Source organism: Electrophorus electricus, chromosome 23, assembly GCF_041902795.1.
Source record: "Electrophorus electricus isolate QZ-2024a chromosome 23, ASM4190279v1, whole genome shotgun sequence".
Taxonomy (NCBI): Eukaryota; Metazoa; Chordata; class Actinopteri; order Gymnotiformes; family Gymnotidae; genus Electrophorus; species Electrophorus electricus.
The window spans coordinates 8,779,144-8,849,976 of record NC_137519.1 but is presented as its reverse complement, the minus strand read 5'-3'; the positions used below and the strand labels follow the sequence as shown (position 1 = coordinate 8,849,976).

Sequence of the window (70,833 nt, the reverse complement as noted above, 5' to 3'; positions counted from 1 at the left end):
CTTTATTTTCACTGAGAATGGACGGGGAGGCTGGAATTTCCTCTTGGGGCTCAGGTGCCTGTGAAGTTGCCCAATTAATTATGTTCTTTTAGCAACTAACCACAAGTTAATGACTGCCACCATCACTTATGGCAACAGTCACTCTCGCAGCAACGCTGTCCTGACTGATGCAGGCTTGGTCGTCGTTTTGCTGACGTGCTGCACTCCTTTCATTTGAGTGTCGCAGCATTCGGACCGGGAGACTGCCAGGGGACAGCTGCATGGGCAGCTTCGGAAGGGTTCAGCACCTAATGTAGTCAGTCTATAGGAGGACATCAACAGGGCAGTGAGAAGAACGACGACCCCTGTAGAGGGAGACATCCATGCAGCTCCCTCCTCACAGAGACACATTCAAGGGTGTTTGTATAGGTGTGTAATTCATACACAATGGTTTGGTGGTTATCAGAACAGAAATCAGCGCTCGCTATTATTATAATTGGTAAATAAGCTGCTTTTTTAACATGATATTTTTTCTGATCACATTAAAAGGCAATCATGTAGAAGATGCAATATACATGCACCACATTTCTGGGCATAGTCAATAAAGCCATTGCCGGGGGGTGGGGAGAGAAGGAGAGTGGGAGCGAGTAATGTCATTATCTCAAGGCCTTAAGTCTATGAATAGCTTTCAAGGTGTGCAACAGTGATTTAAAGCCAATTTTCACAAGTACAAGTGAAACTGGAGCTGTGTGACAAGCTGCAGACTTGTGAACATCTCACCTTACCAATAACCCAAAATGCAAAATCTCATGTCTGAGACACAAGCGAAGCTCACAAGCAAAGCTTTAACTTCGAGGCTGTCTTCTGTGTAAGGATGTGTGTGTGTGTAATTGTTTTTAGGAGATGATCAATAATTCATAATGGGTTAGTTATAGTGGTGCTTTATATGCCTGCACTGTGCACATGAACACAAAGCTTTAGTGCAAGACTTTTGGCGTCACTAGGTTGAGTGATGGTGCCATCGATCGTGGGAGAGAGTTCCGCGCCCACACTGAAACCTGAGCCCATGCCCCAACGCTGACCCAAAGATATGCAGAGAAAGAGCTGCATTAGTGTGCAGAAAGCTGGGTCACCCACCACTGCCAAGGGCAAGCATAACTGATGCTGTTCCCATGTTCTGCCTGTCATTGCTGAGGGGATTTGTAGCATAAAAACAAAGTCTGATGCAACAGAGAGGGAATGAATAAGGAGATGTGTGTTTTAAGTACAGTGGATCAGATAACATTTGGAAATCTCGGCATATATAGTAATGCACAGCTAATGTGGACTAACTCTGAATGTAATCACAGTAATACACACCATTTTTATGGCCACTGGGGGGCTTGTTTAAGGAAGTGGCAGCTATGAAATGGCTGAGGTCATTTCTGAAGGGGGGACGGCCTGTCTGGCAACGAGGGTGTGGCAGTCAGACTGCTGCGTGGAACAGTTGTCATGGATTTGTCTGCGGGGCTAATTATAATCATATAATAATGCCATTTTAGGTGAGATCTGACAGATGCAATAGCCTAAGAAGTTCCCAGGGTATGTGAGGAGTATTTTTGTCCATGCTAAATTTGAATATCTTTTGCATTGACATTAAGGCACAGTCCTTGAACCTGATTATGTGTCAGGACTATGACATGCTCAGAATGTAGAATTACTGTTTTCCATGCTGATTGAAAACTCTCTGGCTGAATACTCTACATCTAGTTACCATAAATCTAATCTAGTTGTCCTCTAGTTTGTTAGTGCCATTCTGTAACTGAGAAAGAGTTCTGTTGGAGCATAGCTACTCAGCCAGGTTTGGGCAGTCCCACCCAGCAGCTGCTGGGCTAGACAACTGTGAGATCCTATCTTTTTTAATACATCAGTATAGACTCTAATGACATCTGCTTGGTGAACCACAGTCCAGGATCTCAGCATGACACAACAGAAGGATCTTGTACTTATATGCATTGTTTCAATAGGATTGACTGCAAAAACAGTATGTCTGGGACGTTTATATGCAAGAGTACTGGAAGAGAATATATTCACTTCCAGGCCTTAGTTACCCACTGAGTCAATCAATAAGAGGTGTGAGGTTTCATCAGGAGGGCTTGAGATATGATTACACATTAAATAAAGGTGAACCAGGGCAAGAAGTGGCTGAAAGGAGGGGAATCTAAGGTACTCACCCCTCCCAAGCTGTGAACTGCTATAGAGCTGTAGGTTTGAGAGAGGTTCTTGAGTTTATTGACAACTAAGACACCATCTGCTCCCTTGACCTTATGTCAATATCTTTGACTTTATTGACCTCAGGGAGAGGGCAGTCACACAAAGGCATCTCGGTAAGACAATGCTCCAGAGATAATTCTCTGTCACAGGTTTATTGGAACCTTGTTGTGTTTGAGAAGGATAAGTCTTCTTAGCATTTTACCAGACACATGAAAGATTAGGCAGGGCTGGCAATATAGCCTATCATTTGTAAATTGTTATCATGATATTGCTCTTTGCAATGCTCATATCATGAAAGGCAAAAATATGTAGATGCCATGGGCATTCTGATCAACCTATACACAGATAAGTGGTATGTGGAATTTTTGATGGATCAGTGCATTCATATGATCCATTAAACAAAAAAACTATTTGGGTCAAAAGCGTAACCAATGCAGGCCAATCTTTATCCAGGTCACATCAAGAGTTCATCAGTCTGTTATAATCACAGTATGCAGCATTAACATTAGGTGAACAGGCAGAAATCAAACTTTACACAGTTGGACACTTTCCACATGTACTTGCTGGGTAGCTGAACTTGAAAATACTGACTAATGAACACAGTAATATGACATTCCATTTATAGTTAATGTGAACTGGGTACATTTATGTGACTTTTATTTATATTTGATGGGGGGCTATATAAGGATACTAATAATCTTGGGGTGGCACACCAAAACCAAAAGCCATAACTGAATTTCAGGAACTTCATTATGTCCCACCCCCACCCTCCATTTGCCAGCACCTCAGCTTGGAGTGTGATACAGTGACTGTGTAGCTGCCAGCATTTGCTATTTTCTTTCACAATGACTATTGTAAAAATATACATTATTGATTGAAACTGGCAGTACCTAATGTAATATATAAGATAGAGGAATATTACGTATATGAGTCAATTCTTCAAGTGAGGGGGGCTTTGTTATCCCCCCCAAATGCGCTCTTGGATTTATGGTGCCAATAAATGTTGTTTTAACGTTTATGTTCACTGATACATAATGGGGTATAACAAAGCAAACGTACATAACTTATATTTCCGTGGACATCTGACGCTCCAGACACAAGTTGTACATTTAAGTTGTCAGTATTCAGGGTCCACGTTCATTCGTAGTGTGTCTGTCCACACACGGAGGCCCCGCCCACATGCCTGTCACATGAACGCGCGTGTGAGCGCGTTCAGCCCGTGAGACACATTATCAGCGTCAGCGGTGGTAAGTCGTAAACATGTTAACCTATATTATGTTGACAGTTAAGTGGCTTGCATTGGAAAGCTGTTTAAATTAGCATACATACAGCAAAATAATTCATCCAGTCTCGCTTGGGATTTTATAATTCTGGTACCCACTTTGCAAATGCCTTACTCGGCATTGGTTGTGTGTTTAATTATTTTCTTCTCGGGGTTGTTTATTAGCTGGTGGTTAGGGGCAGACGGTCACTTACAGGTTCTGTTTAACGCTTGCTGTGACAGTAATGTTAATTTGGTTGCTATCGTGACAATGCATGATTTCGTTGTGTACAGATTTTAACCAGTGGGAAAATGTCTATAGCCTAGTCTAGAAGCGACAAACGATCTGTTGTGAGGCTACCTGCTATTGAAAGCTGTTGTTTTCAGAATAGACGAATGTTTGTTCATGGAGACGGACTGAAATTGCGTGTTTTATGAATGAATTACCTTACGTTTATTGGTAAAACATTTTTTATCGATCTCCTTGAATCTCTTATTGAAGGTTACAGGGTTTACCTTTAGTAGAAATTAAAGTCACAAGCGCCTACCTGTTCATTCAGGGAGCCTCGTCTCGTAACACTGTCGTTTATTAACAGCGAATTTCTCCTGAGCTTTGCACAGCTGACCCAGTTTATTTTCGCCTGGCATTCACTAATATGGACTAGGCTGCAGGCCGTCTTTGCAAATCCAGCTGCGCGCATTCAACTAGAATTCTCTTTAATTGGGCTCAGGATAAATTGCATGGGGCATAGCAGTAAATAGGTAATAAATAAATCACAAATTCAAATATATGTAGACTTTTTGGGATGCTTTGGCAGTGTGGTCTAATTAACTCAGATGCGCTGGTCAGAAAGATGCCGTCCCATATGAGTACCGTTTCAGGCAAACTCCTGGAGTTCCTGAGTTGTGTACACTGAGCACTCTTAATAAACAAATACTCCTAATATGACAATTAAGGTATTAGTAGTGTAGTTTCTCTTATCTGAACACTCTCACTGAATATTAGAAAAGAAAAGAGTACCAGCATCTGGTGGCTAGCCTTACAAACAGTACTGAGTGTGGGCATATCATGTGCCAGTTACAGCCCCCTTGTACTTGAAGTAGCTTGTTCTGGTTAGTCATTTATTGTGCTTGAAAGCACCATTAGCACAGTTAAGAGTATCACTCAACATTCATTTGCTTGTTGGTTATAATGGATCCATTACATTAAAAATAAGCATAAGAAACAGAGATTATATACTGTTTTTTCAGTTGTTAGCTGGGTTCTGATCTCAGCTTTCTTGTTAAAAAGCCATTTCATCGACCTAAACCCATTACAGTACTTTTGGATTGTTCCTGGACATTGGTCAGAATTTCATTGCTATGGATGTGATTAAGAGGCCTTAACAAGATAAAAGACGGATGTTACCTGTGTCCAGTAATTCACCATCTATAGATAACTGTGTAAAACTGGGGCGCACTGGTCTGTACTCCTTCATATCTCCTGCTCTCTTCTTTCTATCTGCTGTGGAAGACTGTGGTGATGGAGACGAAGCAGATGAACTGATGTTAAAGTGCCTTGAGAGAGAACATTTATTTTTACTGCAACTATTGTCTGTTCTGTTTATGGATGATTCAAATGTTGTCATAGCAATCAGTCATGTTAAAGAAACTCATGGTGTTTTTTTCTCTAATCTCAAAGTTAAAGAAATACATTGTGTATTTTTCTGATCTCAAAAGTGATCCAAAAATTAAGCCAGAGTCCATAATTTGGTTTGGGGAAGTACTGAAGCTACTATTAGAAGTTGTGAAAGATATTGTTCATTTTTTACGATGATTAAAATTGAGCAATTCCCTTAGAACAGATCCATATCTGAAAAAACACTAAAATCTTATATTACATGTTATGAAAGCTTATGTTCATTATTTTTGTTTCCTGCAAATGGAACATTTTAGTTAAAAGAAAATTATTTCAAGCACTGTCTGATTATACTAAGAACCTGTTTTTATTGACCAGCTGCTATGCCAGAATATGATGACATAAACTGCAAAATTACATAATAGGTCCTTTTTGTGTATTCAGTGGTGAGGTTCTTGTTTAGAAATATGAAAGAATCACAGGAGATGTACAGTGGACACAATGAGCACCTTCAGGCCATGTTTGGAAAACTTGCTTGTGTGTAGAAAGAAAACTAGTCCATTGTTTAAAAAAAAAGCTTACATTGCATGTTAGCAGTGTGAGCCATGTAGCTCCAATACTTAAGAAGACATAAATCCACAATTGATTTAAAATAAATCTCTGTCTACAAAATTCCATCATCTATAAACTATATATTTAAGCCACTAATAGCTGTAAGAAACCGAGAGGTTTTCTTAATTTTTTTCTTGAAAGCAACTTAGCTAAAGATAGAACAATGCTGTGATGCCTTAATACTTAAATAGTAGATAATATTGGCATGTTTTCACCTCAGTGCATTGACTGAGAAGGATTTAACCTTGCATTTGTGGTTTAAGGTGTCACTCATTGTTGCTAACACAAATTTTAAAATGTAAATAAATATATAATGGTTTCACAGTTTGTTGACTGTTAGAATGAATTATGTAGTGTTTGTTGGGCCTTCTAAAGAAGATTAGGTGTTCTTCCCAAACAGATGAAAGATATTTCCAAAGTATTGATTGGTCTGTGGAATTCAATCCTGATAATATTAGAGGAGAAATTTAGATCAAGCACCCAGACATGCAGGAAGTGGCAGGCTTATAAGACAGTTATACAGATGACAATATGACAGTAACTACAGTAACTGTCAGACTTCTCTGGCTAACCATTGCTATCATTTAATCACAAAGCAGAACTGGAATTGAATAAATTACTTGAAAATTCATATCCATGGCAGGTAATCTAACCTAAATTCTGATAAATATGGCCTAAATAGGTGAAATGTGTCATTTCATATTTGTCAGTAACTTCACACCAGGTCCAAGGATGTTTTAGTATTTATTTGGAATCAAAAAGACATTATCCTCCTCTTTTAATAGCACGGTTTCTCTCACCAGGGAATTACAAATAGCACAGTGCAAATTTACTTCAAACGGTTTAGTGCAGTGACTTGGCTGCTGTGCTGTTCATAACCCACCTTTTTCCCAAGGAGTCCTTTTCCTTCTATACCATACACTTGAGAAAGCATGTAGTGGAGCAGAAGTTTAAGTGACGCAGACTCTAGGTTTACTGCCAATCCATATGCATTATGTAATCCTATGCAGTAATCCACTGTGCAGAAATGGTTTTATGCTGTGGGGTATATGTATCACATTGCTCTTACATGTAGGTCTTCAGGCCTGTATGGTCAATCTGGAAGGCAGTGCTCTGTATTAAGGATAACATCTAGGAGGAAGGAATTAATTCTGCTGCCCAAGTTTCATGCAAGCATGTAAGTTTTATTTGTGCAAGCAGAAACATTTCAATTTAGAATTAGAACTAAAGCACCTACATCCTCATGCAGGGCCTCATGTTAATCCCCGGTTAGGCTCTGCATTATCAGAGACCATCCTGCTGTAAAGTGACTTTGTGAAGCATGAGGCCCTGCATGTCAGTCTAAATGTGCAGAGTCACCGGGGACCACGCTGTTTCTTTTCTCATTTCAAAATCAATGTCTCCATTTTCTCTCTGGAAACACATTTGAAGGTCATGTTGACAAATAACCCCTAGACTTTCTGTATTTCAAAAAAAATGTTCTTAAAACAGTGAGCCTAGATTACTCAGGAAATCCTTTAGCCCATTTTCTGTTATACCGGTCCTCCCTCAAGGGATCTCATTTGGAAAAGAACTTCTGACCAAAAACGATGCAGTGAAATACCTATGTATTGTAAAAAAAAATAATAATAATGTTGCCTGTTTTTCTGTACTACACTGATCTTACAGGCAGTTACTGACTGTGGCATGAGAAAGTGGCCTCTTGTCCTCAGTGGGGTACACAGTAAATCATTATTTGTATACAGAGTAATTTTAATGCAAGAAAATGGGGTTCTTTCTAATATTGGCGGTACTCTTTTATTCTTTCTTATCTGCTCCATTGAAAATGGCATTTATTTTCTTTGGATAAAGAAAAGTATACTTTACCCATGCTTACATTGTGCAGTTTTACCCAGCAACATTTTTTGTGCTAAAATGTTAATTATGCAAGTTTTAACAGATGCATCAGACATACATGTGTGTCTTAGGCTGCCTAAAGAGTGAGAAAAAGTCCTAGCAAATCATCTGTGTGTGTTATTTAGGTCCCAGCACTGCACCTCCCTGACTGCAGTGGAAATCACCTATGAAACAAGCTGTTATATTCCTGTTGCCTTTACTCAGCCCAATGAGAGATTTGTGCCTAATATAGCATGATGTGCTACCTGAAATTCTCTGCATGAGGCTCCTGTTCTAGTGCATTGCTTTGCATTTTCATATGCAACAGAAGGGAGGGGCTTTTTGCCCTTCCCTCTCGCAGAAATGCTGCAATGCGTCGCACAGCTCCAAGACTGGGTCAGTGTAACGCAGCTAGCGGCAATTGCTAGCTCACTGTCTCCATGGCAACAGCCAATAGATTCTCTTGCAAGAGCTTTGCAATGTTGTTTTGGCTGCATGGAATTTAAGAGATCTTTTTTTCTGGGATTAGTGAAGATTTTCCCATCTCCAATACAAACTGCGTATGTAAAAGTGACATATACATACACAACCTCTTGACTTTTCCTAATAATTTTCACTATCAAAAGAATAAACAGTCATGGCTTTAATATGCCTGCTTTCCTGCATAAGGTACTTGATGTCAACAGATGTCCTCCACCCTATATTTTATATCCTTTCTCTTCAATGAAATGTCTTTTTTTACAATTGTATTAAGTTTCATATTTTTTCTTGTGCAGGACAAAGAATTCTGCAATACAAGAGTGATGTCCTTGAGACAGTTGTGTTAGTGAATCCATGTGAGGACAATATTGCAATAGAGGTACAATGGTATAATTTTTATTTTATAGATGGTTTAACAGGATGTTAACTTTCAGATACCTGGATGAAAAAAAACAATACATATCCTTTTTTCTCTCTCAATCAGATCAGAACTCTACTCTGTGACTCAGCTAAACAAAAGTTACTGGTCCTAAGTGGTCAGAGCACTGAACAAGGTGGTGACATTCTTTTACAAAGTGGTGTGTTTGGCTTGAAGAAATTCACTGACATCATTACAAGTCAAAGAGTAAGCATATAATGTGATACCACTAAATCTGTTATTCAGAATTTTACATGAACATGCATAGTAGAGTATGCTAAATTATTAAAAATATAGATAAATAATAAAAATTTAATGGATTCCACTTTTCCCTTTTTTGTAGATTAAAGACTTCCTGATCCAGTCAAGTCCAGACGAGCGAGTGAGTCTGACAGTGTGCTGTGCGGGAGAGGGGGCCTGGAGCTCCCAGGGGCTGAATCAGGAGCACTGTGTGCTGGACTACAGTCTGAACCCTGACCCTGTACTGCCTGAGATGGAAGGAGTGGCAGAGTTTACAGAGTATGTCTCAGAGACTGTGGACGTCCCCTCCCCCTTTGAGCTGCTGGAGCCTCCCGCCTCAGGGGGGTTCTTGAAGCTGTCCAAGCCCTGCTGCTACATCTTCCCTGGAAGCAGGGGTGACTCAGCCCTGTTTGCTGTCAATGGCTTCAACATTTTGATTGATGGTGGTTCAGACCGGAAGTCTTGCTTTTGGAAGCTGGTGCGACACTTGGATCGGATAGATTCTGTTCTTCTTACCCACATTGGAGCAGACAATTTGCCCGGGATAAATGGCCTGTTGCAGAGGAAAATTGCGGAGCAAGAGGAGGACCAGTCTCATGGCTCAAATGCATATGGAGAATGGATGAAAAACCTGATTTCTCCAGAGCTCGGTGTGGTGTTTTTCAATGTCCCAGACAAGCTGAAGATGTCAGAATCAACTCTGAAAGTGAAAAGGAGCATTGAGGAGGCCTCTCTGACCTTGCAGTACCTGAGCAAACTAGGCATAAGACCAGAGCCTCTTTATCGAGTTGTTAGCAACACAATCGATCCTGTCACGCTTTTTCACAAGCTGGGTGTTGGCAAGCTAGACATGTACATTCTAAACCCCATCAAAGAAAGTAAGGAGATGCAGTTCTTCATGCAGAAGTGGGCAGGTAACAGCAAGGCTAAGACTGGCATCATCATGGCCAATGGTAAAGAAGGAGAAATTTCTGTACCATACCTCACATCCATAACAGCCCTTGTTGTCTGGGTTCCTGCCAGCCCCAAAGAAAAAATTGTGAGGGTGCTGTTTCCTGGAAATGCTCCACAGAATAAAATTTTAGAGGGACTAGAAAAGCTGCGGCATCTTGACTTCTTACGCTATCCAGTCGCTACTCAGAAAGACATATCATTCGGAGCTCCCCCTCCAGCGATCAAACAAACCAAACTTAAACCAAGAACTGACAGCAGAGAGAGCCTAAAATCTTCGCCGAAAATGCATGCCACTACTAAAGCAAGCAAGAGAGAGGCAAACGAGGATATTGAATCAAAGAGTGACTCAGTAAAGGAGAACAAAGTTGAAAAGAAGCCAAAGAAGTTGAAGGAGATTATTAAAACTCCCAAACCAGTGAAAGCTAGTGCAGATGCAACTGATACAGCAAAGCTAGAGAAAAAGAAATTGCTGAAAGAGAAATCTCCTAAAAAACATATAAAGGAAAAGATAGCAAAAATGGAAGAAAAGAAAGATAAAGAAAAGAAGGAAATTAAGAAAGAAAAGAAAGACGTGAAAAAGCAGGAATCAGTTAAGAAAGACGACAATAAAGAATCCAAAATGAAGGACGATAAGGATAAGAAGACAGAGGTAAGTAGGCCAGAGTTCAGGAAAATTACCAAACCTGACTTAAAGCCCTTCACACCTGAGGTCAGAAAGACCCTGACCAAAGCAAAGGTTCAAGCAAAGCCTAAGACAGAAAAAACTAAAGCAGTCAAAGAACAAGAAAACAGACCTGCTGCTCAACAAGTCTCAAAAGAGAAACAGGAAAATGACAGATCCCTGGTGTCCTCTCCAGAGGATCTTTCAAAGGATTTTGAAATATTGAGACAAGAGGAACTTTCAGCAGCTACAGAAAGCAGAATACTCACAAATCTTCAGTCCGCAACATCTCCAGACACAAAAGTTATTCATATTGAGTCTCCTGTTGATGAAGGCGTAATCACTACAGACATCAAGATGGAATCCTCTCATGAAGAAAAGCAACCATATGGAGGAAAGACTATATCCCTGACAAAAGAAGGAGAGAAATTTGAAGAAGGTGCTTCTACAGATTTTGACTATGAGGAGGAATGCAACAAAGATACAAAGATTGATACAATTTCAGACATCATAGGAAAAGTGGATGACAAAAAGTGGCAGGACATGAAGGAGGAAGAAGAGGATTTTGAAAAAAAAATTAAAAAGTGTGACAGTGAAGAGGAAGATGTTATTGAGAAAGCCGAGTTGGAGGAAGCAGAGGACATAATTCGTACAGAAGAGCTGAAATACAAATCAGAGGAGGCCAAAAAGGAAAAACTTGGTAAGGACTGGGACGGCAAGCAGAGTGACAATAAATTTGTCAAACCTGCTGGTGCCACCGAGCATGTCTCCTTCATCCAAGATGAGACCATTCCTGGATACTCAGAGACTGAACAGACCATTTCTGATGAGGAGATCCATGAAGAGACCGAGGACAGGATCCCTCATCTCAGCTATGATGTTGGCTCTTATGATGTTTCTGTCCCCGATGAACCTGGCACTTTCGACTCTGTCCATGGTGTGAAAGAAATGAAACCTCCAGCCATTTCAGTTGGATCCGATTTTACTGCAAAGGGAAGTAGTGTGGGTCAAGAGCCAGTTTTAGGTTTTACTACAAATATTATTGCAGCACCTTTAGCTGAAGAGGAACATATATCTTCAGCCACGTCCATTACAGAGTATGATAAATTATCCTCTTTCACAACATCTGTTACTGAAGATCACTCTATTGCATCTGTGACAGCACCTCCTACTGAGGAAACAGGGAAAACCTCCTTAGTGTTGGACACTGTCAACAGTGTACCATCATCCAATCAAACAGAAGGAAGAGAGTACTTACATTCAGCTGGCACAATCTCTCCAACATCATCTTTAGAAGAAGACAAATGCTTCAAGTCACCTCCATCAGAAGAATATCAACCCATTGTTCCAGAGCTGGAAAGTACCAGTAAGACCAGTGCTCAGGCACATGAAGATGATGAGGAAGATGAGGAAGAGGATGAAGATCAGACACCCAATGTTGACATGCCTCTCGGAAAACTCCATGAAGGTTACGCATCTGCTGCAATGCAAGGCAAAGAACAAGCCTTCGATAAATCCTCTTCCTCAATGGGAACTTTTCCCTCCCCTGTAACACCTGCTGTCTCACAAGTGAAGGATGAAGAAGTGTCATCACTTTCTCAGCTTGAGCCCAAAACTGAAAATGTTGAGAAACCTCTATCCTCTACAACTTACTTCTCTAGCACACGAGAGAGGAGCAGTGCTTTAGAACTGGAAGAGAGGAGCCTAAGTCCAGATGATAGCACGTTGAGCACAATGAGGGTGGCTTCACCTACACAGTCAGGCCCTACTAGCAGTAGCTACTCCCCTACTGAGGAGAAGGTACAGAAATTCTTACCTATGGAGAAAGAGGATAAAATGGAGAAGATCACAAGTGACACTGAAACTTTTACAAAATATGAAGAAGTGGCATTAGGTGACGCTAATAAAAAGACGAGCTCTGTGAAAATATTGGAGGCTGAAAGTGACCCTTTCAAAAGTTGCCTCTCAAGCACACGGGCAACATTTGATGACTCAGGTGAAGAAGAGGAAGAGGAAGAAGAAGAGGAGGAAGATGAGGAAGAGGAAGATGATTATTATGGAAAGGGGGATTTCAAGACTTCCAGTAAAACTAAATACAAAGAAGAAAGAGAAAGCACATTCCTTGATGAGGATGACTGTTCTGAGCCCCCACAGCCCCTAAAAGAGGAGGGACTGTTTGTAAAAGAAAAAGAGAGAGTGGATAAGGATGATAAACAAGAAGGCATGACCTACTTAGATAAAGAGCACAAATCCCAGATGCTCAGCTCTGAAGAGGAGGAAGAGAGTGAGGCTGAAGATTGCACTTTCTCCAGTGTAAAAATGCCTCAGGGCAAGTCAGATCCAGGGTCAGTAGGTCAAGGCAAAAAGGATGTGTCTTTCTTGGAGAGAGATGACACAACAGTGACCTCCAAAGATGGTGATAAAAGTGTACACTTTGACTTATACACTTTCCCTGAGCATGAAAAAGGTCATAAGGAAGAGTATATGCGGGAAGTGAGACAAGATACACCTTATGTAGGAAAATGTTTTACATATTCTGATGTATATGATAGTAAATCTAGTTCAGTTGATTCATACTCCCCCAATTTACCAAAGGACTTTAGTGACAAATTTGATGAAAATTATGGTTTCCTGAAGGAATCAGAGGAAAAAGATTCCACATTTATGTTTATGGAAACTACAAAGACATCAGATTTTGAAGAATCTCATCTCAAGGAAGCGTCTTCATCATCAAACAATGAAACAAAAACCCTGTATGGGCATGACAGTTTAGAAGAAAAACCTACAGACAAACTAACTAAAGTTGAACAAGAAAAATACTTACATTCTTTCTCACCAGAAAGAGACCCCTTTTCTGTTAATGTTGATAAGCCTACTGTCAGTGCAAAGACAGAAATTAGTGCTGCTCCATTAAGTGATTATCTAGATGACCTCATTGCTTCAGGTTACTCTGCAAAGAGCAGCAGTTCCACCGTGACTCAATCTTTGAGTGATGTAAAAGGAGCAACAGTGGGAGACTTGAAAATGTTGGCACATGGAGAGGAGGCTGATGAAGAAGAATACGAGGATGAAGACGAGGATGATGATGACAATGACATGTACACAAGACGGGTTAGTGACAGTGGTGTGGAGAGGGGTGCCAAAGACAGACTGGAGAAAGAATTAACCTCATTCAGTGGTACCACCACCAGTGTATTGCCTTCTGACTTTAAGGAGAATATCTCACAGGACTACAACCTTGGCCCTGACAGTTATGGTAAACCCCCAACTTCTGATTCATCAGAACCCACAATCGGTCACAAAACCCTAGAAGAGCCAGTCAAAATGACTAAAGGTGACACCTCCTCATTACCATCTGGCAGGCAGATGACAGAATATGCCTCTGGATATGAATATTCTTATGGTGAGGAGAAAGATTCTTTCTCATCTAGTCAATTTGAGGACAAATCCAAGAAAGACAATGTCTATGATCGGCCTTACTTACCCCTTTCTGCAAAATCAAAAGAAGATCAGGATCACCATGACAACAAAGATCTTGAGTTCGAGAAGCAAAAAACACCAGATATCTTGGCTAAAAAGCCTGGAGATTCTGTCTCACCGGGTTTCGGCTATGCTACTACATCAGTTACAGCATACTCTTCCTCTTCTTCCTATAGCCACTCTTCCTCTGCTTCTGCATCACTCTCCACCAGCCGCCAGTTTGGAGATGAGCTAGAGACCCCTGCCAGTGCTGGATATGAGTACTCCTCCTTTAAAGACGAGCACTCCCTAGTAATGGATTCACCGTTCTCAAGTTCCAGTGGGCTGGTTAAAGATGAGTATCTGGAGGTGTCAGAAAAGCTCACTCCTGCTGCCACCACAGCTGAGTCCACCTCCAGCCTTGCCAGGTTTTCACCGGTGTCACCTTTTGAGGAGATCAAACCCTTCCCTGTTCAGTCAATTGCCACGGCAGATGACAAGAAAGAACTTGGCAGCTCTGTGAGTGGTGCCTTGGACAAGGGGCCCCAAGGGGCATGCTTCTACAAACCAGAGTGGGGCGATGAGTCGGGTTTGCGGTCGGAATACGGTGCTTCTGGACCTTACAGTCTATCCCAATCTGTAGAGAAGGACTTCATAACAAAAGATTTGTTGGGTGCTGCATTGACACCTTGTGCTGGTGTAACAAAAAAACAATATAATGAAGACACTGAGAGCAGTGAAGAGGAAGAGGACTACATGTGTGAAACCGAACAGGACAAACTGCAATACCAAAGATCTCCATTCACCCCCCAAGCAGACAAGAAAGATCTGTTTTCTTTGACTGAAAACCTCGCAGTGGACTCATCTGCCAGCAAGGTAGCCAAACTTCCAGGTGTGCTTACATATACTTCTTCAGTTCCACAGCCAATTAAACCTGATAGCCCTGCAGCAGTTGGCACATTGGCGGCACCAGAGGCTGTTGATAGAGCCACCAAGGTAACGTCAAGCCTGTCAAAATCTGAAGTGAAAAGTGAGGAATTTGAACCATGCAAGTTAAGGAGTCCATTTGAATGGGAGATGCAGCAGCAAAGAGGCATGTACCCAGGAGCTTCACCTCCTCACTACCGCCATGAGGATGAGTATGAGGAAGAAGAGGAAACGGAGCCCGAGCACCCGCCTCGTCCTCTTTCTCTCACTTCTGCAGATAAATCCTTCTCTTCTTCCTGCTATAAGGAGGACCAGAGAAAGCCTGATGATGTAGATCAGCCGCCTGATTTGTGTATGGGTGCCAGCCCCTTCTCGTCTTCAGCATCCCCTGGTTACTCATCCTCTGAGTACAAACAGAGGAAGGGAGACATGTCGCCATCATTTATCAACCCATGCCTTCACCATTTCTCCAGTGATGAGGATGAAGAGGAAGAAAGAAGCCAGGACGTGGAACAGCAGCAGCCATCAGGCAAGACCAGATCCCACAACCAGCCTCAATGTCGTTCTCACAGGGAGGACAGTGAATCACAACACCTCTCTGGAGCCATGGCTGCAGGGTTTGGCCTGGTAGGAGAGGATACACCCCCAACATCTGTCAGTGAATCGCTGCCCTCGCAGACGGATTCTGATGTTCCGCCTTCCAACACAGCAGAAGGAAATGTGGAATCTGACGAGGATGCCGATTACCTCCCCATGGATAAATCATCTGGAGCCTATGGTGGGAAGCACTACTCATCCAGGTCTTCAGAGAAAAACCATGATCCACTGCCCTCACCGATGATGGACCCAGCGCCTTACCCACCGCATCCTGATGTGTGTATGGTAGACCCTGAGGCCCTTTCCAGCCTTACTGACAAATCTCAAAAGAAAGACCCGAAGACAAAGGGTTTGCGTAAATCAAGCAAGTCAAAGTCTCCAGCCAGGAAAGCCGATGCCAGACACAAGCGGTCCCCCTCAAAGGACTCTTCTCCTCGGACCACGTCACTGAAAAAGAAAGACACAGAAGATGATCTGTCCAGGTCAAGTCACAACACTGGCAGAGGACTTGGCAATGGAATTAAAAGCATTTCAGGTATGTGCTTTTATATATACTTGATATTTGCATTTGATAAGTAAAGTAGATGAGTAAAACAGATTTTTGTCTGTAATTGCATTGCAATGTGTTTATTGTATAGTACTCTAGGCAGCATACAGCTAAGGTTCCAGTAAATGAATTGTAGCTCATAGAGTATTGTGGTGCATTTTAATGAAGCAGTTGTTTCCAACAGGTCCAAGCTCAGCAAAATCCAGTTCCACTGTGCCCCCTGGTCCCCCCATCTATGTGGACCTGGCCTACATTCCAAACCACTGCAGTGCTAAAAATGTCGACCAGGAGTTCTTCAAACGTGTGCGATCTGCCTATTATGTAGTGAGTGGAAATGACTCCAGCAATGGAGAGCCAAGCCGTGTTGTCCTGGACGCGTTGCTGGAGGGAAAGGCACAGTGGGGGTCCAATCTTCAGGTAGCACCTTACTAGTTACTAGATAGTAAATCCTAGTAATGAAGATGAAGAAGACTCTAATTGGGCATTTGCATAGCTACATGGCTGATAATACTGTCATATAAGGAATATTTAAATATGTTGACAGCTACTTCCATGCGCTGAAATTCCATATCACTCCATTACTACCTAAAATGTACTTAAAAATGTCACTCTGCTCTATTTTTAGGTGACACTGATCCCTACCCATGACACAGAGGTGATGAGGGAGTGGTACCAGCAGACCCATGAGAAGCAGCAGGAGTTGAACATCATGGTGCTGGCCAGCAGTAGCACAGTCGTGATGCAAGATGAGTCATTCCCTGCTTGCAAGATTGAGTTTTAAGTCTGGCGTGGCCTACCAGGTTCACACTTTTACTCTCAAATGGTCTGTTATAGTGCTATCTGTGGTTTATTCAGAGTAACAAGCCCCAAGCTCTTTGATTACATTCTGACCCATTCAAATATTCAATATTCCCTGTTTGTGTAAAAACGGTCCTTGTTTTAACAATTTACTGATTTACAGATCATGTTATTCTTCAGAAACACACCAGGAGGATGTGCCTTTGACTTTTGAAAATTTTCAAGTTTTTCCCTTTAAGTCTTGGTTTGTGAATTAAGGAATACACTGGCAATCTTTTGGTCCATTTGATTGCATTTCATGTTATTCGCAGTTACCATTTTAATTGCATGCTGAGTGATGTCACTAATAGTACGTTAACACCACCCCTTTATTTACAATTAGATTTATCAAAGCACAAGTATACCTCTTTTTTTCTGTTGGAACCTATAGCATTTCACTTGAATACAGCAATTGGTTTGGATGATTTTCTCCCATTGTTTGAATAGGTTTATTCCTCTGTGATTTACGAAGGCATCATTCTTCTATCCTTCTGCGTGCAGCTTTTGACCTACATATATGGTCTTTGTTTTTCTCTCTCTTTCTCATACCCTCTCTCTCATGCCTACGCTCCCACCCACCCATGCTAAGCCACACATGTACACATGGTACACATGCAATTGGGTTTTTATCAAGATACCAGCCCTTCACAAACTGATGCCATCCAGTCTTTCATAGTTTTGACAGAAGCAGCATAATTACCAGTATTCAGGTGCCATGAGGTCAGTAGTTTAGTATGTTTCTGTTTTGACTGTGGTTGGAAATACAGTACAAGTCAGTGGTTTGCTTAGCAAATAACAATGCGCAATAGCCGTGGTGTCTAAGATATCTCCAATGTAAATGTGTTCCATGTGTTCTAATAACAGTGCTTTATCAGGCACCTGCTTTTAGGGAGCTTGAATTAATTTGTTTATGCCTACATACCTTTAATCAAATCCAGAGGACCTCACAGACCAAGAAAGAAATAGTATAAGTTTTGTCTGATGTATAGTTTTTTTGTCTGATGAGTAAAAGTGAAGAATATGGTTTAGATGTATGATTAGGTTCAGTCAGTGTTTACTGATTAACATTTAACATGCTGTATGAGGTGTACATTAACAGAGGCGATTGTTATTTTGAATCATTATTTTTTAGGTTTTACAGAGAGCGAAGTGCTGTCATTATTATTTTATTTGTATTTTTAAATGTTTTCCAATTGCAGAAAATTCTCATTAAATTCAGCTGCACTTTATAGTGTTTTAAATCCTTTCTTTTAACTTAGTACACTGTAAATATGGCTGAGAAAAATATTAACTTGATGGAGGTGGAAACAGCATGAGACTGAGTCAAAGCCAAAGGAATGAGTAATAGAAAATTATTCTAAATGCTGAACATTTGACTTATGACCATTATAGCGTGAGATACTTTATAGAGAGTGTGCATGGGAAAAACCTGCGTAAGCGTGTATGAGCTTGAGAGTGGAAGAAATGAGGAGTCTTTTCCAATGACTTGGCAGTTGCAGAATTTCATTTAGTTTGTTGGGACAGTAAAAAGCACATGGTGTCATAGCAACAACGTAAATGTCTTTGCTAGGGCTTGTGTTTGTCTCTCGTTGTAGTTCAACTCAGTACTAAATGAGGATATATATAGAACATCTGGAAATAAAGTATAGTAGTGTTTAAGATAACATTTGCCTTTAGAACAATGTTTGTTTTTTGATGTCTTCATTACTCAGCATTGATCAAAGGGACTGTAAACATTTCTCCTAACAAGTGAAATTGTCCCCAGACTTTAACAAGGCTGAAAGAATTGCTTATTTGCATATTTTCAACCCTATTTGCATATGAAGTAAACAAAATCTGATCAAGTAATCAACTGATGTGGTGGTTGCTGTACAATTAGGTTGTTGTCAGAATGTAAAATATGAGATTAAAAAATTTAGCCATGTATGAAATGCATGCATGTATATTGCTGAAGAAGCAAAAGAGAAAAAAGGCTGAGAAAAATGCTTTGATGTGAAACTTTAATGGCCTATCTCAGAATTAATCAGTTAAACATTGGTGAGATGTAAAACAGAACCCTCTGTAAGCCACTCCCCCTCTGATTTGCTGCATCACCATTTCTCTCCCATAGTTTTTTCCATTGTGAAATGCCACATGGGTGCTTCTGTGCTCCTGTCCATGTGTTCTAGAATTACCTTTTAATTTCTGATTGTCACATTGTATGATCTTGTTGGGAGCTTAGCCAGACTGCTACATTTTTATAAGGCAAAAGTTTTATTTTGCAAAGCCAAATATGCTTTTTTGCTTTTCTTTGGTTTTTTTCCTGATTTCTTTGTACTGTTAATTATTTATTAGACAAATGTATTCATTTCTGAAAAGTCCCATGGAGTCCAAACAGCTGGGTCCTGTTAGTTTAGTTCAGAGAAGGTGTCTGGATTATTACTTAAATGTTTACAATGAGCGGGAACTTTTGAGCTGCTGTTACTTTGAAGTGCTAAGAGGAGGTGCACTCCACTAACATAGTATATCTAATCATCCTTTAGTACAACATGGACCTAAACAAACTGGTCTGACTTACAATAAATCTGACAAAGGCAGCAAATGTTAAGCAGACTACACAAAACCACTATTCAAATACACAAACGTACCTGACTGCCAGACTGAGTGACCAAATCACTGATTATATTTTATATTTGAGGTTTGTAAGTGTTTGTTTTTATTAGCAACTAAACTCAAGCTAGAGAAAATGAGCAAAAAAAAAAAAAAAAAAAAAGATGAAAACAGCAGTGTGCTGTGCAAAAATATCATTTAGTTGGATTCTGCATTTCCTGCTCATCATGGCTGGATCCAGTCGTTCAAATATTGCATTCACTTCAGCCTAGCTAGTTTCTGCATGTGATCTTAAATTTTAACTTGTATGTTCTAGCTGATAATGATATTAAATGAAGTACTATTTTAAAGATATATATTTAAATGCTAAGTGTCTCAATGCCACATATAGCCCATTACTTTCTCTGTGCAGTGTTTCAAAGGAGAGACTCTGTACTTTTTTTGTTCAGTTTCCTCATACCATTGTTTTAATTATTTTTGCATTTTTTGTTTTTTCCTTACTTAATTTATGTGCAATATCTTAAGATTTCTCTAAATGTAGATTATCTACAAGTTTGTTGTAAAAGGGTAAACCTGGTGATCACCAATAAAATACTGTCGTTGGAAAATCATGCAGTTTCAGTTTTTTTTCAATTAAAGCTTAATGACAAACCTGAAAATGCAGAACTGCAGGCCTTTTAATATATACCTTTTTCTTAATATATATATACGGAGAATAACGTTCTAGATACAGCAACACATTTGTCTCTGCATAGCAAATACAGACCTCCCCCAGGCCAAACTTCATGGAGATTTCCACTGAGACAGAAGCTCAGCTGAGAAATGATGTAACACTGCTAGGGAGAGACCTGTATGATCTCTGCATCTCCTGGCGGTTCAATGCAGTAGACTATTCAACTACTTAGTGGTGTTGCTCGCTCGCTTTCTGGTAAAGACTTTGTGCCTAAGAAGTGGTAAATAACTCCATGGCCAACAAAAGTGAGGGGACTGAGCAAAAATGAGATATTAAGGGAAAAGAAAAGAAAGAGAAGGAAACATGCATCCGACTAGAGTAGAATAGTAGTAATTGAATCCTGAAGACAATGTTATAGAAGATACAACAGAAAATGTTTCCTTTGGACAATGGCTTTGTAATTCGATAAGGCCAGTGTTAGTCAAATTCAATTATGTGCGCAGTCATTGTGTGCATTGATAATCATTATCCTGAAGGAAAATAAAAAATGATTTAGGGATTCCAACAGCATAATTTTGTCAGTGTAGAAATATTTGCTGGAATTCATAGGCACCCATTAAAGCTTTTATGATCAGATCATGCTGTGTGCTGCTTCTCTTCACTAAGGCTTCTGCAGTTTCTTCTGCACTCTGTCGGTTACTGAGGCTCTTGTTACCTGGCTACATCATGCATCTCCTTCACCTCTAGTTAAAGCCACAGTCGCCCTGTGGAGCCTGATCATCTTCACACCCAGACACACTTAGGCGAAGGTGGGGTGATGTCTGGCAGTGCAGGGCTGACATTTGGCAAACTGACGTCCACCAACAGAAATCCAGTTGCCACAGGCTGACTACATACAACAATGTCAGCGTCTGGGTCACATGGCTATTAACTGTCTGAGCCCTTCCTCGTCACCCATCCCTGGCTTTTTTCCCAGTTAGATAAATGGAGACGAACAAAGCTCTTGTGTCCATATGAAACACGGTGCTGGGCACACGGGCTTTGCCGGCCACAAAGCTCTGCTCTGTCCTTTAAATGGGAAGGTTTGCTTTGGGTCTCAGATGCTGATACGAATCTTACTGAGCAGTCATTGTCTACATTTCCCATTTCCAGTTGTAGCCTGTGAGAGCAGGTCACTCTCTTATTTAAATCGTTTAGCAAAACCATTTAGCTTTCCAGACAGATAAAGCTTAACCCCGATTAAGCTTATTAGCAGTTCAGTCCTTAAACCATTCACTTAAACCTGACAAAGTATAAAATAATTTTTATGTACACAGTGATGCTTTAGTAATAAACATGCTCCATTTTGGCTTTCTATTTTGTTCAAGTTCATTTTCACCTTTATCCTCAATCTGATCCAGTTAGGACAGACATAGAAAGCAAACATCCAAAGACTGCTTACATGAGGACAACAGGAAGTGTTTGAGGGGTCAGAGCACTGTGCACACAGCACTGCACTGCACTGATACACAAGCAGGAAGAGGAGAACAGATCCTTATCTTCAGCAAGAACGTTTACTGGCTCATTAACCTCCAGTCTTCTCAGGTGTATCCCATACAAAGAAAATCTCACCAGTGACATCTAGAGAAAGGACGATGAGCCAAGCAGAGTTACTGCCACTTGTAAGAAAAGAGGGATCAAGCACACCAGACATTTTACTTAAAAAAAACAACCCAAAACAAAACCTGTTAATTTAAACCATGAAAAAAATCTATTACAGCATCTTTGAATTAGGTCGCCTTTTTATTGTAGACAAGCCAGTTCAATCGCAACATTGAAAAAGTGCCAATGAGATGCACCAGTGCACAGATTGCATACAGAACACCCGCAGCACTAGATCACGGAAATGTAAAAAGAAGATTCAGGAGATTCAGCGTGTGAGTGAATCAACTATACATTTAATAAAAAGCAACATGTACACACGTCATCTCCGTTAGCTTCCTTGCCACTCCCATTGCCTTTGGGTACTGCAGAGAAGTTACCGTGACATGTAGTTCATCAGTACAGCCGACACACTCCAGTGGGTCTCCTTTCTGCACTGTAGTTTCGTCTACAGGGGTCACATGTGACCACAGTATGGGATGCCGGTCCTACAGCAGCAACGTGAGGCAGTCTCACTTGGTGCACTTTCCCCACCATCTAAAAAATGCCCACCATCTAGAGTTCTGAGAGAGCTGCACATAATCCCCATTCTTCCCTTAAGGTAGACTAGTTATCTGTTCAGATCAACACACAACAGCATTGGACAGTGTAAACGTTTGGGCAGCAGCATACTTTGCTGATTAAGATTATACAATACCTCTCCTGTAATTGTTTAACTGTACATCAAAAACACAACCAGAAAGAAACCAAACACAGAATCTCACTTCATTGGTACGCAATGGAATTCTGAGTGCACATCCGAGCTGACCTGACAAAGCGATGGTGGCTTGAGTACAAAATGTGTATTTCTCTTTAAAAAGCTGAACGCTACAAAGACAAACGAATCTAAAAACAGACACGATAAAATAAACAACATATTCATTATTTCAAATCTGTTGTAGTACTACGTTTTACAAAAATATAAAATTGCTAAAAGATGAGACAATGTATTAATTTGTTATATCTCTATATTAAAAATATGCTTTGTAAATATCTATGATTTAATAAGTTATGATAGTGGTACTGGAAGATTTTGGCAAAAAAAAAGCAACAGAGCAGTAAATAAATAAATGGTGTAAATCTTCAGTAGGTGGTGTCTTCAGTCTTCACTCCACACTGCACTGTGCGTTAAGGGCAGTGGATTTGTAATGGATGTGGACTGGAAAATGATAATGAAATGAGATCCATCATGCTCAGTACATAACTCTGACATGACACCTGGGTGCAACCTGGAAATGTTTTTCAAAATGCAAAGAAAGGAAAAAAGTAGTATCTCCTTATTTGCCAATGGAAGCAAATAAAATTGAAAGTGTTTCTTTGCAGTTGGAAATACCAGATAGTTCCACAAAAAAAGAAAATGCAAACAGCATGTATTTTCAGTGCATCTTACAGCATTGATCACATCATCACTGGCCATTTAGCTATTGCACGTGTAGTAACAGTAGCGTAACATAGACGGGCACAGGCTGAGCATCTGCAGACGATAAAGCAAAGCACTCTCAAGCTCGGATATTTCCGGGGCCAACACCAGGACTGCAAAAAAAGGACATGCAGTATGACTGCAACGGGCTACAGAGACAGCCTTAATTTCCATAACTTTTGGTGCGTACAGGTGACCGCATTACCCGTTGCCCGGGTCAAGCACTCGGCCCATCACCTGCGTTGGTCCCGGGGGACGTGACTCAAGCTCATGGAGGCACTGTAGTGAGAGCATGACCAGCACAGCAGGCGTCGCTGGAGGAGGTTTACACCCCGAGAGCTTCCTCAAGGCTCGGCTGCATGTGGAGCTCCCACCTCCAGTGGAGTGGCAGAGTGGGCCATGTTCCCCGGGCCACCCCTCCACACCTCCACCGATTCCTGGGTGTCGAAGAACTCATCAGGCTCGTCCGGAGTGAGGGGCGTCTGGGCACTGGAACCAGCCTCCGAGCTGCTCTCACGGAGCTCCAGGAGCACGGGAAGGGGCCCAGGCATGCCGCAGAAGGACTCCATACGTAGGCTCACGTCAGCCAGTGGGGAGCAGGATGGGCTGGGGTCTGGCTCCTCAGGCAGTGAAGCATCTGGGCTGTCTGCTAGCAGCAGCTCTGTAGAGGCAGTTCCGTCCACAGCCAGTTCACTGGGTCTCTCTGGGTAGGACTGAACAACACACAAAATATTATATTACATATTGCACATATTGCAAATGTGAAATGACTTGAAATGTATTCAAAAACTGCTGCACCCTATCTGGCCTGCATTTTCAGCTATTTTTCTGTTTCTTACATCAGTGCCATCATTCATCAAAACATCCATGAAAAAAACTCAGCTAGAATGTCTGTGATTGGTCAGGGCACTCAGAGCTTGCAAAATGTTTCTGACTTGTTGATCAGCTCTGACTCGTAAATCAGCTCTGAATGTTTCAGCCTTCCACAACTTCAGTATGGCAGTAAGTCCAAATACGCATTAACAAACGATGCACTGTGCAGCACTACCTCAGGGGCCAGGGCGGCACTGGGGGAACCAGACTCAGAGGCAGGACTGCCAGGGAAAGAGGAGGGTGCAGTGGGCTGGATAGCTGTGGGTGGGGCTGAGTGGATCTCCTCACTGCTCTGGGGTGTGAGGGTGGTCTTCTCACTGAAGCTGAACCGAGGGGAGGTGTCAGCTGTGGTGGGGGAGGAGGGACCAGCGCTGGACACGGTACTGGAGGGACCGCTACTGTCTGCATGGAGAAACACGCACAGTTTTGATGTGCTTGGTTTAGTTAGCGTCAATGCAGTGACTCACGTGAGGATGCTAATAATAAATTAATTAATAAACAATGATTTGTTAGAGGGTTCATTTGCATATGGCAGCCGTCTGCAATATCAGTGCTACAAACCCCCAACCAAACACACAGTAATAACATAAGCTAGACCAACAAATACAGACACAAAGCAACAACATTCGAACAGACCAGTTCCCTTCTAACAAGGTCCTATTACCGAGGTCACTAGGGGAGTAGATGTGTCGTTAGGGAGAGCTCTGGTTGCAGAGTGGGGGCGGTACTCACACCACGGGGGGCGGTCACAGCGATGCCGGAGGGCCACGGAGGAGGAAAGCACTCGCTGGGGGATGTAGGAGTCCACCGAGGCTGTGCTCTGAGAGTCGAACATGGCTGAGAGAGCTGTGCAGCACACAAGATGAGCTTCACTACACCGGGTGGTAGAAACCAAGAAGTGTTTTTGGATTTTTTTGAAATGTGGATTTTTTTTTAAAAATCAGGTCATGTAGGGTAAGATGTGAACAGTGTTGGGCACAAAGCAGTTTGAATGCAAAAAGTTTATTAGAGGCACATAGTGCAATGATGCCGTCACCTCTGGTGGTCCTGCTGTGTGCGTCCTCGGCACTCTCACACACTCCGGTCAGGAACTCGTTCACCTGTTTGAGCGAGAGGGAGTTGTGCAGTGTCTCCAGCGGGTAGATAGAGGGCACCATAGAGCAGCCTTCGAATCCTACAATGCACAGGAGAAACAAGAGCAGACGGTGGTCCCGCCCCGGGCGTCAGTGGGAGCCTGTGCTCAGCTGATCTGAGCCACAGCACTGCCAGGGCCCAAGCTACCAATCCAGCACTGCAGCACTCCTGGTTAGTGAGAGGGATACAGGCAAGGTCAGGACACACACACACACACACACACACACACACACACACACACACACGCGCACACAGTCAGGCTACACAGGCACGCACGCACACGCACACACAAACCAAATCTCTGAAGAGGCCATATCTCATGATGTCAACCAAAACCAAGCAATTCCAAATAAAGCACATTCCAATTCCGATTAATTTCATAAACAACCTGAATTTAACTGAAGTCTACATTTTTACTATCAGAGGGCAGAGACAAGTCCATAAAGACATGTAAATAAGAAGAAAACAAAAAGACTTTAGAACAGGGTTAGAATCAACCACACGCAAAAAAAAAAAGGATGCAAACATAGCTGGCAGAGGTTTATGAAATGTCTAATGACAAAACTTTCAGTTTTTAGCAGAGCACAAAACCAGTATTAGAGCACAGAAACAAGGTGGATCTCACAGATCTTAATGTAATCTGCTCACAGTCAGCTGATGTAGCCAAGGAGATGAGGGTTATGATATCCTTTTATTTATGTTTTTACATTTTCAAAATGCACCCTGGGTTACCATTGTTTATTGAGAGAGATCACGAGCTCATGAAAAATTTAAAACTACATGCCTGAAGTGACATGCGTGTAACCTGCTGGGTAGTGGTGGGCAATGTGACAAAAAGGTTTATGACAATCCATGTAGACCAGACACACATTAATATTTAACTTTTTCTAAGGTTTGCTTTAAAAAAAGATGTAACCGGCATAATGAACTAGCACAAATAGCAGTGTCAAGGAAGAAAAGGGAAATGAAAAACTATGATGATTATATACACACACACATTTACAAAAATAACTCGGATAACAAGGAACAAGTGGGAGAAGTTAAATAAATGGTAAAAATAAAAAAATGCAATGATGTAAAATTAAATAAGATATCTGTTACTATGTAGATTTAATAAATGCTTATGACACTAAAAAAAAAAAAAAAGGCTCTCCACAATTAGTCTCCGCAATTAGCCACAATTGCTTAAATGCTCTCCAGTTTTGGGTTTTTTTTGCAATTGTTCAGTGTTATAGAAGGACTGTCGATACTAGCAATATGCCCTGAAAAGTACACAATTATTATTACTAATAATTAGTAATAATAACTCAGACATTAAGTAATTTATCATGGTAAGCACAGCATATTGTCATATCACCCACCATATAATTCTGAGTGAGACAAGGGAAAAAGTGTTAAGGTTTGAAATTTAGTTGAACTGGTGTTTTAGCCAAATTATAAATTAGTTACTTGAGCCAGACGTTAACTAGGCAAAGTTAATACAAAGGTTTCATTTTTATTTGTTAAATCCATTGTGGTCAACTTTTTCAATCTTCATCTAAACTATCCATGTGTGATTTTTACCCATAAGACGTATTTACTTAACATTATTTCAGAATAGAAGGCCTACCTCAGATCTCACCACATCAGAAAATTTGCATCTCCAAACAAAAAACAGAACCAGATTACGTTAGAAACAAACACTGCCGCTTTCATTAGCAAACTGAATCACTACCATCTGACAGGCATTGGATCAATGGTGGGATCCAGTTGAGATGATTAAATACAAACTGGCAGATTGTTCAGTCCAGCTTAGGCAGCGTTCAAAACACCACCAACATGCAGCAGCCTTTTCACACTGTCCAGCACCGAGCGGAACTTACACCCGACTCCAGCACCAGCCAAACACCAACACTCAATCCACCACATTGATAACTTGTGCTGTTATTATTCTTTAAACTGTATTAAGCTACATTACTCATCTGCCAAGTCTCAAATCGGTTGCATAAGCAAAAATCTTGGGGGAAAACAAACACAAAACAATCAAAAACAAAACAAACAAAACAAATCCCACACAACCAAAGTAACAAACACAAGCATTACATGCTCCAAACAAGCAGGACTGAGGGCGGCTGTGGCAGCAAACTGCAAACACCGCACAGCACAAAGCAGCGCAGCTCAGAGCAGGGCACAGCAGGGGGCGCTGTGGCGGAAGGGCTGACCGTAGAGGTACTCAAGAGGGTCCTGGCCGGAGATTAACCAGTTGCGGAAGAGGCGCAGGTGGTAGTAGCACTGGTGGAGGTGGTGGGCCAGCGCGCTGTCCAGAATGAAGTTGGGGTCATTGGGGTCGCAGGAGAAGCGCCTTAACAGCTGCGCCACCTGCTGCTCCTCCAGAGGCTCTGAGGAAGAAGAGGCAGAGCGTGGAAGAGCGGGCCAGGGGAGGGGGTAGGCGGGGGCGGAGTGGAAACAGCCATGCCACGCCCACTTCAGTGTAGGGCATTGGTAGGGGGCAACTGGACAGCACACCACACTGCTAGACACAAATGTTCACGTCTGGTAAGGGAATTTCCAGAAGAAAAAAAAAAAGAAAAAAAAAAAGAATGAAATAGCTACACTGAAACCCAAGCTGTATTCAGTTCACTTTCACGTATAACTTTATACATAAAATTCAACAAGTAACTAGCATACCATGTGAACCAAAAAACAAATTTTAAACTACCACCATATCAGCAGCTTGTTCCTGACATTTATAAACAAAAGAATATCAGTTCCCACTGCTCGAGGAGGGTCACAGTGTCCTGGTTTTATCACCATGTCCACAGGTACATGACATGGAATCATCACCTAGTTAATTCATTTGAACAATATGAAAATCCACTGCAGCTTACAACTTCTTGAGTGGATGTGAACATGGCCTAGCACCCAGAGCAGGGACACTGCTAACAGGCGCATGGCGAGAAAACAGCACTAACAGACCAACAACTGCTTAAGGTGTACAAGTAAATTCCCCTGGCAAACACTCCACTCCAAAACACAAAAGAGCAAAACACCAATAGGAGGTGTGCACCATTATATCACTAAGTCACCACACGGGAATGTTATGATCCAGCCAAAAGGGGAATGTTTTTAAAAACTGACAAATAACTGTGAGCTCACGAAATGTATGAGTCAGGACAGCCACCCCCCACCCCCACCCCCACCCCCACCATTCACCCGATTTTAACTTGATAACACATAGAAGAAACTGATTTCCTAGAAACTGTTCCAAAAAGGCTCATCTATTCCACATTTTTACATATAAAAGGTTTAAAGCAAGAGTTATTTTTCTTCAGTGTACAGGGAAGCTTTTAGCATGAAGGAAAGAGCACAGCGCGAAGGGTGCAGTGGAATTGGGCAGCCAAAACTATATGGTTCATAACAGGTGGTGGGTGTACTGTGTGGGTTTATAGAGCTGACTGCGGAGGGACTGCAGGATTTTGAGGGGGTGTGCAGGTGGAAACAGTACAACACGTAGCACTAACGTACATCTGAAATGTACTGACGAGATATAGACGCCCAACGCTGCCTATTGCACACACAGCTTGGCTATTGTTCACATGGGGTATAGTGTAACGAGAGATTGTTCCTATGTCAAATCCACAAAATCAGTGCATCAAGCACACTCTTCACACACACGTCCTGTAAACAGAGAGCGCAGGGTGTGTGCTACAGAACGATAATTGTGCATGAAGTCTATCATCATCAATAGCAGCATGTAATGAGCTTATAGACAAGGGTGTAGACTTATGAGTAAAAATATTCAGTGCATGAAGGTTATCATATGTAGAATCTTTTTTCCTGTCTTGCATGTCATTTTATGCACTGTACTAACACAAACCCAACAAAGCGCTTAAAGCCTCAAATATATATCAGTACAGAAGTGGATAAAAAAATAAATAATATTAGGCACAAATATGACATCTTGATGACTAGTGTCGTTGACATTTGGTTTTTAACTTCTCACAAGTTAAAAGGCTCTCAGTAGTACTCTTCTGTGGCTTTTTAAAATGTTGAGGATGATGCAGATTTTATATATATATATATATATATATATATATATATATATATATATATATATATATATATAGACATCACTGAGCCCTAACAGAGTCTAGCAGTGAGAAAAATCACAAACAAAAACAAAACAAAAAACCAACCAGCCAAACGACCCCTTGACCTGTTCATTCAGTTCAGCAACACAACAATAAAACACATCTTGTCCAGTATTCAGTCACATAATATAAACATAATATAAACATCAGTTACAAAGTAAATAAACAGAATAAATAAACCACAATAACACTAAAGTGATGTGGGCAAACAAATGACAGATTTAACCCATTCTACAATCTCAGAAGCAATGGACACCAACATGGCCGGGACTCGAAAGTAGGGCTGCATGACTGTAACCAAACTTTGATTCCACTGATCGACGGGTTGTGTGATTGTGATTAACACAGTTGCACACTTAGCCACTGGAGTGCCTGTGAGCAAAGTGGAACAGGCAGTGCACCTGGATTAGCATCAGTGCACACAGATTATTCGATGCCGGGAACATGCCACATGGTCAGCACACTGATCTGACATCCCAAACACCTGCAGCACCACGGTTCACTCAGACACCTACTGGGGCTGGGACGTTCTTCACGAGTGATGTGGCACACAGAACAAGACAGGATCTTTCGCACAAAGTTTAAGGAAAAAAGACATTTGAAGCATGTTACAGGAGTGCTACATGATCGCTCCTCTGTAAAGCTGGACGGAGAGCTACCAGGGGAAGGCTTTGTAAGGGCGTATGCTAAGTGTGGAGCTAATTCACATGGTCGTTGCAGCTGGCGAGCCAACACTGGCACATGCGTCTTCATGCATGCTCTGACCGATGCACGCATATGCACAGACAAACACACATCCAAACACTCCCACATACACAAAGAAATAGAACATCATCATCTCTTTTAATTTTAATACAGGAACAAACAGAAATTAATCAACACGGAGTCATTAGGTGAGAGTGGTATTCTTACACAGTAAGGTACATACAGAAAGTGAGTGTGGTGTTAGAACTAGTGTCCAGACAAATGAGCAAAACAGAGGATGATGAACTCATAGGGTTTGAGGGGGGAAAACATGGTGGTGAGCAGACTGAACCGAAAGCAACTGAAACCACTAGAGCAGGGGTAAGCAATCGCACCCGGAAAAGAGCCAGTGGGCCGCAGGTTTTTAGCCCAGTCAGCAGGGGGCACCCACTTGGACGGACCCGAAAACCTGTAGGCACCCTGGCGCCTTGCCTGGTGAGACTGCCCACCCTTGCACAGGAGAAATGAACACTCTTCCATCGACATGCAGGAGAGGGGAGGTGGAAAGATACTTGAAGAGAAGCAGACGTACCATTAGTCGGATGCTTTGCAAACGACACAGAAAATCGCTTTACTGCCGGCATAGACAACACCTCTGAGGAAATAAGAGAGGTCACTGGTGTTACCATCTTTTGCAGCACACCTGTAGAAGATGGGGGGGTTGTTTGTGTGTGTGTTTATCTGTTTGTTTTAGGTGGGTGTGTGAGCAGGGGAGGGATTGAGGCTGTGCTGTGAGACATGTATCGACTTTGAGTGCTGGAGTTTTACTGAGGGCCCCATGTTACTGCTGTAGCTAGTGTGAGATAAGGATATGGAGCCACTAGGAGCAAGCGTTGAAAGTAGCTTCCAAAGTATTCTGTGTGGTTTAGACACGCTAAAGAAGACAGCTGGTTTACAAGTGAACCTGCAGAAAACGTTTTCTGCTGAGATAAATCACAATGCTGATCCACACTGACTGACAAGTTACAAAAAATGTAGTGCAACTCAACCCCATGTTGGAGAATAGGTAAAAACAAAATTTAGAGAACAGCTCAGTGCCAGCATGATGGCGGCTTTAACTCTCCCTCTGCGGACTGGGACGAGGTGGGTATAGTGAGCTGCTACAGTTCAGGCTCAGGGCACTTCCTGATGATGCTGTTAGACACCATCTTATTAGATGGCATCTCTTTCCAACAACAAAATGGTGGATAGAACTGGACAAGCTCCTGAGAGTGACATACCATTTAACCCCCTCACACACACACGCACGCACGCACATGCACACACACGCGCGCGCACACACGCGCACTGCAGTGCAACAGGAGATGTCTCCATAGAACACAGCTACAGACTATGATGAAAACTAAAGGACTAAGAATTCTGTACATCAACAATGGGGTTGATACTGGGGTTCACATTTTAAACATAGTTTACTACAGACTGGAATAGACATTGAATACAAGGACATGTAAAAGAGATGGGAGTGGAAACGTTATAGCTACAGTAACACTGCAGCACACGAAAACAATGCCTAGAAAATGGCAGCAGAAAGTGAAACTTCCCTTCACAGTGTCATACTGCCATCTTGTGGACAACTGTGGGAAATTAGGAAAATTCTGGAAGGACAGACGTCATCACTCTGAACAGGCAACTTTTTCTACCCCAACTTCAAACTCAGTTAAACAGTTTTCATGAGCATGCACCCTGCTGAAGCAGTTTCATGTGGAAAAATGTGGTGGGTTTTTTTCAATCCTGTTTTAGAATTCAGACTACAGGAGTAAATCTGCCTGCACAGAAAAATATTGGATCGTTTACTCTCCTTTGGACCGGAGAAGAGAATGTAATGCAGCTGCACCAAGCCACGCGCTTCTCACCAGACAATAAAAAGCAGGCAAAGAGTGGTATCTAGATGCTAGGCATAAAGTACTAACTACAAGCCTGAGCCTGGATGCGAACTAGCCTTATGTGAGGTACAATACGACCTGCTGCTAAAACAAGTAAGCCTAGTAATACTGTCAACTCAAAAGGCAGGAACATGCAGATAAACAAAACGAAAATGCTGAGATGAATCAAATGCAGACAGAACCAAGAGATGGCAAGCGACAACGAAGCACAATGCTGCAGGATCCACGAGGATGAGCAATGAAAAGAGGACCGTGGACAAGACGTGGGCGTCGGCCACGTTCACGAGGACACAACACGAAGACTGAGATGAGGGGTAGACGACGGGAGCTCTGTCCCTTCTATAAACCAGAACCGTTCAGCTTTCCCACTTAAACCATGGATGGAAGTGCCCTGAAATAAGCGTCTCTAAACTCTGCGCTCGCTCGCTCTCAGGGGGAGGGGGGTAATAGGAAAGGAAATGAAGAACTGGTCTGGGCACATACCGTCTTTACAGGTCAAACTGCCAGAGGAGAATTTTTTGCGGTGCGTGCGGGCGTAGTCCTGCAGGTTGGGGGCGCTAGAGGACCCCCCGAGGACAGTGGTGCTGAAGAGCCCTGCGCACTGAGAGCCTGTGGATGAGGTTAGAGCATGCCGTTATTCAGGTTCAGACCCACGCACCAGTTACCGGAAGAGTAACTGGGCAGTTGGGTCATTTATATGTGACCCATACAAAAGCAGTTAAGGCTTGGTGAGAAGTCTAAAGCAGCAGAAGCTATTGGAATGATCCGATGATCAGAACATACAGGAGGTGGGCTGATCAAATGCCTGGCATCACCTGTGCAAGTGGTGACCTACAAAACTGCCAGTTTTCCAGACACACTTCGGGACCAGTCCTAATGCCACGGTTCTCTCAATACCAGTCCTGCCCTACACGCTTCCCGTCCTACCACACCTGCTTCAGCTCATCCTGGTAATTACTGAGCAGTAACAGGTCCGTCAGACAAGAAAACACAATATATAGTACAATAGTAGTGCCCAGCTCTGGCTGTGGAGATCCACTGCCCTGCAGTCTGGTTCCAATGGCAATCTAGTTCATCGACTGCTAGGAAACGCAGCAGGGTGGCAGATCTTCAGGACTGAAGCTGGACACCCCTGCTGTAGAGCACAGGCTATGCAGGACTTGTATTAAGAACCAGTGAAATAAATGAAAAAAAGTTCTGAACGGAGTGTGGGGCCTGATGGTGTCATTTAGTCAGACTGAACGTGTTAACTGAACGTGTTTGTATCAGCCATCATCAATATCAGTGTAACTTGTTGCTCGATAGCGAATTTGTTTGCCTTTCTTTTTTCTTTCCCAAAATTTCTCCTTAGTTTAGTCGTAGCCAATTCCCACCAATCAGGTAATTCTGCCCCATCACACGACAGCTGCCAACCACAGAGGGTGAGGCCGTCATGGGCTTCCTCATGTAGCCAAACACTGCATATTATCCAGTTGTGGATTGGAGGATGGCACTATCCACCCCCTTCAAATCCACGAGCTCAGACACCCATGATTGGCCGGTGCCACTGTGATTGACAGGGCAGGAAGCATGCCACCCCTCCCTGCCTCCCTGAGAGCATGGCCAGTTTTGCTCTCAGCCTTTTGGCCACGGATGGCCGTGGAATCAGGCATTGGGTTTGCCATCCCTGGATGAAGGGCAAACGCTTTTCTGTTGCACCACCTGGAGGCCTGTTCATTTACTAATAATTAATAATAATTCATCAAGGCTTATAAATTGTGTACAGTCACATATTCTATAGGTCATGCTATTTTTTAGTTAACGTGGTTGAAAAAGTTAACTAGTGGGTGTCACCACTGCATCAGTGTTTAAATCAGTCCACCATTTGGTATTCTAAATACAGTTAATTTCCAACATTTAAAAAAAATATATATTGATCTCTTTTCCCAACATACAAAATATATACATCATGTTTCTGCGCTGAGAAAGCAGACGTCAGCTGGATTTCCCAAAACACAGCAACAAATGCGCTGTACCCGTTTCTTTGACAAACCGAAACATCAGTTTCCTGCTATGCTGAGCTAACGAACACACCAAGGACATAATGGCGTCCATGTCCTAACTGGAAACATCCTCCAAGTTGTCATGCGGAAACACTGTCTGGGCTTTAGGCCAACTCCTTTTCCAGTCTGTACAAGAGCACTAGGCATCAGGAGCTGCACTTTCTCTCTTTCTCTGACAGAAGGGAGGGAGGGGATGGCGGAGGCCAGCGGAAACGTGACACCAACCTAACCCGCTCTGCTTCATCTCCGGAGACTGGCGAGAACAGGAGGGGAAGAGGCGGTAGCTGCCGGCTCTGGACGATGAGGTTTCTGACAGCACCTGCAAACAACAAACAGGCACATGCAAATACACGGCACAAACATGAGAACTATGATCCAGCACACATTAGAGTGCACGGCACAGGCTGGGCAGCATATGGAGCAGTGCCGAAGATGATGGGGGATCTGCACAGGTGGAGATGAGGTGAAATTTGCATCGGAGAGCAACAGGGCCGCACCTCCATGGAGCTGGTCTTCCGGTTCCGGATGAGAGGGGACCGGCGCTGAGCGCTGATTGACTCTGAGAGAGGCAGGGCCCGGTCTACCTCGTCCTGAACAAGGTTCTCCAGACTGCCGGGGTCTGTGTGCTTGTGGTCATTCTAAGCAATGCCACACATGCATACGGGCACGCACACCCACCCACCCACCCACCCACCCACACACACACGCACCCAAACATGCAAATATTACTTTTGCCAAAATATATAACCATTTATTCATTTACCTTCATTTATTGCACGCTGCTTTGAACCAGGAGAGGAGCTTTTGAACCCAGCAGAATGCACTCACCTCAGACGAGGCTGGGCGGAAGCCGAATCCCATTGGTGCGTTCTCCTCCTCGCACACTTTCACCCCAGGACTGAAATGCAGCTCCACATGAAAGCGCTCCTCAGAGGAAGGGTCCTCCATAACGACAAGGATCAATACAACAGGAGTTCATTTTAAACGCGTGCATAAAATGATCTCCTTGACCTGGCTGAAGGGGAAACCCCCCTGGGCCGCACTACTAAACAGGTGATGGCCAGGTTGCGGGGGAGGCCTGTTGTGTGCTGGGCCAAATACCTTGTTGTTGTCCTCGTAAAGCATGATGACTATCTGGGTCATGTAGTTGAGCTCAGACACAGCGCTCAGGTAGTCCATGGCCCTGTTCCACTGCTGGTCCTTATCCTCCTGCAGAGGGGCCAGAGCTCAGTCAGCTTTGTGTGTGTGTGTGTGTGTGTGTGTGAGAGATCCAAGTGTACGTCTGTCTAAAGAGGAATTCTATAGTGCTTACATCCAACAGGCCTCCATATCGGAAGATGCTCAGCAGGGAGTGGACGTGACTCTCGCTGGTGAAATATAGCCGTGTCCGCACATGCCTGCCCGGTGAAAGCACGCCGCGGGAATAGCTGTCACAGGAAAGGCACACGTGAGAGGACATGAGAGCACAGAGCCACAGGCATATTCTGTGTGGCAGAGTGTTCAGGGTTCCAAGATGACCTCCTGTTTTTCAACACCTTTTTGGTTAAAAAAAAAAAAGGGGGTTAAAGGGGTTTATAATGCTTAATAGCATTATACTCAAGAGTATAAAGCAGAGGTGTTTTCTTTCCTGGTAAAATTAAGATACACTTACACCACCATCACCATTAGAGAGAGAAAGTGTGTGTGTGTGTGTGTATATATGTGTGAGTGAGTGAGTGAGTGAGTGAAAGACTTACAGTGGGTGGAGCTTGTTGACAGACTCGTCCTCGTGGGTCCTCTGTAAATCCATTTGGATCTTCCTGATCAGTGGCAGACAGTAGGCATATGCGATGTCCAACTTCTCCATCTTGCTAATGCCATATTCCTAAGTAGGTATCGAGTGAAATGAGCAAGTCACATTTCAGAAAGAAGCTTGCAAAGAGAGTACAAACACCTAAAAATCAATAAAAATGGCTAAATACAAGCACCCCACACTTTCAGTCATTCTGTAATACAATACTTTTTTTTCAGTTCTTTGAGAAAGAACTGCTTATTTCATCAAATTACTCCCTCTCTTCAGCTGGGGGAAAAAAAAAGATTTGCACTTTGTAACACCAACCACCAGAGCCTTAACTACCCCCCCCCCCCCCCACCTGTAGTCCCCCGGGGTCAGACCTGTGGTATGACGAGGTCGGCCAGTGCCCGGGACAGCGTGAAAAGCTCCAGCGTGTCCTCCAGACCCAGCGAGCTGTTGTGCTGTACATCGTACTTGACACAGTCATAGATGTCTGGGATCTTGCTGATGTCGTAGCGACCGCTCTTCATGCGGAAATCCCTCTCCAGCTTGGACCAGCGCTGCAACATCAGCTCCAGAGTCTCGCTGTGGTACAGCTGCAGGTCTGGGGTGAACCATAAAACAAAAGCACAGGGCTCTGGCTTCTGGAAGCTTCTCTAATGCCCAGCAGTCCCTCCTAGCCCAACACTTTCAACCTACCATGTATACGTGAGCTATACTGGCTTGTCTGGTCAGAGCAGTTACCTGCAGACTTGGGGTCTTCGAGCCTCTTGCGGATCTGGGAGGTGAGGCTCTGGATGAGACTGTAGACCTCGTCACAAGTGCTGACTGGATTCTTTACAGCCTTCATGGAGTTGAACAAAGAGGTGCTGCAGGTCGGGGCCAGCTGGGAGTGAGAGAACATCGGTGTGTGTCTACTACTCCCGCACATCACACTCTTCTGTGCATGTGCACAGGTGAGTGATCCCTTTACCTAGGTAGACCTGCTCTAAAGAACCTACACTGGCAGTGAGACATTTTACAGCCAGGTTTAGGTTACATGTTGAACATGATAACCTTTAATGGCCTCTGTCATGAGTGACCTGGTTTTGAGCAAAGGGTGTTAGCTGGATGCTTTTAATAAACAAACATTTATAGTGTAAACACGTATGTAAATACTGTATGTACACACAACATAAACTAATATTAATTTGCATACTCGTACACAAAATATTAAGACATCAAACAATCGTGGAAAAAAGAGGCCATTTGAAACAACTGTGCAGAAGACAAGACAAGTCTCCACCAGTAAATGTCTGATATAGACATGAAAGTCTCCATCAGTGAACGTCTGATAAAGACTAGGTGCATCTGATAAACTGACAACTCCCTGTATGTTTGAAATAAGGTTGAGGGCTACATGTAAACAAATACACAATGGACAAGTCTACGCAAATACATGTTTTTGTGTGTGTGTGTGTGTGAGTAAATGTGCACATGTGAAACATCCAGTGTGCTGTGCAGAACAGTCAGGCTGGTCCAAGTCTAAGTGACACGGAGAAGCTGGTTCACCTTCTCAAAGTCTTCCTCACCGAAGGCTTGATCTTTCTGCATGATCTCGTGGAGCCGAGCTTTGACGCGGTGCTGGCAGCTGCTGAGCGAGTCAATGTCATTATCCAGCAGACCGTTCATGTTGGCACTCTTCACCATCTGCACCAGGATGGGAGTGAGCTCGCCTTCCAGCGCCAACAAGCCCTGCCAGCACAAAGAGAAGCTGACCCCTCTGTCAACGATGTCCGCCCACAATGTAAACACGCACATACACCATTCTGCTTTCATTTATCTGAATAGCACACCTTAGCAAAGCACATTTGAAAATACCCTCAACCACACACACACACACACACGTCTGGATTTCTCTACACAGTACAGGTGGCTACCTTAGCAAACGCAGCCGCTGTCATTTGCACCCTGCCCTCGTCCGACGCGTAGATCTTCAGGTCGTGGCGGTAGGTGCTGTGGAGTCGAAGCAGGCCACAACCGGGGAAGCCGGCATAATCTCCTACACACACACACACACACACACACACACACACACACACACACACACACACACACACACACACACATGTGTTAGCACAAGCCAAATATAGAACTTGGTCATGCATTAGTTCATCACACTGACCACAAAACCACATCATACACCTATTCTTCCACATATGCAGAGGAAACCGGCTCACAGCCCTTGGAGCACACAGAAAATCTAAAAGGAAACAAACCTTAGCAAACGCATAATTCTACTGAGACACAGTAAATCTGACATCAAACAGCAGCTGAGGCAAATACTATTGGTCACTAAATCCACAATGACTATAAATATTTACATGGTGCCCAAGATAATCCTCTCGTCATTCATCTCCATGTCATGAGTCAGCAGAGCTCTCTACGCCCTATGAGTGCTATATAACCATTATATAACCATTATATAACCATTATATAATAATGGTGGTTCAAACATCACTTAAAACCACTTAAAAACAATCCAGAAAACCTAATCCTAATAATATGATTATTTAGCATTTATTTGCAGTATTCTAAGATAACCCCAAATGGCTGCCAACACCATATCAGTGAGCATTTCTGCCAGTGCCATTGGAGGCAGTGGTTGCCATGCCCTGTGGTGTTAGTGGATGGAGGTGTTATGTGCAGCTTTGGTTTAAAGGGTGACAGTGGCCACGAGGCAGCAAACTTAATCATTTAAAATCTGTAGAGTTCCAGAGCACTTCTTACCACAGCCAGTAGGGGGTTCACTTCCTACACACTTGCACCTATTGTCTAATGTGTAAGTCATGCAAGGTAGAATAAGAAAAAAAAAAGCAGAATTAACAGAAAGCATACATATGTACATCACACACATTAACCGGAGCTGAATTTTTCACATTATCAAATCAACATGGACCTTCTCCATAAGTCTTTCAGAATTGTTATGGTTTGCTGTGAATACAGAGGGTGAATTTCAGTTCTGAAGGATATAATGGTATAATATCCTGTCCCTTCTTTACAGTAGCTGATCACACACACCAAAAAAAAAAAAGAAAAAACAACAACAACAACAACCCAATCCACAATAAGGAGCTCTCAGAGCTCTATAAAAGGAATCAAGTATGGACTCCTGCTGTTCAGAGCCATCGCAGAAAAGAACCATCAAAAAGAAAGAAGAAACTGCTGAAGAAACTGCTTTGAATTAACGCTGAGAAGACACGACATTAGAATTAAATCCACATTCAGCTCATACTCACTATTCCAAAACAATCTGAACAGGGTTAGAAGACTGTGCTTGGAGCTGGAAGCATGAGGTCACAGCACTGTTCTCTGCGGGTCACTGAATGTGACCCCACCCTCTCTGTCGCAGAGCCAGTCAACACTGTGACAGCACAACAACTATGAGGGGATGTTGCTCAGATGAACTTGAGAAAAGAGAGAAAGAGTGAAGGTGAGAGAGAGAGGGAGGGAGGGAGGGAGGGAGGGACAGAGAGTGTCGCTCTGGACGAGGCTGCGTTACCAAATGCTGCAAACGTATACCGTTAAAAGCGCTATACAAGTACACAACAGAAAGAAAAAGAGAAGTTAGGAAAGGAGAAGAAAATGTGGAAAGATATAGGGGGGGGGTAGGAGTCAAAGCCACAGGCAGGGAGAAGGTAAGGAGACTGCCCACACCCTGTGTTACCCTTTGTCACGCTACCTTGGCCTCCAGGGTACATGCAGCGGAAGGCCCTGCCCAGCTCCTCAGCTTGCACTCGGCCTGCGGGAGTCAGCTCCCCACCCCACTTCAACACCAGTAACAAGGATGGGCCGTCCTTCCGCGTGTCTGGAGCCCAAACACACCCCACAGGAGCACCCCATTAATAACACACCACCACCGCAAACATCCAAGGACTCTATTGCTACGCCAGTTAGGAATTCTGTGTAGAAAATGTCCGCTCGCACAGATCGCATACCTTCCTCCTCACTGGAGGTCTTGGGACGTCCGTGGGGAAGGTAAGTCAACTGCACTTTCCTATTGATCCCGGAAAAATGGCCATACCTGACAACAGACAAGCAAATAAGATTAAAAAGTTAAGCAAAGGTGAGAACAAAAGCCCAGTGGCCTCCTAAACCTGAGCCTCACACTGCTCTCTGACATTGAACAGCACAGGTCACAATCACCAGCCAAGGAAGGTGTTCAAAAACACACGTAGTCACAAATGATCAATAACTCTTAAAGGTTGGTTTAAAAGCTGGCAAAGGAAAAGCAGAGGGATTCTGCTTTAGTGTAACAGACATTTTTGAGCTTGCAGTCAATGTTATTGCCGTCTGAAATCATATACTGTAACTATGTATAAACAACAACAGAAGACACCTGTCAAAACATTTATATGAGGAGTTTAATGAACTTGAGCATGGCATCAACCAACAAAACCAAAACCAACCACCAGTAAAACTTGACTCCGAATTATAAATAATGATGGGACAAACGCATTCTATTGACCCAACCCTGTGCACCGTGAACTGTTGCAGGATGGGTGGACTGTGTTCAGTCTACCCAAGACCACATGTTCTGCTTTTATACCCTAAAGAACAGTTTGAAAACAACATTAATAAAGGATCCAGTCAACCTGTAAAGGCAGGTGTGAAATATGGGGATGGCCACTTGATAAACAATAGGCTAACAATAAACTCAAGGGCTAGAGATGTGCCATCCACCCGGGACCATCCCACAAATATGCTTAAAAAGACCAAAAAGGTGTCCACCTAACTGAATAAAATAATACCGATTTAATTACCTGACATGAGCTTAGTAATGCAACCAAACTGGGTGTCACTACAGATGCCCACTGTTCCCGGAAAGACAACAAAAACCACATGTTAACCCCTCTAAAGATCAAAAAGGAGTTGTAACATGTTTCTCAGACTGAAGTGTGTCCAGTATTTCGAGATGCAGAACAGGCATGAGAGTTTGGGCGGGAGCTCTTTAATCCCAATTCCACACGGACCCCAGACCATTCCACAGAACTCGACATGCTATTTTTAAGCACAAACTAAATTCTCACTAGCTTTTAAATCTTACATTTTCTACGTCACTGTGACACAAAACAGAAGACATTCTGAATCCATATTTTAAGCAAATGTAAACAAACCAAACATAGCTCTCCCTGTTATTCATTAGATGATGGCTCTGAAACAGAACTTTCAAAGGGCAGCATGGACCTTTCCTCTAGTACCAGAGCCAGTCGCATCAGTGCCCTGGATTAACCCTTAGGCTGCTTCTCCACACTTCCAAAACTCCTAATTGAGGACTCAGTCACAATAATATAAGTGTTGAGTAAGGCACATGTACTGATAAAAGCTAACATACAGTAGAGATGGCATTTCTCACTTCTTTTGAGGCATTACAAGGATATCTAAGGAGCTTCCACAGGGATGTCCTTGAGAGACAATGCATGTCCCACTGTGAGTGGTCCACTTCTAAATGACTCACATCTCCAGAACAGTCTTGAGCTGCTCCAGTTTAGACGACTTCTCCTCGATCTCACAGTCGCTGTGCTGCCCCAGATCAGCCAACAGCTGTCTCGTAATGTCCAGCACTTCCTGAAGGGCACAACAGCAGTTTACATTACTAAAAATAAATAAATAAATAAATAAATAAATAAACCAGCAAGCAGAAGGTTGTTCTAGTTCCATATATAGTGCTGTCTGGCAGTGGAGGAGCGATGTGCACCTGGCTACATTCACAGGTGAATAGATACCAAAAAAAAAGAAAAAAAAGAAGGAAATAAGTAAGCAATCCGCGATCGTTACCTGCAGCTGTTTTGGTTTCTTCAGTTTCAACTTGCCAGCCTTGTAACCACCATATTTTTCGAATAGCTCAAAAAACCTGTGAAGACACACAGACTGCCGGCTCAGGTCTCGTGCTCGTGCTTGTGAGAGAGCTCTACCATCACACATGCGAGCTCTCACATGGGATTCCTGACTTCCATCTTCATCTTCTGCTTCGGGGTTCGGTCTCCGTGGCGGATCACCGCGATCACACAGCGCAGCTCCATCCTGCAGGAAACGACGAGGATTCAGGTGTCATTTCAAACCGGTTTCATGTGTACATATTCCAGCAAATAAACAATTTCCATCTGCATCTGGTGTATTTAACTTCTAAAGCAGTAAAGCGTGAAATAATTTCTTCGGTTGGAAGACAGAAACTGTTAGAGTACACTTACATGGTCCCAGATGTGGTGGGGACTATAGGTATGTCCTCAGCCTCGGTGGGGATAGACCAGGGGATCTGGAACTGAGGAGCTAGCTCCCTCATCACAATGTTCCTAGAGAATATAAGAGAAATTTAAAAAAAAACAACACAAACCCCAAATACAAAGATATGTCTCCACTCCCAAGTACCAACACTGCTGAGAAAGCGTTTTAGAACGTGTAAGACCAAAATTAGCTCACCCAAGTATTTTGGCACAGTCGTCGTAATATTTCATTGAGTTCTTCACAAAGCTGAAGCCATTGACGTCACACACGTAGGAGTGGCCATTGGCCCGGAGGAGGTCGAAGCCGCACACCGTTTGCTGTGACGGAACAGCGAGTCAGCAGTGGGTCAGCAGGGTCTCCGTGTCTGCGGATGGCACGCGAGAAGTGGGTGAAGAAACTCACCTTGAAAGCCAGGCAGACCTTGCGTGCCACGAGCTTCTCCATGGCCGTGAGCATGACGGGGTAGCGGATCTCTTTGCCCTCGCTGTCGCGCTCCACCTTGCCGTCTAGAGCCGGGGACTTGCGTGCTTCCGCATGGGCGTAATCAGGCCCTACTGTGTAGACCTGAGAAACACACACACACACACACACACACACACACACACACACACACACACAAGAATTTGTCATTTTCAGTGGTAAGCCATTTTAATGCTTTTGGACATTGCATTAATGTTGCGTCTGTTTGCATTGCCAGTTGTAGCTATGGCAGCAATGAAGTTATTAAACTTAAGGAAAACTAACTCACCTACACTCTCGTAACTTTAGGAGGCACGCATGCAAACATGCACACACAAACGTGTGTTTGTGTTTCCTAAACTTCCAAGAGATTAGATGAATTATATTCCTTAAGTTTCTTACCTTCATTGCATCTCAGAAAAAGATTCCAGGTAACTGTAGTGTACTGTGCTACTTGCGCAATCTAGCTCTGAGGAACAGAGGGACAAGTGCTTAGCACAGGGGCCATCAATAAAAATCAGTCTCTGTGGCAGCTCAGTGTGAAGGACAATCCATAAAGTCAATCTTTGTGGACTGCATCCATTAAAAAAAGCTTGCTTGCTCTTTGGCACAAAAAGGCAAGATTAAACTTTGCATGAAACATGAACATGGCAAGAGGCCTGATGAATATTGGGAGCACATTTGTTGGTCATAAGAGACCAAAATAAATGTGTTCGGATCAGATGGGATCCAGAGTGTTTGGTGTAAACATGGCCAGGACTACCACAGTGAACACACAGTCCAGACACAGAAGGGGGGGAGGGGGGGGGTGAAGATATGGGGCCATGTGAGATGACATTTTATAAATGGTACCATAAATGCCTGTGGATATACCAAAACACTGGCTGACCAGCTGACTCCTAGTCACTAGAATCTTGGGAGAAGAGAAATATTCCAGAAGACAATAATCCAAAAATCACTGCCAAAATCATACAAGAGAATCATACAGCCCCAGTATACCACCTGCCTTGAGTGTAATAGAACACCTTTGGGGTATTTTAAAATGAAAGGTAGAGCAACACAGTTCCTCCACCAAAGAGCAGCTAAAAAAGGTATCTGAAGAATGCCAGAACATCTGTCCAGAAATGTTCATAACCCAGGTATCCTCCATGCTGAGGAGGATAGAGATTGTCATAAAAAATAAATAAATATAGACATAGAAAGTATTGAAAAAAAACCGCAAGATTTAAATCTCAGTAATAAAAGGTACACTGACTTTTGTTGTATCGAGTTCCTACTCTGGGGCCTGAATGTTTAACATAGTAAATCTAAACAGTTAGTTTTTAATTTTACATAAGAACAAATATTCTACTATTCAGATTCATCTCAGAGTAATCTCTAATACAAATATCTGTGTTTGGCAACAGCCTGGTTCTCTGGTGCTTGGCAACAAGAAGTCTACATGACACACCCACTTTGCTCCAGCTTTTGAGAGCTCAGTGTTTCAGACCACTAGCCTAGCGTATTTACGCTGCCCAGCTGAACAGTCTCAAATGAACCATTACCTTCACATCTGTGCCATCCGTCGGCATGAACTCCTCGTATATATATGAGCCGGTCTTTCTCACACAGCTCTCTGGGGAATAGACGCTGCTCCGGCTCCCGATCTGAAGAAGCAAAGCAGGGATGCAAACCTGTTGCCATTTAAGAGCCAAGACGTCCCTGTAAATTGACCGGATTTTGAAAAACGGGACGCTTTCATTCAAAGCGTGACAGAGTGCCACTATATCCGTACTAGCGTTCTGCCCCGCCAGCCCCCTCATTACATCATGACAACACCCCACGCCTCCCTGTGCGGCATAATAACAGGTGGCGAGGTAGAATGGCAGCCCATCCCGACATTGGCGCATTCTTCTGGGCTTCTGAGTGTCACACAGAGCACAGGCGGCTCTATTCCTGGAAGAGGAGCCAGCTCCTTGGCTGGGCCAGCCTGACAGGGGCATATTTGGACACTGTGGGGGCGGGGCAAGGGGCGTGGTTGTAAAGAACACCAAAAGCGGACCTTTCTGAAGAGACGCTGGCTGCCCCCGCCCGCCGAGGTCGGGTAGTAGATGTACACGTTGTGATCTTCGGCCGAGACCGGCTTCTCCACGAAGGGCTTTGGAAAGATCTCACCGTTCACCTCCACTTGGTCCTCACCTTCCACCAGGTTGCACTCTGCAAAGACAAAACCACAAAATAGTCAAATAGAAAATAGGGGGAAAAAGGATTTTTTTTAGAACATTCCTGAAGTAGCTGATAGCAATGTAGTAAATACAGCATTTGCTTATTATTTTGTTGTGCAGAGAATGATTGGCAACATAACCCAATTAAATATCCTCAGGAGAGTGCCAGTGGCTTACTGGTTAAACCAGGGCAGCCAACCCTGCTCTGAGAGATTTAGCCTCCTGCAGAGTTTATGCTCAAACCCAGTCTAGCACACCTGGTTTCAATATTCATGTGCTTTTCAGGACTTTGACAAGACAGGTAAGGACACGGTGGGGCTGAACCAGAACTCTGCAGGAGGGGGCTTGGATAAAAGCTTGGCTCAGTGCCCCGGGGGCTAACGGGTGGCTGACCATTGCATTGTTCCTCCAAGCAAATCCAAATGTCTATAGCCCCCAAACTCCCTTATCTGTTCCTCATTAATATCTATTTATACATAGAGAGCAGTAAAACAGAGCCAAAGCACAGAAGCGGATGTATCCCATTGCCATAGACGGTATTTGATCCATTCTCCAGTCATCTGTGATGACTTAAATAAGAAACAACTGAACGGCTGAGAATGTATGTATACAGGAAAGGTGGGGAAGTCAGCCTCTCACATACCATCAGGTTTGTCCGGATCCCGATTCAGCACAGCATAGCGTGGCAGGTCAATTCCCTCTTCCTGAAGGATACGATACACCTCCCTCCTAAAACATTGTTCCACAGCTATAAGAAATATGAACTGCATCCAAGTTGTTGGTGAGTGAGAAGCAGATGCTTGCTGAAGTACTTATGCTGTATGGGGTGGTGTATGTTCAGGTCATACCTGTCTTGTATGTAGTACTGCATATTAAGATCATTGATTAGCAGTGGGTTACGGAGTTTGGCATAACTCACTGCCTTATCCAGTGGAAAACCTGCCAATGAACAGGAAACGCAAGTACAATCGAAGGAGAAAAAGTTTAATTTAATAAAGAAGAAAAAGGCAAGTATGTGCATCATTACAGAAAACACCAAGGGCACTTTACAAAAAGGACCTGAAGTTAACCATAGTAATACCTCATCTCTTCCAAATATATAAAGCCCCCCGAATAAGGGGCCAGTATCAAGCATTCACGTGATACTAGAATAAGCACAGGTCTAATGTCGGTTAAAGTGGTTATGCAACTGAGTTCAGTTTTACGGTTAATCATCGTAAGATAAAAGGTCAGATATAGGGATGGTTAGGCTTAAAAGGGAGGTGCACAGACATTCAACCTGGAGCAAGACAGATCTCATGCCCCTCAGCCCAATATCACATAACCATCACTGACTGACCAGTGGCACTGCCATGTGACCCTGGCAGAGACAATAAAGGGAGAGCAGGCTGGTCCTGGGTCAGACCCAGAGGGACAACCAAACACAGATGGCAGTCACCTTTTGAGTGGAAAGAGATGAGGCAGTCGCAGAGGGGCCATTTCTCCACAGGCTCGTTCAGGATGACGTCCTCTGGGAAGATGACCACAGTGATGTACTCGAACTTGCAAAGTCGCTCCAGGATCTGCGTCATGGGCTTGGACTTGGACTTCTTCATCATGCAGCAAATCCCCACCATGATCTGACGCTCAAGAGGCTATGGAGAGAAGCCGAGGGGGTGTGAAAAGGCCTGGCATGAAAACCTCACAATTTCCACAACGGACTAAAACCATTGTGAACATGTCAGCACCAGCCATACACCAGCCAGATCAAGACACTGACACTGGCTAGTTTTCGACAGTGAGGTCGACAAAAACATGGCGATGTAGTGAGACCATTTTAAGGTGAATGCCAGGATTCACACTTAAGGATGTAAGAACGTGCATCGCTAGTCAGAAATGACGTCACCAAGAGTGATTTGCATAGAAAATATAGAAAATTATATTCTTAACTTTCAATTTGAGGAGTAATAAGAGATGGAAAACAATAAGGTAAGAATAACATTTTTAAAACACAGATCAAGCCACCATCAGGATCCGCCCCTGCCCTTACAAAGTCATCCTCCTGGTTGTTGTCGTACAGCTCCAGGTCGGTCCTCATCGTGCCGTAGCCGCCTGGGCCCTCGTTCTCATCCTCCTCGCAGCCCACAAAGAATCTGGGAGCGCCACGCTGGCTCTCGCACGGGCTGCTGGGCTCTGACATCACAGTCCACGGCGGCAAGCCCGCGGGACCCGCCGCGCCATCGCCCGCCAACGCTCAGCGTGGTCTGCCGCCGCCGGGTGGTGGGGGCTGGGCTCGGATGTTGGATAGGGTTTGGCAGTGTGGTGAGGGTTGGGGGGCAGGGCTTTCCCCAAACCTGGGAGGAAGAGCTAGAGAGGTAGGGCCTGGGGGCTCAGGGGGCTGCCTGGTGCAATGCTTGGATGTGCTGTGTGTGACGGTGCTGAAGAATGCAGAACTGAGGTGTTATGCTGGAATTCTCCATTGCCATTTTCCTCATCCAGGCTTCAGAGTGAGTCATTCCGCCATGAACAACTGCAAGAGTGACCTCATTTTACGGAGACGAGCAGCAATTTTTTTTTTACCTGAAAACAAGCACACATAAGCAAGCAAAAATAGCCCATGAGCTGATGGGTAACAACATAATGACAGTGTAAAAGATACTGCAAAGAGAACTGGCAAGGTTCACCAGGGCCTGAGTGCCAAGTGGTCTAGCTCTCTAGAAGTGAAAGTATTTCCAACAGCCATTGTAGTGCAGCCATATTGGAGTTCTGCACTGACCTCAGCACATTCAACACACAACAGCAAAAACAAACCAGAGGATCCTCTTTTAAAATATACCACAGTAGCACAGAAATGGCAGCTTTCTTAATGCTGGTTCACATTCATCACAACTTAAACTAAGGGAACAAGAGTTTTGAATAAGAAGATATTTAATATGAAAGCTAAGAAAAACAGGCCATGGTCAGTTCAAAACAAAATGGAAATTAGGTATGACAGCAGGTCACAAAACAAGCCTTGCGTTTTTTTTTTCACATGTTCAATCTTTGTGGTTATTTCTAAATTAATTTCTACTGAGAGTGGAAAGTGCTGTACAGCCCAGATGTAATTATAATGCAGAACTCCAATCCACTCATGATGATGTGTCTTAAAAGCCTTATAGGCTGAAATACACACCATCCTGTTACCATATTCTCCAAGCAACCTTTTCAAAGATTCTCAATTTTATCTCAAAGAAACAAGTTTGACTTGTTTGGTAAGATAAATGACTATCATACTGAGCATGCCAAAAAAAAAAGAAGAAATATTAAACACATGCCTGATTGAACATTACCATCAAGCTACGTTTTACTGCATATTCTCAAACTAAATAACACCAGAAACAAAAGAAGGCTGCACTATTCCAAATCCAATTAAATGTCTGAATCCATTTGGATTTTGACAAACATTTTACTTTGAGTTAAGATGGTGCGATACTCATCAAGATTATCCTTCACCTGAAAACCTAGCAATACTATAATTCCAAGGTCCCCTATTAACTGACACCTGTTCAGCAGCGTATGAAAGTTATCACGCCAGTATTAAATATGTATTTGATCACTTCATGATAAGGTACTGCTGAATCAGTTCTATGCAATCACGTCTACACAAAGCGGCATGGAGAGCGCTCTTTCCCACAGTGCACAGAGCTATTGCTGTCGCTGAACTGTGCCAGGTGGGAATATATCTTCTCCAGCCAAATGAGCCACTACTCGAACGGTAACCAGTGCAGGCGATTCAAAACCTTTCGCAGTATTTCCAGATTAACTCGGCATGTGTCTGTAATGGGAGGCAGGCACGCTGTTATTCCAAGGGAGATCTTATTTTATCTCGTTACTCGGCGTGTTTATTAAACCATGCTTGCTCGGGTTTATGTACAGTGCATTATTACAAACACTGTGTGGCTAGGTGAAAGATTATTTTTGTTTTATTCTTCCGTTTGTCAAAATCATCTAATTCAAACGCTGAATGTCAGGGCCAGCTGCTCTGCTCCCGCAGAACTGACACTCGAAGTTTTAAGAAAAACTAAACTGTAGCAGCTACCTCTTGGGGTGATAATAAGCAAACACTGCATAGCGTCACTTGTTTATCTAAAAATAAGACCGTATTAACGTCGACCATCGGTGAGGCTTTGTCAGGTTTATCTGAAGCAATTTGACGATGCATTTTCACGGCGGTTATCGCCAGCTAGCGGACTGGCTAATGCTTGTTAGCTTGAAAACAAGACACTTACACCAGCCACTGTGATCATGTCAACCGAAACATATTCCGACCCTACCTCCAGAAATACTGGCTACGTTGTATTCAACCACACATATAGCGCTATGTATTTAACATTTGAATAACTAGTGCTTGTTACTTACAATCTGAACAGCTTTTTCCCCCGACGCTCTCATATGTCTTTAAATTTGACAGGTTACGAGTGAAACCTAACTTGTAGACGTCATAGGAATAAACAAACACTTAGCCAATCAGAGAACGTCGCTGGATGAAGGCGGGCTTTATAGATCAAGGCACTAGTGGCTGCTCATCTTTTATCATTTTTTTGCGCAGCTTTTCATCAAAGGGAGCAAAATTAGCTACCGTAATCATGCACAACCTTAAACCACTCAAAGCCTGTGTTAAAGTTGCAGATACCAGAGTGTATGTTTGTATTTCAATACTGTGGACTTTAGAATAATTTCCCAATCAAAGGAAGGTGTAAAGAAAACCTCGAAGCCAGCGTTAGGATGTTACAATAATCACTGATGGCACATTACATTAAAAAGAAATCTGTCAATAAAATAATCACACTGATATGTATATGACTGTTTACATTGAGCCAATGTTGCACAGTATTAAAGCAGCAAATATGTCTATCTTAAAACAGACAAACATTTAAGCACTGTGAAAATATCATTGCATAGTAAATATTTTCTCATCTTTAGTCACAGCTGTTTAATGACAGTAGTTTAGCATTCTGTCCTTTGGCAAAATGAGGTCTGTAGCTCTGAAACCGATAGTTGTTCTGGGTTGAATTTTTCTGGCGATCCTGGTGGAGATATCCATTAAAGAAATCAGCAGCTGACAATCGTTTCTTTAACGTTATGGTTTTGAATCCGACCCATCCATCCTGGAGAGGGAACAGGTCACAAAAATAGAATTTTTCTTTCAAAATAAACAACAAACAAAACAATGATATTTAATGATGCCAAAGGTGTAAAGAACATGGCATATAAGCCTTACCTTGCAGCAGACTAGTATTGTGTTTGATTCTTTATCATAATGGATAGACCCTGGGACAACAGCATATGAGTTTTCTGCAAAAATACAATAAGAAATAATTTCACACTTAAATGCAAATATCTTCTGGCATTTGCATTTCTCTTAATGAGTACACTTTTTAGACAAATCAACATTTCCCTTGGGTAAAGTGTAATGAAAATGCAAAACAAAGTTGTAGCTCCACAACTCTGAAAATGTTAGCTTGGGATCTACATAAACTGGGGGTCATAATTTTAATTAGCCATTGTGTATTCAGAACAGCACTAATCACATACTGCCACATGTATGGTGTCAGCATTTGTGCAAAAGCTGCATGGGACTGATGGGTGGGGTAACAAAAAAATGTGCAGAAAAGAGCTAACAACATGCATTTATATAATACACCATACCTGTGAATGGCATTTTGCATTTACCAACAAAGTCCTGAAGTTTGACTGTCCTGTCCATCCAAATGGTTCTCAGTGGAATCTGTTCATTTCAAAATCAAGTTACACATTTGTTATTAATGAAAAAAAAAAAAAAAGAATAGAGTATGCTCCATAGTTTCATTTACCAGCCTCAGAAAGTCAGTAAACCTTACCCGAAATCCTATAGCTCGAAACAGCTGGCTGATCTGGTCACAAGTCTGCTCTTCCCAAACCAGCCAACTCATGGAAGTGCTAATTTTAGGAGCTGATGCACAACCAATGTTATATCTTCTAATATGAAGGACTACATGTGTACATAATTGTGGAACACATTACAAAAAATAAATGAGTTGTGTTTAGGAAGGACTGGGACCTTACCAAATGTTGCACCTTCTTTGGCCTGCTCCTTTCGATTTGCTATTCTCTCTGGTAGATTTCTCAGTGTGTCTATTAGCTGTGGAAGATAGCAAAGGGTTTTTGGAGTATCTAGATACATTTTTTTGATTGTTTCATGTCAAGAGAAAAGCAGCATATACCAGCTCAGCTCCCAGAACAGCCAAATAAGCTCCCAGTTGATCAGCTGTGCACTTTTCAGGAACCTGGTAAAGCTCTCGAGAGAGTATCGGACCTACATCGAATCTGTAACAAAATTAATGTAAATAAATAAAGATGGCACCACATTAAAATGTTACTTTTCTTACAAAGCAAAGAAATAAACTCTGCTGTGCCCTGCACTATTCTAGAAATTATTTTATTCATCTTTTTGGGCAACTATCCACAAAAAGAGCAGCTTAGCCTCTACCTCGTGGGCCTAATCTGCATGATGGTGACTCCAGTGATTTTGTCACCATGCAGGACTGTGTGAAAAACAGGTGCTGGACCTCGCCATCGCGGCAAAAGACTAGGGTGTACGTTCAGGATTCCACTGAAACAGCAAAAAAAATTGTTAACATCACGGACTGATTTGTGTAAACAAAAGATGCAGGAACCAAATCAGGGGAGTATTTCATAAAACAGGCTTACAGCTACTTGGATAACAGTACTAAGTAAATTCCTAAGTCCATGTTCAAGATGATAGAGGTTTCTAGAATTTACACAGCAGTTATCAGGCTACATAAGACATATTGCTTTCTTGTATGGGTCTGCCTCACAAAGTAGGATTTTTGCTTATACGACTAACTTTAAATTTAGCTTGAACTAAGCCTGAATTTTCTGTTTGACAACCCTTGATGAGTTTTTACCCAGTTACATCACCATGGCAACTTTATGTTGCATGCCTTACATAGTCCAAGGGAAGTTAAGTGCAGGATAACAAATCTTAAACAGTTTTTGAACCAATCAGCTGACATTCTCTAGTGTCCAAACTTATTTTTTGGAAATGTCCTCCCTTACCATGGATTTATAGGTGCACAAATTTTGTGGCAGCCACTTTGCTAAGATGTTTAGAAATAGCCAAACATATTGGTGGAGGCTGATGCCATTTCAGGTCTGGTAAATATGCTGGCCAAAACATATTAACCACAAAAAGCACACTGTAGGACACAGCCTATAAACTAACAGTTAAAGCCAGTGCATTATACATAATTACAAAACAGACCATGTTTAGCCATCATTTATATTTATTATATAGATAGGGCAAATATCCAAACCTAATCTTCACATTATGATGGTCTGCAATTCCCTTAAAGCACTCTGAGTTGATTTTATTTATTTATTTAGCAGTTATAACAGCTTTATTCTATAGACTTTATTCACTATCCATTAAGGTGAAATATGATGCGAGATATGAGACCTTAGGTCTGCCTGTTGAATTTACATGAGTCCTTACTATGGAAACTTGTTGATAATGCTCTCTTGAAGCAGGCAGCCAAATGAAACCACCACACCAACATCGAAGCACCCACTGAAGTCCACATTTGGCCAGTCATGAGCTCGAAGTTTGTGCCGGTCAGCAAACTTTCGAACAGGAACATTACTGGACAATGTGACAACCTCAAGCGAATCCACTACTGCATCACCTCTGTCTTCTCTAGAAAGTGAAAAAACATTAAACCACAGTCATAGCTTACTAATAGACAACAATCAATGTCAATAGGTACACACAAACCATCCATTGCACCTGTTGTTCAAGCTGTACCTCAGGGATCTGTCTTTGGACCCCTTGTTTTCCTTTTAGATATTTCTCCACTAGGACATATCATTTGTAATCATAGCCTTAAATTTCACCATTATGTTGATGCCATTCAGATTTATATTAGCACTGCTTCCCCCACATCTTCTGCCCTTGTATCTTAGACCTAAAACTCTTGATGCACAATAACAACTTCAAACTCAATACCAGTAAAACTTATGTTTTACTACTAGGGCTTAAATCACTACCTTCCTGTTTCTCAAACAACACTATTAATGCTGAAGGTCGAATGAGATTATTAAAAACCTTGGTAGACTTGGTTGACTCTTCACTCACCAAAACTACATTTTATAATCTGTGCAACATTGCACACCTTCTCCATATGCCCAGGAATATTAATGCAAGAATGCTGATAAACACCTTCATTTTTTCCCGCATTGATCACTGTAATTCTCTTTTTAATGGTCTCTCTGCTAAATTTATCAACTGTTATCAGTACATCCAAAACTCAGAAGCTGAAGTCCTTACCAAACATACTGCACAGATCACACCTGTCCTTCCACAGCTGTACTGGCTAAACTGTTATCTCCCAAATTAAGTATAAAATCCTTCTAACCTTTAAAGCTCTTCGTGGTCTTGCTCCTGCCTATCTCACCGAGCTCATTTATTTGTACTCTCGCACCCTTAATTCCTCTAGCTCTGGTCTTCTGACTGTACCACAAACTCAAATTGTAACCATGGCTGCAGATCTTTCAGTGCTACTGCTCCTAAACTTTGTAATTCTCTGCCACAATCTCTTCGTAAATGTTCTATGTCTTTAAACATTCACTGAAAACCATAATCTTTATTGTTCATTATACGTCCCTTAAAGCGTCATCGGGTTTGTGAAAAGCGCTATATAAATTATTATTAACGAAGCAAACGCAAAGTATGAAGGATCGGCTACTTACAACAACAAAAAAACAACAGCATACTTTCTTACCGAGATGCATAAAGCTGTTTCAGTGATTCGACTGCAAAATCGTCACTGCCAAAGAACAGGACTCTCCAGGGTGGTTTTGAGGAGCAGCGTGTTCGGGTAACTAAAGATTTACTAATGTTAGAGCACGTCGCAAACTTAATACGTTTTCTACAAAGTCCTCGTAGTAATGAACTACCATGGTCAATGGCATTTAAATAAAATAAATTCCACATGCTTAAAAGCCGTTTATTCACAAACGTCCCTGTGAGCCCGCCTGTGCACGAGCACGGTTAGCCTAGCTAACTAAAATACTCGCATCGACCACTGATAGCCAGATCAGATTCTACATTTTCAGTCCTTACTTTTTCATATCGCTTTTTATGTGTATTGAATTCGACTTTTACATTACAGCTACCCATATAGCCTATTCTGTTAAAACCATGAATGTACCGGGGTTGGGCGTTTTAGCTAATCTGCGCGCGTCGCCATCTTCCCGCATACATCACTTCCTGTGACGTGTGCAATGCCGCTGTGTCCACATATCCGACTGCAGGTGTCTGTGTGGATCAGAATAAAATCAAACCCCTGCGGTCTCCTTCTTACGTTCACAGAAGTACAAGTGGAAGGGACTGAACACATAGATATTTCCTAAAAGCTTCAGCCCTGCTAAACTTCCTTTGATATCAACCCAGTCAAGAAACAGTAATCGGTCGATATCTTTATTTTATAAATATTATCACGTTCGTTAAAATCACTTTAAGCACCGAAAAAAGAGAGCTACATAACATTTCTGTGACTTTGAACCCGTAGGTTTCCTGAAGGCAGCGAGTGCTCTTTCAAAAGATTACACAAGATGGCGCACGTTATTAAAACAAACGAAAACCGTCCCATGCTGCTGCTGAACGTTGCAGGACTGACAGAAATCTGAAATGGGACATAAACTTGTTCATACAAAATTTAAACAGAAACGGGAACACAGAACAGGAAAAAAAAAAAAAAAAAAAATTAAAAACCGCCTTTCCGTTTGTTAAATCTCACGATATAGCATAGTGAAATGGGTGTAGCCTACAGGTGGCGTTTTCACGCACCCTTATCAAAATTGTTGGTAAATACTGAAGTTAGACGTAAAACTGGAATCAGAAGTGAACACCAATAGGACAGAACCACGGCACAAGAAGTACATGACTTGAACTTCAGCGGGTCGTTAGCTGTGTAACTGAATTTGGACTCTGATTATTTCCGAGAGAAGGGTAGTGATGTTCGTGGTCAGACTTTAAAGCTTTAGTCGGAATTTCAAAACATTGTAGAACTGATTTGGAAATGCCGATTGCAGCTGTAAGGGTTTATACTAATGCAATTAACTTCTTGATGTTCAAATATAGTCTTCATCTTCAAATGTAACATCGTATCCGGAACAAATTCGCTTGTGCAATTGAGTCAGTCTGATCAGCCTTACTCCCCACAACTTGACAGATGAATGTGTAGGCCAGATAGCAAAATTTAATGAAGCACCAACACCATTCACGTTATTAATTCAAATAATGTAAAATGAAGATGGTCAACTCAATTTTTACTTAAAGTTTATTTGACATTATATATGGAGCCTTACCTCTAAAATCCATTTAAGCGGTCCACACGTGAATAATGCCTATAACAAAAAACCATTGAAAGAACCTACATTTAAAAGGGCCCCTACTCGAAATAAGTGTACAAAAGAATATCTTAAATTGAAAACGACAGTAAAGCAAGAAGAGTCCTTTTTGAGGGGAATTCTTTATCAGTCAAGTACAATGTACAATGCAATATACTATACACTCAATCAGCCACATTCTCATCTAAACGCTAACTCTTTACGGTTATTTCTGTGCCAACTTTCCTACGTTAATGATACTAAAATGTCCAAAACATAACTGGGATAAATAGGGCAAGCAAAAAGGTTTACGTTAGATGATTCCAAAAATTTCCCAGTCCTTCTGTTTCCTTCTGAAACAGATCATTCTTGAGGGAAGGCAATACTTTGTATTGAAGTACAGTAACACAGTCAAGCTCAGATTTCATCACAACCAGATGTTGACACATCTTGACATATTAACCCACGGAAAACAAAGTTCAAGTGGGCGAACGCTCTCCGGCTCTTGAGTCTTACATTAAGTAACAACAGTCAGCCTGTTTAATGCACCTTGTTTTTGTTTTCAAAAAGAAGTGGAACTGTGTAACAGCAGAGCATCCGTATTCTGCCCTACTCTGACACGGAAGGCTCTGGGGGGTTATGGGGCACTGAGGGCTCGCCCTCGACGTCCGTCGCACGGTCCAGCGCAGCGTCTTCGCTTGTGCCCGGTGCATGCTCCGCCGCATCGCGTTCCAGGTCCTTCGAAGGCGTGAGAGGTTCCAGGGGCGAATGCACGCTCACGCGCTCCGTCCTGTCAGTTTTATTCAGGAAGTCGTCCGCCGTGACCTGCCCTTCGTCCTCCCTGAGGCTGCAGGGGCTTGGGGCCGCCACTTCACAAGAGACAGGCGAGACGCTTTGGGACACTTTCCCCCCGTGGCTGCCCTCTGCCACGGGTGCAGCAATCCCAGTCTCTGTTTCATCCTCGCGGTCTTGGAGGCTCTGAATCGGCACCTCCGCGTTTTCTAACGCGTCGTCGGCTGAGCGTGCCGCGGGGCCTTCGCTCCACACGCTAACGATGCTGAGCGATTCAACCTCGCTTGGCTCGGACTTCAGGGAGAACACTTCTGAGGAGAAATCTGTGGTTCCCACCGAACTAAATCACAGGATAAAAAGGAACGTGAACAAAAGATCGTGGAAGTAATGCACGAATAACATTCATATTCTGAGAACGGAATGACCTTACCGGTCCGAGCAGACCACCTCTGTAGGACTTTGGGTCTCGACCTATTGGAGAAAGATAGAGAATTTAGAGAAAAAGTGCAGAGAAAAAAGTGTCAGGACTACTTTGAAACAAGCAAATGTGTTGGGGTAATAAAGGGAAGGAGTTGGCATGTTTACTCACCTTAGCAGAGTCAGTGAGGGTACAGCTAATTGAAGAGAAGGAAAACAATACAAAATCAGAAAGTCCTTTGAGGGTGCCCCCCGCCCCCCCAAAAACCTGCTACCATATTATCAAGTCCCTTCTTCAGAGGAAGTGCTATTCCAGCTCTAACAGTGGAAGCAACTGACAGCTGCTTCTACAGCTTCCATCAGCCTGTCTCGACTTTCAAGTGTCCTTTGGTATTTCCTCTTGTCATTTTTTGGAAGACATTTAGGAAGATCAACCAAATTTCTTTCACAACCTAAAAACATTAAAAGCTAAGATTGTGCAAATCCTGTCTACTTAATGTAAACAAAATCCCATCTACTTAATGTAAACACATCACACTCTCATTAAGAGAATCACCAAATTTAGAAAACCCAGAAAAGAAAACTTATTTTAGAAATTTGAATCACAGAACAATAGCTCTCATGTGCATTCCTGGCAGTCTCTTGAGGAACTTCGAACCAATCAGGACAGAAGGAGAAGCAGTGCATGATTTCTTACACCCCCCTCTTGTAATACTTTACAGTGACTCTTGAAGACCCCTCTCTCTCTGGTACACATTAATTACAATGTGTTTCTCTGCTTTAATTAAGGCCAGAACTACAGCCCTAATTTACAGTGCCTTCTGCAAAGCACTTAACATGCACACAAATTAGACTAATGAAATTAGCGATGATTTTTCACAATGAGTGATATTTTAAAACATTTCGTGGGTCGGAGAGTTGGAATTTACTCACGTATTTTATCGCAAAAAGTGATTTGTCTAAATCAGTGAAGGTGAGACACCCCATCTATTTTTACCCTCTTCTCTTTACATCTCTGCCCTCTACGTTTAACAAAAGCACCAGTCCTGGTGTCACTGCCTCCCAATACATCACACAGTTCCAGGGAGAGTCTGGACATCAAACAGGCAATCCTCAAATGTAAACCAGCTCCTTGCAAACACAAAGCGACAATAAGGAGCAACGCATTTACAATAAATAAATCAGGGAAGGTAAAAAGGTTAGCAGCTTAGTGGGTACCCTGCTCCCTGTGGCTCTAGCTTCCTCAGAGCTCTACATGGTCCGCTCTTAAGTCCTTCAGAATGTAAGGACAGTGTTAGCAGTCACATGCTACATGTAACAGCGCCGTCATGGCAATGCGAGCGATCATCAAAACAGCTTACCTAACCGTCGACGACTCCACATCTGCCAGTGTGGGGAGAGAGTGAATGTGAGAGAGAGAGAGAGAGAGATGGGGAGGACATGTTGAGTGTGGTTGTGACAGACAAGCTGAGAGTATAGTATGAAGAGGGCTGGTTGAACCAGTGCAGGGGGTACCTGTCTCTAAAATGATCTGGCAGGTGTGGTTGGGCCGGCTGAGCAGGTGCTCGCACATGCGGTCCGCGTCAGAGGCACCAGCCAGGAAGTCGCAGTTTAGACAAACGAGGGTCAGACTCCTATAACCCCCCAAGATCACATCATATCAGATGCAAACACGTTCATGACACATCAAAAGGTATCTAAATAGTAAAAGTGATTCAACAGGGGCTGAAAAGAGTTTAACAAGTGTTTAACAATTTATTTAGCAAGTGTTCCCAACTGGGAAACAGTGACCACAAGCCATTGATTAGGCAACATAAAGCCAACATAAAGGTTTAACCAGGAAGGTATGAAAGCTGAGCTTGATGGAGGGAAGAGAATTTAAAACCCACCGCACACCACGCAGAGGTTTCTTCACCTTGCTCAGTCGCAGTTTGGAGGAACTGCTATGGAACCTTGATGGGTCAACAGACATACAAGTATTGTGACATGTGGCAGTTTGCCAGAACCATTTTGGTTTGTCTTAATTTTTTTAACCTTCTCACTTGGAACTCTGCTCACAAGTTCATACGTGACCCGTCTTTACCTCACCATGTGCTGCCCGAAAGACTTCTGACAGCTCGTCCGATACTTGCATATAGAACATTTCAGTGCCAGGGGATAATGAACATAGGGGTCAGTGACTTCATGAAGACACTCAGTACATTTGTGCACTCCAGAAAGCCTGTGGATAAACAAGCGGAAACTTCACATGCACATCGAAAACATTCCTAAAAAAAACCTAAAAGTCTAAAATCTGTAAATAAAAAGCTCCGTCAGTAAGTCTGACAAGAGGGTACTCACTTCAAGCCTTTGAGCTCACTGTTGTGGGTAGAATTGCGGCTCTTGTTGGCCTGGTTCATCTTTGTCCTCCCCACGTTCGAGCTGGACTTGTGAGCCACTGGTCGTGTTGTCTCGGGGCTTGTGGGCACGAGGTTGACAAATGACTTGCTAGCGGTGTTGGGAGACATGGCAGACCCTCCAGTAAGGGAGGCACGAATTGTCACCTTGAGGAGAAAAAACAAACAAACAAACAAACCCCCACAAGCAAGATGAAGCAGCGCAGCAATCAAACACCTTTATGATTAACATGCAATTCCTCAGTTAAAGACCCAGAGAATTGCAACTATAAGATGATCTTTATCAATTCAAAGTGTATGATTATAATACCCTTTAAATATTTTGATAATACCAATGTTTACATTTGTATGTATCCCATCCTAATAAGATAAAGGCTTTAATGTTGTTTTGACTTTTTATTTAGAGGGTTTTTTTGCTAGCTGCTAGATCAACGAAAAACTAAATGTACAGTTTTCCACTTCAAATTTAGTACATGTTTGGTGTCCAAATTTTTCTTCTTTAGTTTTATACTGAAGCTACAAGACTCACATATCTATCATGCAAAGGAATCTTATATCCACCAGAAGGCATTGTGCAAAGTGAGTGATGACCAAATGGGTCTTGGCTGACTATATTTGGGGCAAAGAAAACCCTGTGTGAACTCATTTTTTAATGCAGAACAATTCCTTCAAGAGTTTGGCCTAGTAATTAAACACTCCTGATCCTTTCCCTTGTTAAAGAGAAAGTGCTTAACAGAATTCAGCACAAGAACGTTCACTGTTTGTGACTAAACGCTGAAGTGGGCCATCATACCTTAGTTCCTGGAGGCAGTCCTTCGAGGCTTCTCGGTTTCTTAAAAGTTCGATGGTATAGTGTTTTGTGTTCCACCTTTTCCTTGTAGGTGAGAAAATTCAATCGACACTTTCCACAGCGCTGAATTCCCTTTTTCTATCAAAAACGAAACAGAAACGTATATGTATAAACAAACGCACACAAACACAATTTATTGGTACATAAGTAATATGAAATCAGAGCCTGTGTTCTTCGTCTTAAACATACAGATGTAAATTAGCTAGTTAACCTGCCGATCATGCCTCTGACCCAGATTACAACATTCACTGTTGTTATTCTTGTTTCTAGCCAGATCTGAGGGCTAGATTCCACCTCCACCCCCCCTGGTTTTGGGGTGGGGGTCTGGGGCTGAAGTGGCTCCTGGTTGGTCTGGTTTCCTGTTGCCGGGGAGAGCCCCTTAAGGCTGGCAAAGAGAGTCAGCCTCCGCTGTCAGACTGTTATGTATTGCACCAAGGTGTTCGACAGACAACCAAATCAATCCAAGCTTGGAGAGAGAGAGAGCCAACAGGGCAACTCGCAAGTGGCTTCCACATTTTGCTGACTTCAGGGCCACGTAGCCTCACGCCCCCAAATCCAGAGACAGAGAGACAGATGAGGGCTCTTCAGGTTCCGAGCCCTCTTACGGCTGACCCTCACTTCCAAGGTCTTAAGCATCAATGGGTCCACAAGTCCAGCAAACATACATGTAACCATAACCCAACAGAATGCAAACAATAAATGTGTTTCAATAAATCTGGTTAAGTGAAGAATGTTTGTTAAAGAAATGCATCATCCTAAGATTATAATGTAGTTAACAGTGAATAAATCCTCCATAAGATCAGTAACGAAAAGGCTCCAAATAGCCAAAACTAGTTATTAGCCATGTTGCTGATGTTGAGTTCAGTCGCCCTTCAGCCACTTCAAAAGTGCTGTGTGTCAGCTGCAGAGAATCAAACAAGTCAGTTCTCTCAGACAGTTATGTGTCTGTCTCCCCCCTCCCAAAAGGCTTTCTCAAAACTCGACTGGCAGGAAGGCCCTCACCTGATGTTTCATGTAGTGTTGCATGTACATGTGTGCACTGCGCAGGACTTTAAGGCAGAAGGGGCACAGGAGGTCTTTAGTGTTCTCATGGACCGTGCGGAAATGGTTCTCCACATCGGAGAAGAATGACGACCTGTAGTTGCAAACCTGTGCGGGGAGAGAGAAGCGGGGTAACGTGGGGACGAGGCTGTAATGCAACTTGACGAAGGGCGGGGCAAAGTGGGCGTTACCTGGCAGCCATATGGCATCTCTCCGGGTTTGTGATTGTCCTTCATGTGCTCCAGGAGGACCTGCTCCGTCTCAAAGGCCAACTCACAAATCTTACAATTAGCTGGAAGACACAAAAGGAAAACAGAGGCGCGCGCGCGCGCACACACACATGTAAAAACCATATCATATTACCCCTCCTCATCTGGCAGCAGTCTCAGTTCAAGCATAAATGCCCTGGACAGTTGTCCATGGACCTAATTGCAGGGTGTATATTGGTAAATATGGAGCCAGAGTTCTAATCAGCTAGGAGACTCCCAGAGCATTCTAGAAACATTGCAGTAGCTTGCAGAGGAGTGGAGATGTTGCTGAAAGGTGGTGGTGGTTGTGTGGAAACTGCGCTAGCATACTGGTGGACTCGTAGGGGCTGTGGGCGCTCTCTATGTGGCACTGCAGCTGGAAGGGAGTGGAGTACTGGCGGTAGCAGTGCTGACATGTGGTGTGACTCTCCCAACTCTCGCTGTTCTGCTTCTCCAACTCCAAGTGATGCTTCATGTGATTCATGAACCTGAGACAGAACGAGACAGAGAAATACAGAGAGACTTAATGGCTTGTTAGGTGCCATTAATATTGTTACTGATGTTTACCCACTACTATTATAATTCATAACACTACTGTAATAACTGTTATTACGATCATTATAAGCATAATAATAATAATAATTATTATTATTAGTATTTAGTATTATTACTACTACTACTTTTGGAATCATTTTTATTATAATTGCTATTACTATACCTGAGGAATATAATATATACTAAAATATAGTGAAATGTTTTCAAACAGCATTTCCAGTGCTTTGTCAATACTGTACTACATACAGTCATGCCAATAAAGTCGTCTTGACTCAACTACAGAGAGAAAAGGGGGGGAGGGAGGAAAAGATATAGAAAAAGATGAACAGCAACAGACATTGTAAGACACAAGGAAAAATAGAGAGAGAGAGAAAGAAAGTGATGAACAGAATGAAAGATTGAGAGGAAGAGAACAGATGGAGAGACCCCAGAAGAGTGACACCATCAGGGACACCTGGAACCTGTGACATTAATGTGAGGTAAACGCCAGCATCCACAGGTGCGTGGTGCGCGCAGGGCCGGGGGCTGAGCGGGGCGTGCAGGGAATGCCATGCACAGCGGCACGCTAAACCACAGAGGAAAGGCTTTGATGCGAGCGGAAGAGTATGTTATGCAGATGAGCGTCATTCATGCAGGTAAACCACTACTAAAGCATCTAATTTTGAAAACACAGTCTCTCTCTTCCCCCTCAAAGACTCACTCAAAATAGACACATGGCACCCTCTGAGAATGGCAAATTCAAGAATTTCACATGTTGAAACCAAACCTGCCCTATTTCACAAAACAGGTCACATTTTCTGGATAAGACAACAGGCCATTTAGATGTATTAAGACACTAGCCTTAATCCTCTATAAATCAAACTTGTCCGCCAGAACAAATGCACCACAAATAGAGCCAACTGCAGGAACCGGCTAACCTCCACAGCCATCTGGGAATAAAGGTCGTACACTGTTAAACATAACAAACCAAATATATGAACTCCAATATTCATGAAAGGGGGGGGGGGGGGAACAGCGCATGGCCTCAATGCGTGTCAAAGCAGCACTGCAGCTCCCAAAGGTTTTCCAAAGATAAATTACCAATCATTCTCCCTACACCTCACTTTCTAAGCATGCATAATAGCCATTATAATGCCGGCAATTACGCTAAGGTTCTTTTTTGGTCTTTCTAATGACAGGCCGCTCCTTTGGCCCCCTCTCCCTCTGCATGCCATCCTGCCCTGGTGCTTGGTGCCCTATTTTTCAGGTGTTGGCGATGTGCTACCTCAGCTTGCCTAATAGGAATTGTTAGCCAGGCGAGCTGTGACCCCGGCTGCCAGAACTCGGGGCTCGCCGCAAACATGTCTCCCCATTAAAACGAGCTTAGCGAGGCTTTTCTCACGCCGTGCCAGAGCGGAGTCATTTAATCACACCAGCACGTCCTGCACCAGCCAAACCGCCTGCCATTATTCATCCCAGGACCCGGGGGTGGGGTGGGGGGGGGGGGGGTGGAGCTGGATTCCCCCTCTTCCTCTCCATCACTGTCTCTCTTTCTTCACCTTCTTTTCCTCCCTCCCTCCAGTCTGGCTGCGTTGTTTGCGCTCCCCGATGTCACTTTCAGCTCCTGATGCTAAAGGCTCTCCACAGAAAGAGAGTGGATGATGTACACCTTGCCCAGTTCTCACACAGCACTACAGACTTGATTTTCAACTGAACCTATGCTTCACCAGACATTCAAATCCAGGCTGAAGCTTTCCAGTTAAAGCAGATGCTATGTACCCTAACAAATAGTGACTGACTGGGAAAAACCAAAGAGTTGTAGAGAACAAGCTTGATTTTCCAGTACCCGTATTAAATGCACAAACATGGTAAAATGAGGTATAAATGCCAGGGAAAGCTTTAACCCTATGTATTTGGTCATGTTTCTACAGTTGCGTTAAACAAATATGCTTCCTCTTCTCGAACCTGCAAGAGGCGAAGCAACACACAACGCTGCCCAATCACAGGCCCAATAGGTGGGGACTAGCAGTACCTGATATTGTTCTTTAGTGTTTTCAGACAACTATTGCACTTGAACGTAGTGTTGGACTTCTGCTCGCGGGTGACCGACGCGTCCCCCTCACACTTGCCGTAGTAGAAGTCGGACACGAGCATGATGAGCTTGCCTCGCTCCACGTCGTACATGCGGGCTGGCGTGGTCGCCGTCGCTACCGCCGCCGCCCCAGCACGGTCCGGCTTTGAGGTGGACGGGAAGATGGTCTCCAGCAAATAAGGACAGCAGGACTGGGATAGACGGGAAGGGAAAGGTCAGAAGCAAGGACCGGGAAAAGACTTCCGACCGCTCACAGTCGGGAAGAAGTTTCACGTGATGAATTGTAAACGGCAAGTTATGAAACACATTGAACGACTGAAGCAAGCTTACCCTCATGTGACTTTTTAACGGCTCCATCAAGTTGAAATGAACGTGACATTTTGGACACTTCCTACTCAGGGGCGTTTCGTTCTCTGGAGTGAGCACAAATCTCTCGGTCAGTGAAACCAGTCAGTTTACAGCACATTGTACAATCAAGATTTCACTACACAGTGGCTGAACACTGAAGCTACCTGTGTCGATTTTGGTTCTTTTATTGGTGCTGTTATTTGAGTCAGGCAGAGCGGTTCGTTTCATTTTGCCGTTATCTGCAGGGACCAGACAAAATGATGGGAGTTGGGGGACAGGGAGGGAGACAAATATAAATGACTAACTTTAGCACAAACCATGTTATAAATTTATCATACACACATGAGCAAGTGCTCTGGCACGTGTGCGTGCCCACCCACCCACCCCTGTTGTTCACAGCCTGCAGAGTAGGTGTCATCTGTTTGGAGGGGCCCATGGGGCCCACATTGTGCTTGCTCTGCTGGCTGAGCTGGACCCCTTGTGGGTTGTGTGCGGTGCGGGGCTGGACCGAGATGTCGGCAGGGCCCTGCACGTTGGACAGGGTCACCACGTTGTTCTGGATGAGCTGCACCTGGGGCCTGTGGACAACGCCCGGCAACGGCTTGGGCTGGGCGGCGACCTGCTGCCCAATCTGCTGACCAGCTGCTCAGCATCGGTTATGATGGACAGAGAGGCAGGCTGGGGTTAGTTAGGCTTCAACTTATTAAAGTAAGGCTGCCTAACCCTAGTCCTAGAGAGCCACCGCCCTGCAGAGCATGGCTCTAAAACACATGGCTCTAATATTCAGATGCTACTGAAGGTCTTGATTAACTCAATCATGTGTGTTAGATTAGGGCTGCAGCTACACTCAGGGTGGCAACTTTCCAGTACCAGAGCTGGGCAGCTTTGCATTACACACTGCCTTAAATTATTCAGAGCGAACAAAACAGGCAAAACAAATTTAAACATTTGTTTAACAGAGCCACTTGCTTCACAGTTAGAATGACAATACGTCTAATCTCAGATTCTGGTCTCAGAGTATGACAGAGCAACAGGAAAAGTCTGGGCCCACTATAAGGTTCCCTGATATTTCAGAATGACTCGGTCCATTTCCTCTGACCGCAGGCAAGGGCCAGAGCCAGGGCCTTCTTTCATCAGATTGGCGCAGATTTGATGCACAGATAATGAAGAACAGAACACACACGACTCACTTGTCAAATTACACAAGGGAGCAGTTCCACTGCTCTGCACAAGCACGGCTGCCATGACTGTGCTAAGCGGCTCAGGTCACTTTGTGCATGCTCAGTGGAAGGAGCAAAGTTATGGGGAAACAGGTGCAGACAGCAAGCAGCGTCTGGCCCACAAAATACGTAGCTCATCCCCAGAATGTTAACTAAGCCAGTGGTCATGAGATTCCTGTGTTCTCCGCTCTGAGGTAGCTGTTAACTGATAACAAATGATAAGCTTTAGGAGCGATGGAATGTCATTTCCAATGTTGAGAATATCATTGGTACCGTTCAGTACAAAAGGCTTCAACCAATATCTCTTTTATTGCTCATTTATGGTGAGCAACCACAAACCTTGCTAATACAATCATCCAGCTAAAACAATATTACAACATTGCTCTTATAAGAAAATCTTTAATCTCATAAAAAGAACTTCAAAGGAGAAAGAAAATCTCAACATCTGATAGTGGAGACATTTATTTCAAGTAGCTTTGCACCATTTCTACCGGTCCACTCATTATGAAACACTCCTGCAATGTAAAGTGCTGCTGATATTTTAAAATGGTGTACAGAAAACGGTGTACAAAAATGGAGTTATGAGGTGTTCTTATAACAGCAGCAATGGTAAATCTACTGGATCTTGGGTTTCTTCAACCACTAGCATATTGTTTGCACAGCCTAAACGTAACTGTGTGCAAATTTGATGGATATTACATCAGTTGTTTTTTTGTTTTTTTTAAACACCAACAAAGCAAATTACCATGTCACTTCAGATCCTGACATGTTACATACCTTGGAGAACAGCGAACGATGTGCCTGGTGGATACTGGGAGCCAAGGGAGGTGATGAATGAGTTATTGTGGAGGTTCTGTGGTGAGGACACAATATAACCCTGAAAAAAACACACAAGACGCGGCGGTTCAACAACATGCCAACTAGAACACAAGTCATGAAGTGCTCATTTCATGTGACTGCTGTTCCCACCTAGCAATCAGGGAGGACACAAAGACACAAAGTCAAACTTCAAACCTCTACAGCCCAGCTGCACATTTTGTTTATAGATTGTGTGTTAAACTCTCAAAGATGTTCTAAGTATGCTGGGGTTAAAACAGAGCAATCTAAAACAACAAAAGCACACCGAATAACAACATGAAATTGTGCATTTTTTTTCTTTGTTGTTGTTGTTGTTAAAGAATAAGAATGTGTAAACCATTGTTGTAGCACACTAAGGATGTTAGCATAGTGGGATTAAGGTTTGGCTGTCTATTTTAGAAAGATTAGAACAATGGGTGTTTCAAACATGAGCTCTGGTAAGGAAATTGAGAACTGAAAGTTAAAACGCACCAGTTGAAAATGTGAATGCCTTCCACTTTTAAATACACATACTTTACTTTGGACTTTTGACAAAGCATGCAACAGTAATTGTGGTAAATAAGACAAAATCAAAATAGCTAAATGTGAATTTTTGCCAAGGGTACACTCCTCTCAAACAAGAGACAACTCTCCAGATGCAAACACAAGGCCTGTCTCTCTGGTTTCTGAGTCAGATAAAAATAACCACCACCACCCACACACACCCCCCACACCCCAAAAAAAACTTATATAACATCGAAGTGTTAATTCTTGATTTGTCAGCATCTTCCTCATGTCAGCAGATGCAAAGCAACCTGGGATACTTCTCAAACTCTATATTTGGTGCTTCAGATTAACTGTCCTTCCTTCTCTCAACAGCTGTCATAGCTGTTTCTTTAGTGGAGTTTTGGGACTGAGTGATTCGAGGAATGGCACCAGAATTTTTCTTACTTCATCTCACCATCATCACCTTTACTCCTTGATTCCCTCTCTATTTAACAAGCCGTGGTATGCAACAGCACACTCCTTGACTACATGTGGCTGACCTGTTGGTGGCAATTTCATTGCAAAAGCAGAGCTGATGAAGCAAAGGGTCTAGAGTAGGTGCAAACAACCATGTTGGAGTACCGCAGCTGAACACAATATGAAAGCACCAGTGTTCCTGAACCCTTCATTGTCAAGAGTTCACTATGGTACAACTGGACATGTGCTCCCTGGTCATATGTAATGCTATATAAAGCCTTCTGTTAAGTCACTTTGACATAGCTGAGCATCCAACACTTATCTCCAAGCATGACACTGCATGGGCATCTGTTCAGAGCCAGCATATCAAATCTGAACGTACTTACATTAGCAATATGTCATGAAAAAATCTAAAAATCCCAAAGCATTGATATTTAATTTGGGCTCTAAATGTTATTAATGGTAGTTAACAATCAAGTGAGGGATTAACAAATAAATTATACAGTGTGCTAAGAGAAATACTACTTTCATAAGTAATTCTTGAACTACAGAAAAATTAAAGACTTTAAAATAAAACTTATAAGCATTATAAAATCCAAATGGCCATCAGCTGCAATGAAAGAACAGAAACCTAAACATGGAGGGCTAAACATTGGAGACGGATGAGTTGGCACCTGGTTGTTGATGATGATGGGCTGAGGGGAGATGGGGTTTATGGTCCTGGGTGCCGCCTGCTGTGGAGCTGAAGGGGAGCTGACAGGGATGAGGACGGAGCCCCCTGCCGACTGTGCTGGGGCCCTGACTGCCAGGTGAGGGGCTGCCGGGTGTTTGGCAGAGTTCACCAGAGGCTGGCTGGTCTTCTGAGTGGAGGTCAGCGAAGGGCCCCGCTGGTATATGGCACTCGGCTGATGACGCTGGCTGCTGACAACTGAACCAGAATGAAAATAAGATGACATTACTGTACAGATATTTGAGATGTTTTATTAATTTATACAAATGGTATCACTACACCATTACAATAAATAAATAAATGCATATAAATGTGGCCTATTCCAGTGGGAATTTTAATCTGATATTTAGTTAATCTTAGCCTACTGCATTTGTTTTCAATAAGAACATCATGCCAATGTCCATACTGGGTCTGTTGTTCGATATGGGCTTTGAGCTGCAGATTTCTCCCACAAAGATAGGTTCATCGTCATCATCATCGTCAATCAAACTGATTTCTGGTATTGCCCTTTGCCATGGCTCCAACTCCTCCTCCTCACACTCCATAAATAGCTCAGACATTGTGGGACCTGCAACATAAACAATAAAGACAGTAGTCCAGAGCTTTGATTTGTAAAGGTTGCCAAACTTCACCTCATGTAGCAACCAGTGATAGCTCAAGTAACAAGGGAGTGGTTTACAAAGGAAGCTAGCGGGTGCAGCAAGTATGTCCAGAGTGAGGACAGAAGCAGACTTATCTGTACCGTTTAAGAGCAGTGATTCGTGTTGTAACAGATCATGGATGACTTTTTTTAAACACAAATGGGCGGTTAGGTCTAAATGAGATCAAACATTGATATCTGACAAAATTCTGGATAAGAACCACAAGAAACAGAGAGGACAATTTTTATTGAATCGATAGAAAGCTGTTGCGTGTCAGTCAGCAACTGCACCGGTGTGAGTTGTATAAGGCCCTGGTTAAGCAAATCTAACATATATCAGAGATTCTCGATAACAGTTTATGGTGGCGATACAGACTGGCTAACAAAATTATTAGCAGACACACGACTTCACCGCCCATATTTTACGAACAAACCAGGCAGCTAACGGGCTAAATTGCTATATCTAGCTACATAGCTAGCTAGCCAAAAATAGACTATCTGGTTAGTTAGTTATCTAGCCAGCTAGCTATGCTGTTTTGGCAAACCACTCTATGCGCATAATTATGTGATCCACATCTGTACAAAATAAACATCGCATTCGTAGATCATTTAAAGTGCTGGATATTTATCTGGCATCAGGAACCTAAAGATAGCCAGACAGCTAGCCGGCTAACTAGCTGGCTACCTATATAGCTAACACAGTTAGCTAGCTACATAGCTAACTCAGCTTGTTAAACTCACCTAGTTTTTCTGTGTAGCTAACAAAGACTAAAAATACACGCAAACCTACGATAAATCTGGAAAACCAAAGTAACTATTTAAATAATCACACTAGCTCCTACCTTTCAAACTGTTTGAGTATTTATTTACAAGTCACATCGGAGGCGGTTTAAGGAAAACACACTAGCATTGACTAGCTGCAGTGGCTGATGGGAAATTCGAGGGGGTGTTTGTTGGGGTGTCACTTCCGCCGTGTTCAGAGTACCAGACAGATCCACTAATAGCCTACACAAAACTTTGCATTAGCTACATTTTAATTTTACTTTTGCAACAATACCATGACCTTTGATTTGTAATCCCATGAATACAAACAAGAACACATGTATATGAAATATGTACAAAAGAAAATCCACCATGGAAAACAAATAAAAAAAACAAAACAACAAAGGACTAAAATGACTATGTAAAACCCATCCGAAGAATTAGATTTTTTTAAAAGTACTATAGGTATTCAAAATTGTCGCCTCGTAGTAGACTAATCCAAACAACAGCATTAACAACAATTAAAACAGCATTATAGATTGTTATTACTAAGAATACTAATGATTCTATTACTACTAATAATAGTGTTTAGACTTCATATAGGATAGATTAATCCCAAAGACACGGAAAGAAAGAATGAAAAGAAAACACAAATTCAGAGCTAGCATAGCTCTTTGTTCGGTACATTCAAAGCTTGTAGCTCCAGTGAAATCAAATCACTATCCTGACATGACCAGCTCAGACTTCCAAGACATCTGCAGTAACTAATGACATCTGTTGTCATTTTGTCCAACAGGTGGCACTATGCGTTTTCTGCAAAAAATTAGGGAAAGTACCTTCCATTGTGTCGGATTAAGAAACATCTAACATTTTTGTTCTCTCGTACAATAAAGTAAAGGGGAAAGCATTTGAGTGTAGGACGTAATAACGTATGTAGAAAACAAATATATTCAGTCTAGATGGGATGCATTTTAAATGTAAAACCCCGAAATGAGATCTTACACGTTTGTGACGGGATATAGGCTATAATATTAGACTACTACGGCACAAGTAACCTACGAGTCTCAGTTCGCCGGTCTGTGACAGAAAGAGCAGTAGCGTGAGCGATAATTAGGCTGCTTGACCGGGATAATAAATGTTTGAATAATTTCTACGCGTTTCTCTAGGAACCGATCCTGAGCAATGTGCAACCATTGAAATAGCCTAAACTATAATAACCTGTAGGTTTACAGATCGCCCTGAAATTATGTGAACATAAAAATTCATTTTTTTATTAAACGCAAAACTGAACAGAAATTGGAAAACAGAAAGCATAAAATGCTCTTCTGTCAGTTAGGCCGGTGTCTTTATTAAATCTTCTAATTTATTCAAAAGTTAAGATACTTAATCTTTCTAAACCGAGTATTACGAACACGTTGGATACGGGTGCAGTTATATTTTCTCCCATCTTCACTCATGGTCCTAGCGGAAGAAAAATAGTCCCTGTGTTTCATGCTTGTCTACACCCACCTCGAGGAACGGCTCAAGTTCGGCCTTTCATGTTTGCCACTGGACTCCTGTTTAAAAATAATCATACAAGATGTTACTGTTTCGCTGTTAGATGTTTTATTTCCAGCTACATTTTTAAACTTTGAGCGCTTTGCCTTGTTTTTGTCCAAAAACCTTCTTGTCGGTTGATAGTCAGTCGTATTGTACAACTGTCTACTTGCAAGATGCTCGATCAAGACCACACAATTTGTTTAGAAGGTGGCTACAGCGCTTTAAACTGCTCTGTGGTCAGAGGACTGAGAAATAGCCATTCGGATTTTAATTCACATTTTAGCATTAAGATCAAATAATTATTTACGGAAATTCGTCAAGTACAATTACAAATATAATACCATAGCATTTGTCCCTTACTCTCCAGCAAGGTTGTGTGTCTTTATGGTTTGTCTCATACAAACTCGTCCGCGTTGTGGTCGAGTAGGTC

The 70,833-nt window shown here is 42.8% G+C and overlaps 4 protein-coding genes across 17 annotated transcripts in view; 1 reads left to right on the top strand and 3 right to left on the bottom strand.

Moving 5' to 3' along the window:
• The window catches only part of map1aa (microtubule-associated protein 1Aa), a 25,763-nt gene extending 5,845 nt beyond the window's left edge, over nt 1-19,918 (top strand). Inside the window, exons 1-6 of one of the 3 annotated variants that reach the window (XM_035520811.2) lie at nt 3,439-3,479; nt 8,375-8,457; nt 8,563-8,703; nt 8,840-15,869; nt 16,066-16,298; nt 16,507-19,918. In XM_035520811.2, coding sequence (XP_035376704.2) covers nt 8,990-15,869; nt 16,066-16,298; nt 16,507-16,662 — 7,269 coding nt within the window. In that variant the 5' untranslated portion in view covers nt 3,439-3,479; nt 8,375-8,457; nt 8,563-8,703; nt 8,840-8,989 and the 3' untranslated portion in view covers nt 16,663-19,918. Of the gene's footprint in view, nt 1-3,438; nt 3,480-8,374; nt 8,458-8,562; nt 8,704-8,839; nt 15,870-16,065; nt 16,299-16,506 lie in introns of those variants that run through there. The other 2 variants (XM_027007368.3, XM_081706182.1) reach the window with 2 other exon arrangements.
• A 1,825-nt stretch (nt 19,919-21,743) lies between these two features.
• ppip5k1a (diphosphoinositol pentakisphosphate kinase 1a) lies at nt 21,744-49,057 on the bottom strand. 11 transcript variants are annotated; one of them, XM_081705935.1, is made up of 33 exons: nt 48,965-49,057; nt 46,617-47,146; nt 46,026-46,221; nt 45,436-45,526; nt 45,231-45,316; nt 44,425-44,579; nt 43,928-44,029; nt 42,327-42,488; nt 42,120-42,241; nt 41,891-41,992; nt 41,637-41,723; nt 41,478-41,553; nt 41,158-41,267; nt 39,638-39,723; nt 39,382-39,507; nt 38,430-38,474; nt 37,580-37,701; nt 37,212-37,394; nt 36,405-36,546; nt 36,041-36,264; nt 35,623-35,750; nt 35,199-35,313; nt 34,988-35,095; nt 34,715-34,828; nt 34,384-34,524; nt 34,112-34,205; nt 32,328-32,453; nt 30,494-30,556; nt 27,289-27,465; nt 24,990-25,127; nt 24,686-24,799; nt 24,129-24,355; nt 21,744-23,793 (listed from the first exon to the last, which is right to left on the bottom strand). In XM_081705935.1, exons 2-33 carry the CDS (start codon nt 46,764-46,766, stop codon nt 23,425-23,427), a joined length of 4,281 nt encoding a protein of 1,426 aa, XP_081562061.1. In that variant the 5' UTR covers nt 46,767-47,146; nt 48,965-49,057; the 3' UTR covers nt 21,744-23,424. The 11 variants fall into 11 exon arrangements, with proteins under 11 accessions (XP_081562061.1, XP_081562065.1, XP_081562062.1 ...); XM_081705939.1 differs by lacking the exon at nt 27,289-27,465; XM_081705936.1 differs by lacking the exon at nt 30,494-30,556.
• Nucleotides 49,058-49,325: 268 nt separating this feature from the next.
• On the bottom strand, nt 49,326-53,893 carry mtfmt (mitochondrial methionyl-tRNA formyltransferase). Of its 2 annotated transcripts, XM_081705943.1 has the most exons (10): nt 53,815-53,893; nt 53,386-53,485; nt 52,101-52,301; nt 51,075-51,197; nt 50,809-50,911; nt 50,651-50,726; nt 50,446-50,537; nt 50,255-50,333; nt 49,827-49,900; nt 49,326-49,713 (listed from the first exon to the last, which is right to left on the bottom strand). In XM_081705943.1, the coding sequence occupies exons 1-10, from the start codon at nt 53,861-53,863 to the stop codon at nt 49,525-49,527; spliced, it is 1,086 nt and encodes a 361-aa protein (XP_081562069.1). In that variant the 5' UTR covers nt 53,864-53,893; the 3' UTR covers nt 49,326-49,524. The 2 variants fall into 2 exon arrangements, with proteins under 2 accessions (XP_081562069.1, XP_026863122.2); XM_027007321.3 differs by having other exon boundaries at nt 53,386-53,871.
• A 1,034-nt stretch (nt 53,894-54,927) lies between these two features.
• Nucleotides 54,928-69,052, bottom strand: znf280d (zinc finger protein 280D). The gene is made up of 20 exons (XM_081706411.1): nt 68,945-69,052; nt 67,869-68,030; nt 67,407-67,660; nt 65,710-65,809; nt 64,097-64,354; nt 63,877-63,951; nt 63,695-63,777; nt 63,305-63,555; nt 61,069-61,226; nt 60,682-60,782; nt 60,452-60,598; nt 59,393-59,527; nt 58,544-58,746; nt 58,287-58,424; nt 58,093-58,155; nt 57,719-57,837; nt 57,565-57,586; nt 56,376-56,400; nt 56,217-56,257; nt 54,928-56,126 (listed from the first exon to the last, which is right to left on the bottom strand). Exons 2-20 carry the CDS (start codon nt 68,020-68,022, stop codon nt 55,604-55,606), a joined length of 2,850 nt encoding a protein of 949 aa, XP_081562537.1. The 5' UTR covers nt 68,023-68,030; nt 68,945-69,052; the 3' UTR covers nt 54,928-55,603.
• Nucleotides 69,053-70,833: the final 1,781 nt, after the last annotated feature.

What these genes read in the sequence shown, in the direction of transcription:
- ppip5k1a (XM_081705935.1), bottom strand. Translation starts at nt 46,766, where the DNA reads ATGTCAGAGCCCAGCAGCCCGTGCGAGAGCCAGCGTGGCGCTCCCAGA. An exon ending in AGGTCTGCCTGGCTTTCAAG is followed by an intron (nt 42,242 to 42,326) that starts GTGAGTTTCTTC and finishes GTTCCGTCACAG; the next exon opens with CAAACGGTGTGCGGCTTCGA. An exon ending in CTGTGACCGCCCCCCGTGGT is followed by an intron (nt 24,356 to 24,685) that starts GTGAGTACCGCC and finishes TTCTCCATGCAG; the next exon opens with ACAGTAGCGGTCCCTCCAGT.
- znf280d (XM_081706411.1), bottom strand. Translation starts at nt 68,022, where the DNA reads ATGTCTGAGCTATTTATGGAGTGTGAGGAGGAGGAGTTGGAGCCATGG. An exon ending in AGATGCCATATGGCTGCCAG is followed by an intron (nt 60,599 to 60,681) that starts GTAACGCCCACT and finishes CTCCCCGCACAG; the next exon opens with GTTTGCAACTACAGGTCGTC. An exon ending in CCAGATCATTTTAGAGACAG is followed by an intron (nt 57,587 to 57,718) that starts GTACCCCCTGCA and finishes CCACACTGGCAG; the next exon opens with ATGTGGAGTCGTCGACGGTT.
- mtfmt (XM_027007321.3), bottom strand. Translation starts at nt 53,597, where the DNA reads ATGTGGAATTTATTTTATTTAAATGCCATTGACCATGGTAGTTCATTA. An exon ending in CTGTTCTGGGAGCTGAGCTG is followed by an intron (nt 50,727 to 50,808) that starts GTATATGCTGCT and finishes TATCTTCCACAG; the next exon opens with CTAATAGACACACTGAGAAA. An exon ending in ATGCAAAATGCCATTCACAG is followed by an intron (nt 49,901 to 50,254) that starts GTATGGTGTATT and finishes GTATTTTTGCAG; the next exon opens with AAAACTCATATGCTGTTGTC.